We start from the raw sequence: 72,089 nt of genomic DNA, 5'->3' as shown, positions 1-72,089 counted from the left end.
TTGCTGCAAATAGAATTCACCACTATAAATTGAGTCCAGACTATGTATTGTAGAAGACATTGGTCTTTGTACACATTATGGTTCTTGCCTTCATGCTGGACACTAAGATAAAGTGGTGATGGCAGGAATCATGGTGTTTTAATGCTTGTCTAACCTCTTGACTTCACTAATGCTTCAGTGCAGTCTGTAATGCCCATTGTAAAGCCAATGACCCTGTCTTCACGTCCAAATTCTATTCTTTGAAGAATCAGTTAATTACCACTGTCACATTCATTCTAGGAAGTTTCTTTGTTCACTAAACTTATTTTAAAAATGCCCATTATTCTGCAAATGTAGGAGCATGAAAGTTTATATCTATTAGGGACTTTCTGTTCATGTATAACATGTTTTACTTTCAGTGAATTTAAAATTTATTGAGTTAAGTGAAATGAAATGAAATGAATTAGTATTGGAAAATAGAGTATGTTAATTGCCAGGAGATTTCTATAACCATCCCTTACTTTATCATTGTCTCTTACCTCAGGGTAGGTAGTACAGTAAATTAAGACGATAAAGGCCAGACTTGTACTGAATATCAGTCCTGCAGTGCACTACCTATTTTAATATTTTCATAAATAAAAGAGTAGTGAGGATTATGGCATGTTACTGACAAAAGTCCTCATTCATTGAGTTGTTTTTATGTGTGAGTCATTTTCCACACATCTCATGTAAGTTTTATCAATTTTGTGTGATAGATGACATTTCATGGCAAAACTGGATCCTTGAGAAGACCATTCACTTATTAAGCATAATCAAACCATTAAGCTGCAGAGATGAAAATTTAATCCAGGTCTGTGGAACCCTAAGTCTCCATGTACATTGAACATTATTTATTTACGCCATTTCTATCTGGATAAAAAGTCAATCTATTTTAAAAGCCTGATGATTTAGACTTTATGCAAATTTTTATCCTTGTGATTGACACCGTTCTATAACTACCATTAGTTTTCTGGTTTGTCCTCCCTGAAATTCAGACTCCCTATGAAAATAAAAGGTAGATAGTCATAAAGACATTACTAAAATTGTAAATAAAATATCTCAACTTCATGGATAGAGAGCATATTAATGAATAGCCTCTCATCATTTCTATCACTAAGGGTATTGTTAAGTTTCTCACTTAATTTTTAAAATTTATTTCAAATTCAACTGTAAGAAAACTTAATAAGCTTTTCTTACTTTGTTCTGGGTTTTCACTCCTAATCCAACAGTTTGAAATAGATTTGACACCGTCCCCAGCACTGAAGAGTTCTCAGGATTCATTATATCTCCCAATATATTTTTGCTACTTTTCATTTTGATGCTTATCTGATGTTAAAATTTTAATAACTAGTCTCATTTCAAGAGATTGCAGCATCAATTTTGATGATATGAAGGGAAACCTTTGGTGACATAAAAATACAGAGCCTTTGGCATTTCAGAGTTGCATGGCTGGGCATTATGTTGCTCTCAGTCAGTAAAAACATAATATTTTTCATTGAATGATTAGGTACTATGCCTTGCCCCATTCTATTTGAAGAATTAATGTTATGGAAATACCGTTCAATTGATCTGTCACAGTGATACTTCCATCTTTTGCAGTAATTATATATGACTATAGTATGAAATGTATTCAGCAGGAATTACCAAGAATTCCTAGACATTTGAAAAGTAGTCCATACCAAAGACAGAGAAGAGAACTAACAAAGTAAAATAAATTCAGAGTAGAAATATGAAAAAGAAAAGTAGTTACTGGAGAGACTAAAAGAGACCATATACATAAAAAAATTACTTCTCATAAAAATCTAGATAATACCATAAAGTTTTAGAAACTAGAAATGTAATTACACAAATAAATAAAACATGATAAAACTGGAAGTTAATGCTGAGTGGCTTTTCTAGAATATAAAACAAAAAGACTAATAGAGTAATAACAGGAAAGAAAGCATAGAAAATGGGATGAACAACATAGAAGTTTTAAAGGAACAGAAAAAAGTAGAGTGGAAGCAAAACAGTCAGCAAGACCCATAAGAAATGATGTGTGTATAACTTCAGTTCTCAGACTGAGAGAGTAGACCTACAGTTTATACAACGGTGGTGTGAACAGACACATGTGTGTCTTTGTGACACAGAGAGCAAACACCCGAAGTCGCAACACCCTAACATCTCAGCTGACAGGATCATGGGAGGAGCCCATGATCTGGTTAACCCCAATACAATGGTGCATTGTGCTTTACTGGGTGTAACTCCCGAGATTAGGTTCTGCCCAGGTTAACTATAAAATATGGTTATTACCCCCGTGGGTTGGATCTAACTATGTGAACCTTTTAAAAGTAAAATATTTTCTGGGCTGGTTATAGTAGAGGATGACAGACTGGAGTCTTTTCTTTTCTTGTTTTTGTTTTTGTTTTTGTTTTGTTCTTGAGACAGGGTTTCTCTGTGTAGCTTTGCGCCTTTCCTGGATCTCGCTCTGTAGACCAGGCTGGCCTCGAACTCACAGAGATCCACCTGCCTCTGCCTCCTGAATGCTGAGATTAAAGGCATGTGCCACCACTGCCCGGCATCAGACTGGAGTCTTAAGAAAGAGCACAGGTTATCCCTGGCTTCATGTAGCCAAGGAAGGTGCTGTACCCACAACAGATGACGTAGACTGATAGTTGCATTTAGCCTTGTAATACTTTGAGCAGAGACTCCTGTCCCTACTTTGACCGACTTCTGACCTGTACAACTGTGAAATAATAATAAAAATAATTAAATGGGTGTGGCTGTAAACTTCAAGTTTATGGGGATTTGTTATGGTGCAATTTGAAAAGAATGTAGCAACTCTGAAGTCAGGATGGTTTATAGGCTTCCAAAGAGAAGGGAGAAAATAATTTTTATAGGCAGGGTTAAGAACAGAATGAAACTGGACTGTTCCTAGTGACATGAAATTTGGAAAGAAATGAAGCAATGTGTTTCCAACCCTGATGTCAGAATTATTTCCTATCAAGTGCAGGGGCATCTCAATAAAATTGTCACAGAACATCTGCCCAACATTTCATTCATCTGCTTCTATATCAGAGAACTAACAGAAAGTGTGTTGTATCCAAACTAGCACACAGGCCCAAGAAAAGAAAAATGACAATGTGATGGGGGCAAAAGGAGTCCTCAGTGCCCAGAGAAAAGAAGATGTAAGGTTGAAAGCTGGACCATGATGTAGTCAGGCAAACCAGAGACATCAGAAGCTGTGGTAATGATTCTTTCCCACAGGTGAAACTGACAGCCATCTAAAGCATGAGTACATTGAGAAAATATTTTTGTTTTTGTTTTCCACAACAAAGGAAGACTCCAAGGCAGAATTAGTAAAACCAGTACATTTTTTTCTTTGTTTGTTTGTTTTTCAAGACAAGGTTTCTCTGTGTAGCTTTGCTTCCTTTCCTGGAACTCACTCTTTAGCCCAGGCTGGCCTCAAACTCACAGAGATCCGCCTGCCTCTGCCTCCTGAGTGCTGGGATTAAAGGCATGCGCCACCACCACCAGACCTAAAACCGGAATTTTGAAGTTTGTAAACAGGTAAATGACATAAAACAATAGAGGAAAATGCAATCTATATAGGCAAATGAAATAATCATAGTTTAGAGGACTCAGTATGTGTGACATGATATATAAAACACCAGCTGCAAATGTCATTTACAAAGCCCAAATGTGTAAACACAAGGTAACAGGGATGGGGAAGCAGAGAGTAGGCGTGTGTGAGGGGGGTCAAAGTCAGGCCTGTGAAAGTGTGTGAATTCTCATGTTCTGATGATGGATACCATTGAAGAGTGAATGATAACCAAGTGGTCACTCACAGACCATTTAAAAATGTGAGTCAGATAGATGCATTCAAGGCAGGCTGCTTCTGCAGGATGGGTGAAGGGATGAATGGTCTGTGGAACTAGTCTTTCCTCTCTGTAACAAGCCTTGAAGAGCTACAGGCACTTGTAAAGGAAGCACACACCTTAGCTAAGATAAATATAGAAACTAAATGGAAAGATGGAAAGAAGAGGGCTATGGAGGGCAGTCTGTGCCTGTGCAGTGGAATTCCTTATCCATTAGAAGAGCTCCCCTCCTGGGAATGTAGTTCCTGGAAGCAAGAGATATTTCTGTAACTATGTGCTAGCAAACTCTTAATTGAAGGGAACTAGGCCAGTGTGTCTTCCTTTCTTTTCTCTTTTGACACAGATTTTTTTTTAATCCATTTGGGGACAGAGAAATGTATCCTGTGAATTAATCAATGGCTTAAAACACCAGGGCAGAAGCAGAGATGGAAGCAGTATTTGTATCATAGGAGTGGCTCCTCCATGTTGGTCTGTGGGCTTCCCTTTGATCTGTCAACGTGCCAAGCTTTCAGTAGATTGGATCTCAAAATGATTCATTGGGCATTTTCTTGCTGGAACTTGTAATTTTCTAACATGATGCCTTCGGCTGCTGCACATATAATGAAGCTGCTAGGCCCAAGTTATTTTCAGAGCTGCAAGTTTAACTAAATAGGATTGTGAGGTATGAAACAGGAAATGAAAGGAATACCTTACTTCCAATGAAGCCAGAAAGAAAGAAGGGAACTCTGTGACCAAGCAGTGTATAGTCTAGAGCAGTGGTCCTCAAGCTTCTAAATGCTGCAACTCTTTAATACAGTTCTCCATGTTGTGGTGACCCCCCCCCCAACCATAAAATTACTTTCGTTGCTACTTCATAACTGTAAATTTGCTAGTTTTGAATTGTAATGTAAATATCTGTGCTTTCCCTTGGTCTGAAGCAACCCCTGTGAAAGGGTCATTTTACCCTCCACCCCAAGGGGTTGCAACCTACCAGTTGAGAATTACTGGTCTAGATGGTCTTGGTTGCTGAATGAAGAATGTGGCTTTGGAATCAAATAGCTAGGGTTTGAGTCCTGTTTGGCTGAGTGAACTTGGGCAAATAAAAGTCTTTGTTCTGATCTCCTCTCATCTTCCCTATCATATGTACCTATATTAGCTAAGCCTTATGAGATTATGAAGGTAAGAATTACAGTGATTTGAATGAAAAATGTCCCCCATTGATTCATATATTTGAACACTTGATCCCCACTTGATGACTCTGTTCAAGGAAGTTATAGAACCTTTAGAAGGTGCTGTCTTGATGAGGAAGTGCATCATTAGGGGCAGGCTATATGAGTTTATGACCTTATCCACCCCCTACTTTAACTGGTTCCTGTGTTGGTAGAGATGGCCCTCTTAGTCTTATGTTTCTTTCAACATGCCTTGCCTGGTATTTAGATATATAGGTCTCAGGAACCATAAGCTGAAATAAACTTCAAGTTTCTTTCAGCCATGGTATTTTATCACAGTAACAAAGAACTAACTAATACAGAACTTGGTACCAAGAGTAGAACTGTTGCTATGAAGACCCTGACCATGATGAGTTTTTGGAGGAATGTGTAAGACTTTGGAGCTTTAAACTATGAACATGGTTGGATGCTGTAAGGAGAACTTTAGTAGTTCACTCCAGTAGGAGACTGGACGACTGACAGTAATGTTCATGTGGAAGCATAGCTCATGAGGTTTCAGAGCAGAATGAATAGTCTACCAATAGGCTGGCTAGAACTATCAAAGGTTCTGACTGTTTTCTGCTCATGTCTTGAGAATTTACATGAGGCTGAGTTAAAAAGTAATGAAATAATTTTAACACATCATTACAATGCATCGGTGGCATGGTTACTACTGATCACTATTATGTAGGTCTACAATTAAACAGAATGAATGGGATGAAAGGAAATACAAACTGTCTCTTGGAGAGGAAGGGAGCAGTAGAAAGCCTAAAGTTACTCCCAAGATGTGCACAAAAGAAGAGGCTGCAATTGCTCAGGAAACAAGTACCAGGTTTCTATTCTCCTGCTCTGTATTAGAACAGAAAGTGTGTCCTCAGGACAAGACCCCATCAAGCTAATCCTACAACTTGTAAAAGAGAGCCCAAGAAGTTTTCTGTTCTTATGTGGTATATAAAAGCTTCTGCTAATATGATTACAGGGATGTGTGTCCACTCCAGGTTTGTGGCCAAACTTGGAAGTGTTGTCTACATGCTACTAGATTTGGAGATATATACGTTACAAGAGTGAGGGGGAATTGATTATTCCTCCACAGTTTCAACGTGCAGCTAAGATTGGGCAACATGTAACATGGCTGAAAGGCCATGTGTGAAACTGTGACAGTGAAGTCTGGGTTGTGGTAAAGCACCAAAGTTTTTGGAGATGCCAGAGATGAATGTTGTGCCATGGAGAGCTGCATACAAGGAATAGTACCAGACCAAGAGGGAGATGCATGTGTGTAGCTAGAGTTTTTCTGTTCCTGCCTGGCCCACAGTCCAGACAAATCTCTCTCCCCCGCCAGTCCCACAGCCACTCAGACCCAACTGAGTAAACACACAGAGACTTATATTGCTTACAAACTGTATGGCTGCAGCAGGCTTCTTGCTATCTCGTTCTTATATCTTAAATTAACCCATTTCTATTAGTCTATAAGTTGCCACATGGCTTGTGGCTTATCGATACCTTACATCTTGCTTTTCATGACGGGGCTGGCAGCATCTCTCTGCCTCAGCCTTCCACTTTCCAGACTTCTCCTCTCTTTTTGCCCAGCCTATACTTCCTGCCTGGCTATTGGCCAATCAGTGTTTTATTTATTAGCAAATCAGAACAACACATATAACATACAGAACATCCCACAGCACATGTGATAAGCAGCAAAGTTGGAGGAGTAAAGTTATCTCAGCCTTTTGAGTCCAAAGCCCGAGATATCAGACAGACATGGAACTACACCATTTGTTGTTTGCCATTCTGTTTTTTTTTTGTTTTTTTTGTTTTTGTTTTTTTTAAATCTTTGATCCAGTATACCTTACTATGCCTCCACTCTTCCCTTTTGATGTGTGTGGTGGTTTGAAACAAAATGGCCCCCAAAGGAAGTGGCACTCTTTGGAGGTGTGGTGTAGTTGGTAGCCATTCCAGCTTTGATCTGGAAGTTCCAACCCCCATTGAGACTCTGGCAATTGTCACACCTACGAGGTGGGGCCAGGGGAGGCACCTGGAGACCCAAGATCTGGATGGGCCAGAGCTCTCTCTGTTCCGGGACCCTGAATGGTGGAGGTAGACCGAGCAGAGCTCCAGAGAACACTGCTGGACTGCGATACACCTTCCCCAGACCCCGTGACCTACCTATTCCTTAATTTGTAAGTTATGCCATTAAATAAATATCCTTTTAACTATGTGGAGTGGCCTTAATAATTTCACCAATAGTGTGGTCTTGTTGGAGGAAGTGAGTCACTGTGGATGTGGACTTTAATGTCTCATATATTCTCAAGCCACTCCCAGTGAGACAGACCACTTCCTGTGAGACAAGATGGTGGACCCTCAGCTAATTCTTTAACATCATGTCTGCCTGCACACCACCATGTTGCACCATGATGATAATGGACTAAACCTCTGATGAAAATGTAAGCCATCCCAATTAAATGCTTTCCTTTATAAGAGTGGCCATGGTCATGTTGTCTCTTCACAGCAATAGAAACCCTAACTAAGACACTGTGGGAATGTATGCTCTGTGCTAGTGTGTGTTATAAGTATGTAAACTTTTTATTTTTGCAGGAGGTCATAGTTAAAGCATTGGTTTTAGTCTCAGAAGAGACTTTGAGCTTTTGAACAGTGTTGAGACTGTTAAGAACTATGGAGACTTTTCATGTTGTACTGAATGCATTTTGCATAACAAGACGGCTATGAATGTACAAGTGTGGTTTGAATAGAAAATGTTCAGTAGGTGGATGGAGTGGCTCAGAGGTTAAGAACGTTGCATGTTCTTTCATATGACTTGAGTTTAAGTATCAGCACCATATTGGGCAGCTAACAATCACCTCTAATTACCGATCCAAGGGGATCCAACATCTCTGGCCTTCCCCGGCAAATGCACCCCCCACACACACACCACATCACTTAAAAATAATAATAAATCTAAAGAAAGAAAAATGCTCCTCATAGACTTACATATTTGAATACTTGATTCCCAGTAGATGATGTTTGGAGAGATTATGGAACTTCAGGAGGTGCAGCCTTGAGAATGCCCATCACTATGGGTGGGCTTTGAGGGTTAATAGCCTCTCTGAACTTCCTACTATTTTTTTTCTTACTGTATATGGTTTAGATGTAACCACTCAACTTTTTGTGCCACTATACCTTCCCTATCATTGAGGACATTTAATCCTCTAGAACCATAAACCAAAATGCCTCTTCTTTAGGTTGCTTTTCATTTATGGTATTTTATCAACATAAAAGTAAGTAATATGAGCACTTTTATATAAAATGTCTAACATTCTGCTTGGAGGCACTCAGTAAATGTCATATCCAAGAATACATACACACACACATGCACGCGTACACACACACACACACACACACACACACACACACACACACACCTGTATATGCCAATCCACCCCAATTAAAACCAACGGAACTTTTCTGTCTCATTTGCTCTGGTGTCCTTCCACATCTCTATTGCCTCTAATGATCTCAGCTCATGTTTTCAAAGTTTCACTGAGTTATTTGCAGAGGTCATTATCCAATAGGGAACTCAAAATAGACAAAAGGTAGCCATACAAAATAATTCACTATTAAGCCTAAGTACAAAACACACTTAGTAGAATAGAGGAAGCTCAATTCAGAATAATTCACTAAGTGTCTAAACCATGGGATGGCATTGAGGAAATAGAGTAGAGTAGAACTATTGGTTTCATCTCTTTTGCTTCTAAGATGTGCAGCTAGCACATATGTGGGTGGATCTTTGCCTAAAAGTAAGACTACCTGTGTCCTGGTATCAAGAACAATTCTCTTCATTGCATGATTTTTGAGAGTGACCAAGAAAAGGAAATGGATTTCCATAGTTTGATATTCTTTCTCTCCTTCCCGGCTTTTTTTTTTTTCACATCTTTCCTTCCTTTTGGAGAAGTTATATAGTGAAAACAATAGAGATGAGTAAAACAGCCCAAATACTTGAAGTATTAAAGATCCATCAAGCAAGATTTCTAAGATCTTAACTTTTAGGCACTGTGGATACAAGCCATGATGAATTTAATAAGAAAGATAAAGAAACATACTTGCCTTTTATGTAGGAAGATCTGAGATTCCTGTATTGGAGGTGGAAGTAGGAAAGACCTATGAGGTTTTTCTGAAAGGCATGGGAATAATATGACTTCGGTAATAATTCATGGAAAGGAAGAACACTACGGTCTCAGGAAACAGGGCATTGCAGCCCTGGAGTTAAGAGAGAAGAAAATTATGTGTTCAACATCAAATGAAACATGTTCCAAAGTGGGCTAGAGAGATGCCTCAGCAGATAGGAGCATTTGTCACTATTACCAAAGACTGGGGTTTGGTTCCCAACACCCACGTGGAGGCTCACAACCATATGTAACTATAGTGCCATGGAGTCTGATGCCTTTTTCTGACATTCACAGGCACACACATGTTGTCCATATATATATATATATATATATATATATATATATATATATATATATATGCAAAACATTCATGCATAAAATGAAAATAAACAAATCTTTAAAATGCCATCTAAAATCTAAAACCAGAACTACTAATCTATGCCCCAGATATAGCAGCATAAATGAAACTATTAAGAGTAAAATTATGACGTTTTCTGAGAAATAAACAGAACTGGAGAACAATATACTAAGTAAAATAAGCCAGACTCAGAAAGACAAATATGTGTATGTTTTCTCCCATGTGTAATATATGTAAACATACATATATATGTGTGTGATGTATAGTGTGTGTGTGTGAGAGAGAGGGGGAGGAGCTGGAAAGGGGGCTGAGAGGAAAGAGCTTGGGGAAGAGGGGACGAGTGTAATAGAACACATGTGACATGGAAAGCAGAAGGGGGTTATCTAGGGTGGTAAAGGGGCCACAAAGAAACATGCAGGGAATTGAGGAGTCAGTGGGGTTGGAGAGTGAATAAGAATGAAGTGCAATGGCATATATGTACAAAATTCCATCACTTCGTGGCCTATTCTGAATTAATTTTTTAAAAGATTGAACCTCCCCTCAGAACTTACAGGAATTTCCACATTGAACCCATGGTAAATAGGTAATATTACCTCCAACTAACAAATGAGTTACAGATGAGAACAGCCCACCAGCCAAATGTCTGTGAGTACTATGTGAATATTTTAGAGAGGCTGACTGAAGGGCCTCGCACACAAGTTATCATGATAGTCTGGGCATTATTGAAATAAGGAGTGTATTTCAGTTATGCTGAAAAGGGGCTTCCATCAAAATCTACATGAGAACAGCCCATTGTCTTCTTGGTTTTCTTCAACTATATAAAAATAAATGAGGCAAAGTGATATATTTTAAAAAAAGAAGAAAAAAAAGGAAGGAAGGAAGGAAGGAAGGAAGGAAGGAAGGAAGGAAGGAAGGGAGAAAAAAAAGAAAAAAGAGGTCTCTTTGGATCATGATTTTGAAGCCAGAAATCTGTATCTGGTGAATCTGGTGAGAGCTTGTTTGGCATATCACACCAAGGCAAAAGGCATTGCATGTTGAGACAAAGCAAAAAGGCTCTCTTGAATCTCTCTTCATCTTCTTTAAAGTCACGAATGCCATCAAGATGGGGACATCTATGTGACCCTGTCTCCTGATAATTATTTTCCCCAAGGCCCTCCTTCAAATAGCATTAACTTGAACTTATGCGTTAAGTTTTTAAAATGCATTCAGTCTTGGATTTTACCTTCAAGGGGCGAAGAGTGCAGGTCTTTAGGCTATAGCCTAAAGGTCTAGTTTCAGGTTTTCTTATAGGATAAAGAAAACTCTAAGAAAAATGGCTTAAAGTAACAGCAAGATGCTATTTTATTAATTTTAAAAAGTTAATTAGTATATTAAATGAACAAAAGAATGAGTTTCATTATGACAACTTAATACATGTGTGCAATGTACTTTGATCTCCCTGTTGTTCCCTAATAGATGGGACCTCATGTATCCCAGGCTGGCCTTGAAACTCACTGTAGAGCCCAAGATGATCCTAAACTGTTCTTCCTGCCTCAACCTCCAACGTGCCAGATTACAGGAGTGCACTACTACAGCAGGTTTAAGCAAGCTTGAACTTGAGGCTTAATGCATACTAGATAAGCACTCTACTGAAAGAGCTGTGAGCCTAGTCCCAGAAAGGTGGTCTGGAGTTAAACATTATCTGTGATGTATTGAGGTAAAAATGAACATGAACATGGGAGACAGCTTGTTGTGACTTTTAACATACAGTCATTTGTCAGAATCACTCAGAGAAGAGATGGAACCATTGAGACTCACCTCTATGCCTTTTGTTTCTATTGACAGAATAGGGAAAAGGAAAACAAAAAACAGCATATTAAACAAGAATTGCAAAATTCGAAGTTGAGTCCATTTTCCTTTACTGTATTCTTCCTTTATTCCTGTTTTGTTTATATAGGTCAAGACCAAAATTCTAACTTCCAGGTTTCTTGTCTCCTACTCCATTCCCCTTGTACCCCCCTGAAACAATCTACTGATTTTCCTCTTACCAGGTAATATATATTCAAAATAATTTCCTATTAATTGCCAGTGTTCTCCATGCTAAATTTAGCAGCTCTTTAAACATTAGTGCACAGAGCCATCTAAGAGCATTATTAGCGCACCCTCTCACTGGTGACTGAGCTTTGTCTGCATCCTCCTTGACAGATTGTCTGATGAAAGTATGCTTAAAGAGATACAGCAATGGAGCACACAGCTTTAACAAGGCTTCTTGTTCCTTCACTGGGCAGCTAGTTTTCACTGTTCTCCTGGCCTCCCAAGTCCTATATAAGATGTCTGCTGTTACTTTGATTGAAGAGTCTTCAGATAAGTGATGTACTATCATCCCCTTCAACCTTCACAACCTTCATGCAATGCACTAAAGACTCCCTTGGGCTGAATAACCCCAGCTCTTCTAAGATTTTATGAGATTTTTTTTTTTTTTGGTTTTCTCCCCACCTCACATCATACAGTCTGTTGTTCGATTTTGTCCTGTTAGCATAACCTGGCCATTGCCATCTTAATTGGAGAAGCTGTGGCTATACATCCTCAACACACCTTCATTAGGTCAAGTGTGTTGATACTCCCTCATAGAAGGAATGGACTGAGAGTGTAATTTGACTCTCTCCTGTTATTCCAGTGACTCTCTTCCTCTGATGCACATCTGTCTGCCCTCTCAACTAGCTGTATGTAATCCCGGACATATATGGTTTTGTTACCAGTGGTCATTGTCTTGGGTTGTGGTTTCCAGGCCCCTGGAATTGAAAAAGGCATGCCAAGATTGCAAAATGGCAAGGAAACTTAATTCAGAAGCAAGTGATAGTGCAGATCAGACATGCTGCCCTGCGAGACTGCAGGCCAACTGAGTGAGAAGGTATTCTAGGGCCCCAAGTTATTGCCTTAATCTTCTTTTTTATAGAGTCGAAAGTGAGGAGGGGCTGGTTACTTAAGGACATAGCTTACATAGATCTCTGTTTTGAATTACAGATATGGGCTAAATAACCTTTTCTCTACTGTTCATGACCTTTACCACAAATGCACCTGATTTTAATCCAATGCATGCAAATTATGCATAGATATTAAATGGTAAATAAAAAGTTCATCCAGAGGACACACTTCTTGTGCACCCAATACCAACCAGTCCAGGCTGGATAGGATCCTTCATTCCCATAGCCAGATATATCCAGAAGTGTATTTGAATAGAAACCGTCCATTAAAGGGGAGTCACTGATGCCTGTCAGGGGAAGACATACTTATTTCACAGTTTTGGGTGAGATGGACATGCAGCTCAATATGGGGGATCCTAGGTTGTTAGGTATGTTCTTAGAAGATGGGTATGTGTACATATTCCATGCAGATGAGAGACACAGGTTGCTGAGTACATTGTTATAAGGAAGTGTGTATAGCCCAAACCAAGTGGAGTCCCAGATTACTAAGCTATTCCCTAGGCTTGTCTGCCTAGGCTTTAAGTGTTGCTATGGTATATGGGAAGTAGAAGACTAACTAAATGGGAATTAATCACACAATTTTAAGAGATAATTACCCATCCCAGGGTGGGACTTATAATGATACAGCTGCTATGGAATCACCCACACCCCTGTAATTAACTTCTTACCCACATTTCTGTACATAAGACCTATTGGCTCACCAAACTAAACTTGGATAGAATCATTCTTTGGTTTTTTGTTGGTGTCCTACTTAGGGTGAGTAGACATTTTTCCTGTTTCCTCAGGATGTTAATACGCTAGTGTCACTCAGTCCCAAAGGGGTCTCAGTTAAACACAATTATCCAGATGCATCCTGCCAGTTCCTTTGACAATTTGCATTTTTGGAGGGAATATTTAATGTGGTGAAATGGAATAAATGTTTCAGGAAAATGGATAGAACTAGAAAAAAAGTCATCCTGAGTGAAGTAACTCAGACACAGAAAGACAAATGTAGTGTGTACTCATTTATAAGTGAATATTATCTGTAAAGTAAAGGATAACCAGGTTACAATCCACAGACCCATAGAAGATCAGTAACAAGGAGGGCTCAAGGGGGAGACACTTGAATCTCCCTGAGAAGAAATAGAACAGGACTTCAGGCAGGTGGGGACTGAAACATGAACCGTCTGGTAGGAGTGGGGATGGAGGGGGAGAATACTGGAGGAGAAGACTGGAAAAGAGGGCATTTCAGGGTAAAACAGAAAACTAGCGCATTGGAAACTCCTAGGAATCTACAAGGGTGACCCGAGCTAAGACACCTAGTATTAGGGGATACGTAGCCTGAACTGGCCATCTCCTGTAACCAGGCAAGACTTCCAGTGGGGGGATTGGTGCATCAACCCAGCATTGTGACCTGCAACCTACAATTTGCCCTGCCTACGAGATGTGTTGAGGTAAAGGTGGCACAGAAATTGTGGGAGTGGCCAACCGATGACTGGTCCAGCCTGAGACCCATGCCACAAGAGGGAGCCTACCTGGACACTGCCTTGAGTGCCAGGACCCAGAGTCTGGATGACTCTAAGACCTAGGATAGAACCAAACACAACTGGGAAAGAAACATGTCAATGTAATGATGCCTAATGATATTCTGCTGTACTCATAGATTGGTGCCTAGTCAAATTGTCATCAGAAAGGCTTCATCCAGCAACTGATGGAAATAAATGCTGAGATCCCACAGTCAAACATTAGGCAGAGCTTAGAGAATCCTGCAGAAGTGAGGGAGAAAGGATTGTAGGAGCCAGAGAGGTCAAGAACACCTCAAGAAAACCTATAGAATCAACTATCCTGGGCTCATAGGGGCAACCAAGGAGCCTGCATGGGACTGACCTAGACCCTCTGCATGTATATTACAGTTGTGTACCTTGAACTTCTTTGGGATTCCTAACAGTGGAAGAAGGAGCCAGCTTTTGGGACCCTACTTCTCATACTGGGTTCCTTGTCTAGCCTTTAAATGAGGGGAGGTGCCTAGTCTTAATGCACCTTGATATGTCATGTTTTGGCTGATATCCATGGGAAGCATGCCCTTTTCTGAAGAGAAGAGGAGGAGGGGTGGATGGGGGGCGCAGAGGAGAGGTAGGAGGGACTAGGAGGAGAGAAGCCGGGGGGCGGGGACTGCAGTCAGGATGTAAAAAAAAAATTAATAAGAATAAATCATTAAAATGGAATAAATGTATCTGGTGGAAATTGATGGCCCTCCCAGGGGTCTTTCCCATGCTGGGAGGCATTGACCCCATTGTTACTATGAGATGGCCCTATCCTCATCCATACACATACTCTGTGGTCTGACGAGGTTCTTGCCTAGTCCTAGAGGAGGATCTGAAAGCCTCCCAGTGCATCACAGTAAGTGTCTCAATATCAACTGAGTCAGGTAGATTAGATGAGCTGGTGCAACTTCAGGCAGATGCATATGAATGATTATTTATTTCCATGCTGAACTCTGACCTAGACAGAGGCAGCCTTCTCTTGCTGTGATAAAACACTGTGAGCAAAAGCACCTTTGGGAGGAAAGGGTTTATTTCATCTTATGACTTACAATCCATCATCCAGGGAAGTCAGGGCAGAGACCAAAGGCAGGAATCTGGAGGCCGATTGAAGCACAAGCCATAAAGGAGTGTTGCTTACTAACTCATTCTCCATGATTTGTTCAGCCTGCTTTCTTACAGCACACAGGGCCACCAGGCAAGGGATGGCACTGCCCACAGTGAGCCAGGCCCTTCCACATCCTCATTAGTCAAGAAAATGCACCACAGACTTACCCACAGACCAGTCTGGTGGGGGCATTTCTCAATTGAAGTTCCCTCTTCTAAACGATCTCTACCTTGTGTCAGGTTGTTATAAAATGAGCCAGTTCACAGTCTAAGAACTTTCATGGATCCAACAGGTGCTCTTAAAAAAATGGGGTCAGCCCAGAAGCAGAGTCAAGCTACAAAAGAAGGAAATGGAGCCCAGGCCATGGCCATACACCTCTGCAAGCATATCTGAAGTCAAAGGGGATCTAGGGTATATGAGTCACAAAACACGGTACACCCTCCTGTATAGAAAAGTTGGTTTCAAATAAGCTTTTTGTTCTTTAGACTGAAAATTCTTATTAATAAAAGATTACATAGTACAGTAAAAAAAACCCAATTAATAAAAGATCACAGTGCAGTAAAGAACTTGAGAAAGAATATTTAAGACTATTTGGATTGGTTCTGATCAAGTTTATAGGTAATTTCCTAGTCCTGTTTGGCCCATCAATATAAGGAATATCTTCATGTCCTATATCAGAGGAAATCCATATGGGTTCTCCTAAGTAGTTTTCAAGAAAACTTTTAAGACATGATATTAGTATAATACATAAATTTGATAGTCTTTTGTTTCCAATAAACGAGGTTTCAAGATGCTACATGGAGGCAACACTGACCTGACTCTCAAGAACTGGACAGTGGCATCTTTATATCCCTGAATCCTAACCACAAGCCTAATTATGAACACACTTTTAGAGCATGTTATTGGACAATATATGAGTGAGTAAACAGACTACACAGCTGTTCACGTCTTAGATATTTACAATCAATGCAGTGGAACAATAAAGAGGTGAATAAAATATTGTGTGACCCCCAAATCTCCACAAAAGAGTTTTACTAGTTGTATTAACATTTACATGGAGATTTCCTCTGGCTACTGTTAGGATGATCTTAAGAAGGGCCAATATCCTGGCATAGAGGCCATTGAAAGGATCTAAGCACAGCCATCCACAAAAAAGCCAGAACCACACTGAAAGAGCACTTGTTTTTCCAAAATGCTACCATAGCACTCAACGCTGTCATACACAAAATACCATAGACAGCCAGGGCAGAAAAAAAAAAAAACTTGATAAAAACAAGAGACTCCCAAGGACCTGAAACTCAAGTTCTCTCACACGGAGCATCATCTGCTGCCGCAAAGCTCTTGCCCAAGTGTGAGGCAGAGCAATGGCCCCTTGCAAATGATTTCGACTCACTCTGACTCAGAAGATTTAGTTCATTTTTACAAATGGAAATAATAAGCCCAGAGGAAATATTATGAAAATGAATCTGTAAACATTGAAATTGAATGTAATCTTGAGCAAGTCCTAGCTTAGGCTAATGAAGAATAAATTATGCTGCAATGCAGACTAAGATTTGTTTCTCAGCATGAGTGCTAGGAGGAAAAAGCCCACGTGATTCTGCACTTAAAGATGAAACTGAATGAGATGATGACATACTGACCTATGTTTGGACATTTGGGAACGATCACTGGGCAGCCACCTAAGCTGGAAAAATAGTAAAAACATCACAACTTCTTTGCAGGAGCCACATTTATTGCTCAAAATCTTTCTCAACTTATTCTCACGCCTTCCTTCTTTTCTACTGACAGAGGACATGGGCCTTGTAAGCTTCCTGGGATACATTTCACCCAACATTTGCTGATCTGCACGCTATTACTTTTCCCCCCAAAGATATCGCTGTTAGCTGTTTAGGATTTTGGAACCAGGGTTTTATTACTTTCTCATTATCACAGTGTCTTTTATTTCCACTTAAATTACAAATTCAATTCAGTTGACACCATTTATTAGGCCAGTTATTGGCATCATCTAAATGCTACCGTATTTTGTATACTTGCTGACCAGCACATTAACTTTTAAACTCTACTCTGCAGGATTTTCTTATTTGAAATACATGTCTACTCTGTACATCTGAGATGAATGCACCTATTCCACCTTTCAAGTTTTTAATGAAAGTCTGCCACACAAATTCTGGTCTCAGTCATCTATGCCTCGTTCAGATCTTTAATCCAGATCCCCTAACACTAGCCCATTCTGAGCTATAGAACTGACTTTTGTGTACATGTGGATCCTTCTGATTCCATTATTATCTGAACCTAGTCACGGTACCCACTCTCCAGTAATTATTGCTATCTTTTCTATGTGCTCTTGAGTAGAGCTATGACAAAAAGGAGTATTACAGAGATGACAGAATGTGGCTACAAAGTTAGATCCCAAATTCCAAGTGACTTTTCTCTTGTTCTGTTTGGAATTACATACTCTGTCAGATGCTTGTGGACATGCTGTGAAAACACTCAAGGATCCTCATAAAGAGAGGACCTGAAGACTCCTGCCAACATCCACCATTCAGTTCCTGCCAACAATTTGTCAATATGAACAGGAGTCCCATTGGAAGTGGGTCCCCTAGTCCCAGTCAAGACTTCAAATGACTACAATCCAGACCAAAATTTAGACTGCAATATCTTGACATTCCAAATTTTAAAATGCTTTACCACTTTAAAATTTTACCCTGTTCATAGGGAAAGACAACATCCAATGAGATAATAAATTTGGATCAAGGGCATTAGGACTTGGGCACAAATTTTAGTGCATCCCTTTACTGTGGGCAACCACTATCTCCCACAGCTCACTGCAGCCTGGCTTCTGTTGTCTCAGCCTTGAATAGGCAAGGGAGTGGGTCGAGTGCCTCTCATCAGGAAAACATAAGTATTCAGCCTTCAGTAACCTTGAAGGACTTATCCAACGCTGATGCATGTGCCACCCATGAAGCTTTGCCCTGGGGAAAGGCTCTCTTGAAAGGCTCCATCCTCTTCAAGTTCTTTTCCCTTTAGAATTTAACTTAGTCAAATCCCCTTCTCTTGCTATAAAAAAGAAGCTATTTATAATCTACAAAGAGCGGGAAGTTCAGAAATCGACAATTTTAACTTAGCAATTGCATTTTTTTACAGTACCTATAGGACTCTATATGCATAGCTTTATGAGCCCAAGATTTTGCACATCCACCATCAAAGATACTAATTGGCAAACCCTTTGATGGCCAATCAATGACAATTGCAAATGAAATGTTCTCCAGATATCACCCTCTGTGAAAACTGCTTTTCCCTCAGCTGATGCCTAGTTAATCACTGGGATCAGAACTATTAACAGGATGTGACAGTGGCACAAGGTGAGGTTCTCAGTGTGCCCTCCATAGCTCTCCAGTTCAATCACAGACTTGTCATTACTCCTAGGCTATAAAATGTGTCCAAAGGCTGATCAGCACTAGAGTTCAGAAGACATCAAAAAGAATAGCAGTTGAAATGGGAAGAAAACCATCTCCTGGCTTGTAAACCCAACTTGATCCATGGGACAATGACAGACAATAAATGTGGAGCTACATGAAGTCATTTTTATAGGTACTTTATGAGTATAATAACCAAGAGAAGTGCTGCCCATGCCTGAGATGCAGTCATGGTTTATGGAAATGATCACTCTGCTTAGTTCTTTGTCCCTATATTCCTGTTGCATTTGCCATAGAAAGAATGAGTTAGTGATTTCTAATTATGCATAAATATATAAATATATGCCCTTCTTTCTGAGAACAGAAATGAACTTGAAATTTTGTTTTTTTGCTGTTTTTATACTAATTAATGTGTTTTTATTGCAGCCCATTTATACTTAATGATGCATCCACCAGTACTACAAATTGAAGATGTAAATGATGTTATATTTTTTATAGGTTTAGCTTTTTTTTAACCTTGTAATATGTCATGGGGAAATAAAGGGAAATTATCAGGCTTGGTTCATTTCCTAGGTTAGAAAAGAATACTTTGCAACTTTCTCCCTTAATTGAAAGTTTGGTTCCTTCGTGGTCCTACTTAATTCCTTTAAGCCCATTCAGCCAGCCAGAGAGGCATTTGAGCAAGTCATTACCACATGTGAATGCATTAGCTCAGAAATTGATTAATCCATCATGTGAATGTTTCCAACTACGCCAAAGCAGACAACAAAATTCTAATGAAAACCCATTGTACATGGTGAGGGACAGCACCCTTGACAAGCACTTTCAATCAATCCGAAGGCCTCAGTTAACCTTTCTTAGAGTTGGTTTTGTTGTGCTCTGTAGTTTAACAAGATTGAAGACGTGACTGGGTCAAATGAAGCAGAATATTGGCTGTGCAGCAGAGCAGAATTGGTCTGTGATGTTAGGTGGCTGGAATAAAAGAAGAAACACTCCATGTGATTTCCAAAAAGGTTGCCTTCCTGAATAGGTGTGAAACTAAATACCTTGCCCACATTTTTTTCTCTTTTTTTTTCTTTTCTTCTTTCTCAGTGACCAGCTCCGTTAGCACCTTTTTAAATTCTACATTTATATTAGGAAGAGCTCTTGCAAATATTAATCATTTAAGCCTGGTTTATAAGAAAGAATTCATTATTACTAAGCATTCTCTCCTATTTTATTGATGCAGCAAAAGACAAAAAAATTAAGGGAATTGTCCAAGGTCACAAAAATGGCTAAGTATTAAACTTGATTTTATAAAACATAATAATCTTCTAGATGAAATGTTTTAATTTCCCTTTTCCAAAAAAAAGCCACAGATATTAAGCACAAATTGATATTTGAATCTTGACACTTTAGTCTATAAAGTGTGGATCAATATGTACTACTGCTTTTGAATGGTATACCATAACTAAGAACTCAATTATCCTGTGTACCAGGATTGCTGGGATGAGGGAGATATCAATATTCTAAGATCAGGGTTGTAAGACCCTGAAGCTGTGTAATCACAGATCTTTCCCCAACCCTCTAGGAAACACATATGCCAACAATTTTTACTACTTTGTTGCCAAATCTTTTTTTCTTAGTTTTGGTAGGTGATAATTAATAAAATCAAGACCAATGAAAAAGTGTACGTCAAAATATTTTAACACAAAAATAAAGGTATCTCCACACCACCTAAAATTACCAGTAAACAAACAAAAAAAAATCTCAGTGTTTCACTTACCTTTGGGGTGTTTTTTTGTTTGTTTGCAAGTTCTAAGACATTCTCTAAAGAATTCTCACAGTTACTTTAAAGAAGGGCATGCAATTTCACACAATTTTATGGTAATATATATAAAAACAAGAATAATCTACTGATTAGGCTAGGAAGACCTTTCCTCATAATAGAGCATCATCAAGGCAGAGTGGAAACAACACAAGAGATGGAACAGAAAGTTATACCAAAATAACTGTCAGAATTTGACATTTGATGAAAGTGAAGTTATAAGTCAAATGGGAAAAAAGGGATTGTCTGATTGATTGTGTTCAATGGCAGTAATTTGGAGTAGAGTATCTCAAACTCTCTACCAAAATAAACATCAGATGATGTTTATTTTTAAAAGCATGTGATTGATTTGAGAAAGAGATTGAGGAAGAGAGAGAGAGAGAAAGAGAGAGAGAGAGATTATAGCCTGTATAAAAGAAAAGCATATGCATCGCATGAAATCTAGACTCTAAATTTTGATGAATTTGATAGCAAAAACATAAGTCTGCACCAGAGACAAACAAATAATACAGAAAGAAACAAAATAATCTGAAAAAAATAGTGAAATTTAAAAAAGGACATCAATTTTTTAGTATAGAAAGAGCGAAATAGATAAGGATAAAGTTATTTGATGGAAAATGCATGCCAAGAACATGAATTTACTGATGTTTGAAAAATAAAAACATAAACACCTCATTCAAAATAGGTCTTGAGTTGTGCCTACAAGAGGTAATTCAAGATACATTTACAGCAGTTTATATCTGTTGGATGGACAAAGACTCAATAGTCTAACAGCATGCTGAATTAAAGAAAAAAAAAACAATTTGTTAACTAGGCCAATTGTTTCCTGTAGGGATGAAAATGGAAATTCACACAATCTCCAGAAAAGCCACATTCTTCCTCCTCCCTTTTTCTGTCCATTCTCTTTGAGCTCCTCTCTCTCATCCTCTTGGGTATTTCTCTGGGTCCCAAGTGTCTCATTTCTGTGCACAGTATCCTCACACTGCTTTGCCAGCTGGCTTCAAGTTGGTGTCAGTGAATGAGAGCTGCTGTAGAGGTCATAGAGACTCACCCTTGGAAGGTACATCCGATAGACAAACAATTTGACATGGTTATACATTAGTTATGTTTAATTTCCATTTCTGAGAATGACTGGCCACTAGCAAGGGTTGATTTAGAAGCTATTGGAGTTAGTGTCAAGCCTCTCCTCCCTTCAGAAAATCAGCTGTGTGTCACCCCAAATCTGCAAAATTTGTCCAGCCCCAAAAGATCTTGTAGCAAAGAAACATCCTAACTTCTTTTGTGGATATGCTATCTAGTTACTGATCTCTCAAATGCCTCTTTCTTCAGTATATTTCCAAAATATTTTTCTAAACCCAGAAAATATCTTTGCTGATGGGGATCAAAACAGCTGATGCCATTTGGTTTGTGAACAACAAAATGTTAAAATCCTAGCAATGCTCCACTACTGAAGCGGCATGCCATCTGCCCTTCTAGACAGCCAAACCTTGTGCCTGTGCCCAACTGGCTCCCGGGAAGCCACCTGCATCTCAGGAAGCCATTAGAACTCTGCCTGAGGAAGAAGATCCTGAAGAAGGTGCTTAGAAATGGGTTCTGAAAAATGTCAGAAGCTACCAGGAGTACTACAAGGAGAAGGGGCCTTTGAAGAAGAAAAACCTGCATGTGGAAGAACAAGGAGGGAAAATCAGAGTGTGTTCGACGATGAGAGGGGATTCTGTGTGGTGGTAACTCTAACTGGGAAAGGGACAAAAAGGGCCACGGCACTGATATGGGAGAGTCTTGCCTCCTCTGGACAAGATCTGGTCAACTTTTGTGAAGGAGCGGCATCTATTCCCAAGTGTATTCCACTGGGCATGGGGACCGAGTGATGCTCAACAGAAACTGAACTCCCAACAAAAGACTGCAAAAAGGGAATCATAGTAGACAATCAAAAATCCACACATAGAAGCTTCATTGTTAAAACTCTCTCTGAGAAGCCCAGGAATATGTAATCTTATTTCCACCCAATCCAGAATTTCAAACGTTTATTTTATAGGAATCAAGAAGGATATTCAAGAATTCACAGAACGTAGTGGGAATGGACAAGCTGCGTCAGATTCATTGTGCTAGAGGCAGAACTTAGAGGTAAATGCCAGGTCCCCTATAACTTTCTCAAATTAGTGGCTAAGGTAATTAGGATTTCTGGTGTTTGAAAATGAACTTTTTAGTGTCTGTTTCATGGATAAGAAAGAAATACATAAAACCTGGAAAAAATAAAAATTAGATTATAATATTACTTTTTACCTGTTTCTCACTGAGGAGGGCTTGATGCTTTATGTAATTACAGTTTGCTATACAAAATTGTCCTTAACTTAACTACCTAGAAAACCATCTATTGATTTCTATTTCAGGTATTTTTTTCCATTATTTGTTGTTGTTTATTTTCTTCCACAATGTGCCAATCTAGTTGGAAGGCAAGGAGAGTTTAGAAAATTCAGTATTTAACTTTCCTTCCTCCCTCCCTCCCTCCCTCCCTCCCTTCCTCCCTCCCTCTCTTCCTTCCTTCCTTCCTTTCTTCTCTAGAGTTAAAGGCAGCCTATGTCTAGTTGAAATGAATAAAACGATAAATCAACACCCCTCTGCTGAACACTGAAAGCTAAAAGAGAGAAAGAAATTGCTCTTGCCTTTGCACTCAGTATATCAAAGTAATTTATGCCAGAAGCACTCTGGCTGCTTTCATACATATTCGGTTTTAAATAAAATCAATATCTCCAAACCTGCAATAGTGTTCTTTGTAAAGCTCTTTAAAAATAAAAATAAAAGATGCTGAGATCTGGTCCTCTTAGGACTAAATTAGAGGTTTGTTGCCTCACAAAACCACTCATCCCAACAAAGCCTAAGGTGAAGAAAACATATTAGTTAATGGCCATCTGCTGACTAGGAATTAAGCAAGGAGAATGCACATCTAAATGGATCAAGGAAGGGTTAATTGTTCAGCCTTTAACAGCAGGCAAAGGTCTGAAGAACTACCAAGGGTTGGCACCAATTCTGGAAGACAGGACTAGTTGGTGAGCCTGGGATGGAAATGAAAGGCACCTATGTGAGACATGGTCTAACTATGTAGCTCTAGCTGGCCTAGAACTCACTCTGTAGACCAGCTGGTCATAAACTCAGAGATCTGTAATAGCACCACAATGCCTGGTTTACTCTCCACCCCTCCCTCCATTTTTAAAGGCAACAACAGTACAAATGGCAACTACTTTTGGTGTCAATACGTTATGCTTGACACTGCTTTATACCCCTGACGACCCCATGAAATAATGCCAAATCTCCTCCAGTTTGTGGGATTAAAGGTGGGAGAAATTGTCCAGGGTCATATCCCAGGGATTTTTACAAGGAGCTTTTATGAGGCTGTCTAGTTCAGTACTACCCATGTTTAACATCAATCTATTACTTCTTTCTAATCCCTTAGTCTCTGTATATAAAATTCCATTATTAATACAAAGGCACTGTAAGGAACAGATTCTATTTTATGATGGGAAAACTGAGCTCTGAAGGTTGAAGTGTCTTGCCTCATCTCCATGTCTGTCTGTCTGTCTATTCCAAAGCCCATGTTCTTCACTTCAACTAGAAGAGATTTCTGAAGTGCTGGTAAGAAAAAAACAAAAAACAAAAAACAAAAAACAAGAAACAGCCTCTCACCCCAAAATGCTTGTACTACTGACTCTGAAATCGACTACACTAGGCTGCGTTTTATCTTTCTTTCTAGCTTCACCCTTGCAAGTTCTACCACTGAACAGCATTAAACTGAGAAAGAAGCTGGAATTCTGAAGTCAACAGACATGGAGTAAAGAATTCCCAGTTCACATGAGTTTCTGAAATCATTAGCTCTGGGCTGGTTACATCTTCTGACACCAAGTTAAACCATATAATGAGTCTGATCCTCATTGAATGAGCTGAGGGACTGTAATCCTGAATTTGAACCTCTAAGATGGTATGGGACATGTACAAAGTGCTTGATAAAGGAATGTTGTCATAATTACTGCTGATCAAGTTTCTAATATCTTCCAAAGCTTCTCTCTAGACATCCTCTAGGGTACTCTCCCTCAGGAAGAGGAATACCATAATGTATTCACACTGTGGTGGGTGAGATATCATATAAAAACAAAACAGATTTCTGATTCAGAGGACAGGTCATCTTAGGGTTTCCTGTAGAAAATTAGATAGGATTCAAATACTAAATTCAATCTTCTAGGCAAATATTACTATTCTTAGCTCCTGGAGTTTCTGATGAATTTACTGCCTCTTGGTTTTCCATGCAGGGCACCTAATTTTGTTTTTATTGAGAGACGGATAGGAGGAAATTATCTGTGGATAGGTTGGCCAAGTGCAATGCCAACCAGACAAATCTAGTGTCCATATCTCTCCAGAAAATGGACTAACATATAAAAAATGTTCATTGCTTGCAGACTATGGGATGCTGAATAAATAGTCTCTGAATGGATAGTTCATCATTCACTTCTTAAATAAATGTATTTGAAATTGGAACCAAGAGCTGATGATTACCCATAAAGAGATATAAACATCAAGGATAGCTAAGAATATTTATTCTTAGCTGAAGTCGTCAAAAGTTTATTAATACTACATTTAATTAATTCCTGGCTCTCAGCTAGGTATTTGCAGGTTCTTGGCCTAAGAGTGTTAAAACATGGATTCATACAGATTTGTAAAAGAAGTCAGACAACATTATTTGGAGCAAAGCACTTTCAAAGAAGTGTACAGTACATTGTCAAGATTGGCAGATGCTACACCAGTGGAAACATTCATAAAGAAACAAAACCCAGGCATTGTTTAGGGCTTTCTTTTATGGAGTTCAAGAGAAGGAACAGTTCTGTTAGTAAGGGTCTGAGTTGGGTGGCTCAGTCTTTTGATCCACAGGCTAGGTCACATATTCATTTTTTCTTATTGCCTATGTTCCTTCTCATAGGGCATCTAAGCTTAATCATACACACACCCAAATATGCATATGCACAAAAGGGTAAATAGGGAATTTTCCATGTAAATTATATAGTTTTGCCTTACTGTGCATGCAACCAAAACCAGTTCAGTCTGCAGCAAACTTTCTGTTTTTCAGACCAGGATACTTTGGGAATATGCTTGAATCAAAATTGTCTAAATTAGGTTGTTACTAGTGGTGAGGAAATCTATACTGTTGTTTAGACATGCACGTGGAGGACTGGGAGGGCTCTGAGGTTGTTAGGTGCATTGTTTAGAGAGGATTGTGTGTGCATAGTCCATGCAGATGAAGGAACAAGTATGTCAAGTGCATTCTTATAAGGGGATAGGTACGCACAACCAAAACCAAATATAGTCCTAGGTTCCTAAACTCTTCTCTAAGGTAGCTGGCCTCATTAAAAGTTTCCCCTGAGTATGACTACATGCTAAACCCTGGAGAATTGAAGAATAAAGACTCTAAGAGTTTCAGTGTACAATATTAGTGTTCGGAAGATGAACATAATGTGCCAGTTAAAAGCAAATCTTGGAGCCAAGTTTATTGGCTTCAAATTGATCTCTATCACTTAGAAACTCTCCTATTTTACCTGCCAGCAAAGGATGGATAATTGATTTATAGAGACAGAAAAATGTCAAATTCTTACAATGATTCCCGGCTTTTAAAAAGCAATACATAAGTGGTAGATACTTTGTATTGCTGAAGTTAAAGCTGGATATAATCTTAACAGTTAACTAATCCAATAAATTAATTTCACAGGAGATGCTAGGGGCCCAGAAAAGTAATGAGAAATGATAAGTCCAAGCTAGATCAACCACCGAAATGTAGTACTTGAAAATATTAGAAGATACACATGAATATCTTTGTGATTTTTGTATAGAAAATGATATTTTTAGGCAAGAGATAAAATAGCATTCATAAGGAAGAAATGAGTCAACTTTATGGCAACAAAATTTGTGAGTAGAGAATTATGGTATTGAAATATGTGATTAATATAGTTCAATGTACCCTGACATTCAGCCCAACATGGAAGGGGCTGGAGATTAAGTTCAACCTTTGGCTAATGGCTCAATCAATCATGCTTATATAATAGATCCTTAATAAAAATCTTTGGACACTGAAGCTCATGAGCTTCAAGGATACAAGCTGAAGGGCAAAAGCGTTCTTGGATAAGGTAGTTCTACATATATTGCTGCATATTGGCTGAGACACACAGATGTTATGGCAGAAGTATTTGATTTTAGAGCTTCTGTGATCTTATATGTGACTCTTTTTGTGGTTGGTCCTGATTTATAGCTTCATGTGGTGTAACAAGACTATAATCACATGGCTAGTCCTTTTTCAAGTTCTTTAAGTCATTTTATTGAATTATTGAACCCGAAGGATAAGGAAAATCCTATTAGACTTTTACAGTTAGTTGGTAGGAGCCACGACTAGTCTAGGGGACCTAGATTTGTAGCAGCTCTGTGAAGGTAGAGAAGTCTTCTCCAGGAATCTGCTCTTTATCTGTGAAATTGCTTCTAATTTTAGTTAGTGTCATAATTTTATTATAGTAGCAATAAACAAATTGGAGATAAAATCAGAACGAAATAAGATTTGAACCAAATAAATTATTGAGCTCAAAATATTTAGCCATATTGACAATAACTAGAGATGAAAATAAGCAGGAATTGTGATGGCTGGGGTAGAAAAGAAGCTGGCTGCGTGATTTGGACGGTGTGTTATTATTCCATTATTACTGGAATGAAACTCTGAGACAAGGAAGAAGGAAGGAAACAATGATTTTTATAAATGACAAGTGTCAAACGATAAATCCTATCCTAGCCACCAAATCCAGTGTTATTTCTACCGAAGTTGGGCACCCCTATGGTAGATTAAATATTTACAGTGAAACCTTCAACTTACACTATGTTCTATGCTGCAAAATACTTCACATCGATGAGCTTATCCAATTATCATAAAACTTAGGGAAGGTTAAATACAACAGTGAGAAAGATGTCATGGCATTATGAAATGATTCTCAAAGCTGAGCTTATTCCCAAGGACCTAAATGTGAACATCAGAGTTAAGGAGGTGGAACTCCTCCAGAGAATATATCAGAGGGTGATGAGATTCAAGTGTAGGAATTGCTGTGAGCTTCAGTTTTCCTATCTGCAAAAAAAATAATAGTATAACATACCTGCTTTTGCATGTACTCTTACCATGTGATGCTCATCTGCCATATTGTAACAAAAAGCATGTGGACTTCACTAAACATGGCTAATCAGTCTTAGATTTTCAGACTCCCAAACTGTGGGCTACATAAATGTCTTTTTTTTTTTTTAGAGCAACTTAACTCAAGACATTTGTTTTGGGAATGTAAAAAAGAACTAAAGAGAACCACCAAATAAAATGTTTTACAAATACATTTTTGTACTTATTTTTATCTAAGGGAAATCTCACTCTACTGGAGCTCCACTGACCCCAATGTGTCTCAGACATACCAAATGTGCTTCTCTCTCAGAACCTCTCCAGCCACTATTTCTAGGTCTTGGAAATTCTTCCATATCACATGACCCCAAGTCACTGTCAAGGAGGTCTTTCCTGACCAGCTATCTACAGGAACGTGCCTCTGCTTCCCTTTCTGCTTCGTTTTCACCAGGGCAATTATCACAGGCAATAAAGCGTGTGTTTTTATGTTTGTTAGATGTTCCCATGCTTAAAAGCGGAAGCCAAAGAGAAGAAATGACTTTTATCTTATTCACATCTATGTTTCCAATAGTCCTGGCACATAGCACTTTAAAATAAATTTTGATTAAATGAAAGAATTTATGAGCTGAGTAGACTTGCTGGGTCAGCCAAATACTGAACATTTAATTTTAATAGATATTGCAAAATTGCTTCTTCAGAAGGCTTATGTTCTCATCTGGATTTCCCATTCTGAACGAGAACTGTTTGATGTGCAGACTGATAAATCTTTGATACTAGGGAATCTGAGTCAGGAAGATCACAAGTTCAAGGACTTCTTGGGCTACAGAGTAAGTTTAAGGCCAGCCTGGACAACATAGGGATTTAAAAAAATAGAAAGAAAGAAAAAAAAAAGATGACTGGGGACATTTTCCATTGGCACAGTGGCTGCCTAGTATGAATAAGACTCTAGGTTCAGTTGGCACAGTTGAGGGTTTATAAGTATTCTTGGTTTCATTCAATTTGATTATTAATGAATTCATCGGGCTGAATCTTCTCAGCTTCTAGGGAGATTATATATACTCATTAATATGTGTTTCTCCATTCCCTGTGTTTCATTTCTTTGTTTTTAACTTAATTTTTAAAATTTTTGTGACTTTCATACAAAGTACTGTATTTGCACCATTTACCCCTCTCCTTCTCCCTCCCCTCTACCTTCTCCCATAAGCCTTAACCCCTCTCAAATTCATGATCTCTTCTTTAATTACTATTGTTACATATGTATACATAGACGTGTAAGCACACATATACATATATACAACCTCTGAGTCCACTTACTGTTGTTCATATGTGTGTGTATTTAGGGCTGACCATTTGGGATTGGTAACTGTGGTACTTTTGAATAAGAATGACCGCCCCCCATAGGTTCATATATTTGAATGATTAGTCATCAAGGAGTGGAGTTTTTGGTAGATTTGAAAGATTATGTGTGGCTTTGAGGTTTCAAAAGCCCATGCTATGTCCAGTTCTCTCTCCTTGCTAGCAGATCAGGATGTAGCTCTCAGCTTCTTATCCAGCACCATGCCTGTCTGCTGCTATGCTCCTGCTGATCTGCTCCCTGCCATGATAATAATGAACTAAACCTCTGTAAGCAAACCATCAATTAAATGCTTTCTTTCATGAGTCATGGTCACGGTGTCCTTCACAACAATCGAATAGTGACTAAGTTAGTAACCTATTTTTATTAAAATCATCTTAATTTTCTCCTTGTTCTGTGAGAGCCCATTCTGTCATTTGATGAACATGCTCCCTAGTCACTGTTTTGGACCACTTTATACGGCAAAGGGCGTGTGTTCATTGGTTTTGTTTCTATGATATCAAGTTCATGGGTCTTTGTTTTTTATAAATATTTTCACTTTGTGATCAAATCACAACACTATTCCTGTATAAGATGATAGTGTTCCCAGAGCTCCTTGACCACCCTAGAAATGACAAGGCCTGTCCTGATCGTAGACCTACGTATGGGATGAGGGGCACCACCCCCTTGGTTCTACAGTTAAGGAGTATGTATCTTTGGAGACAGCATTAGCCTGCCTCTATTTTCACCCCCCCCCTTATTAAATGAGAATCAAACAGCTGGCTGCACTCACTCCCAGAGGGCTTCTAAGAATCAAATAAAACGATCAATATAAAAGTACAGAAGGTGTTGGAGGGAAGTAGCCGAGAGGAGGATCAGGGATTGCCAAAGTCAGAGAGAGTGCTTACTGAAACTGTTTTTCAGGAAAATGAGAAATTTGGAGAGTGCTCAGTTAAAACTGTTTTCAAGGAAAATGAGAAATTTGGAAGGAGGAAATTCTTCTAAGGAAACGAATTCAGTAGTTGCTTCCAGGTAGTGACTTTATATAATTGATAAGAATTCTGAATCTTCTTATACAGTAGAACAGATCACTGGGAGTAAGGCCAGCTGAACTCACTTCCATCTCTTAAATTAATTCTACTCCACTGCACAAGTCCAGCCTTTCCGGGTTGCAGATTTGTTTTTGTTTATAAAGAAAATTCCAAAAGAAAAATGTATCTCAAATAACTTTAACAAAAATCAAGTGTGTCTTGGAAGCATGATATATACCAAAAGCCTTATAAGAATTTTTAATTTTTAAGAATTATACTAAATTCCTATTCAAGTGGGATGTGTTATGCTGTTTAGTAGCACTGAGATTTTACTATACTTCTTCCTTTTGAATTTTTATTTGAGTTGAGGCTGTTCTGTGCCCATCATTGTGTAGGAATTAGACTGCCAATTTTAACTGGCAAAAAGAAAATACACTGATTGATACCTATCAATATGAATAATATGCTCTTCATACCCCAAAGCATATTCACTATTTTTGATGACAGGACTGACACAGAGTCAGAAGATCTACCTTGTCTTTCCATTCTTTTAGTACCTATGGCCATTGGTATAAAGTCAGATACAGTATAGGGTCTCTTCCTTGTTCAAGGACCATAACACACCTTAATGTAAAGAATTACATTGGGATGACAGAGAATCTAAGGAGCATGTAAGTTCACCTCATTATCAAGTGCCATTACGATTTCCCCCATTTAAGATCCCATTTATTTCACATGATTAAGATGCTAAACGAGAAGAAGTCCATTAGAAGAAATAACTGACAAGCAGATGATACACAAATTCTCCAGACATGATTCTAGATAGCAGTGATCTTCAGGAAAGACAAAGAACCAGTGAAGAGAGGTTGGACTCAGAGTAAATGAGAAAAGAAGATGCTGCAAAAGGGCTCAAGCGGTGTACTATTTATCCGACATTTGAAGGGGAAATGGAGAAAAGAGAAAAGTAATCAAAATTGAGGGATGAAAGGGTAGTATGATTTCTCATAGAACTTCCCTCCTGCATTGCCCTGATGCCGTTGTCTGTGGTAATATTTTATTTGTGCTGAAATGTGATATTTTATTTGTATATTAATAAATAAAGTTTGCTTGGAGATCAGAGGTCATAGCCAGCCATAAACAGAAGTTAGGTGGCGGTAGGTAGCATGCACCCTTAATCCGATCACATGGCAGACAGAGTCTCTGTGTGTTCAAGGACACAGCCAGGCGTGGTGACACATGCCTTTAATCCCAGTACCATAGAGACCTGGAGGTCTGTATAGACAGGTGGTGATGAGGAAGTCAGGTGGCTGGGTTAAGAGCCAATGAGAAGGCAGAGCAACAAGGCAATAAAGTCACAGATTAGACAGGAAGAGGCTCTCTTGGGAAGCTATGGCGACGTGGTGAGGAAAGGTTAGTTGGTGGCTATCACTCTGATCTCTATGGCTTTCACCCCTGTATTTGGCTCTGTGTTTCTTATTTAATAAGACTATTCAGAAATTTGTCTACAGTTGTCTGCTCTGACATGGCTGCCTTTACCCCAACAAGTACAACCCTGGAAGGACTTCACCTCAATTATTTCTGTGGTTTATAAGAAATATTAGTCTATCAAAATTTTTATTATAAGTATTCAGGGGAATCCAGGCAGGAGGAGGAGGTCAGAGAGTTACCCTTGTTCACAACTTTTAGTGGGCATGTCACAGAGGTGCTTGACACAAAATAGGGATCTAGTCACTGAAATCCCTGAGAGTGGCATGCTCAGTCCCTCACTGAGCTGTGTTCTGACTTTCTCTACTTTATGTTTTCTTTCTTTTCTCTTTCTTTCCTTTCCTCCATTAAGCACAATCTGGGACATATTTTGAAACATGAAATTTTCATGTAGAAAGAAGAAGAAAAGATCTACTTGGATCTGCCTCCAAAAGGACAAGATAGGTCGTTATCTACTCCTGTTATCCAGAACAGTGAATTTGCTCTGAGATCTGGAGTAGATTATCCATACAGTTACTTACAGAGTATTTCATTGATAGCCACTATGCCAGGCACCTAACACTGAATAGAATGCAGCATGCCTTCTTTCCTGAAGGATAATTCATGAATCTGTTACTTCGGTGTGGGGAAAGAAACAGTCCAGTGTGGACATGTCACAGACAAGAGAAGAGAAAAGAAAGAAGGGTGTACATTAAAGGCAGAGTGTGTCTCATGATGCAACCCTGTTTTATTTTCCCCTGCAGTTTAGATCCCATGGAATTGGTAACTCTTTTTAAAGCAATTCAAAGGCCCATGCTTCTGGAAACTCAACACCATCTACTGCAGGTGTAATCTGATGTTGCAAGTTAGAAATCTCTGTCCCCTCCGTATGTGATATAGAGGTTCTTCAGTCCTGGGAGCCACACACTGTGCAGTATGGATGCTTTAGAATGTTCATAGAATACAAACCTTCATTTTGGAAACATTTTTATTTTAAAACTGCTTACTTTCCAGAGGGGAAAAAATAGTAAGTGGCTTTCAAAGCCACTTTGCCCTGCTTAGAGATTGGACCTACACAAGACTGATTCAGCTCTACATTGGTCAGCAGGTCAGTGCCACTGCTAAAGGAAGAATGAGGTTAATATGCAGCCCCTCAGTTCTAGTGTCCTCATTCAGCATTTCTGGACTTTTAAGCCTATTCTGTCATATCAGTCACCCCTCATCTCTAGGTTATTTGTTGGAGGACACCAATAGAAATGTGAAACTATAGATATCATTAAACCCTAAAATGTAATGCCTTTTGCATCTTAACCAAAAACTTATCACGTTCTGTGGTTGTAACTTTTACAGATTGTAGTGTGACAGAAAAATATGCATGAGTTTCTTTTTTCTCCAGGATTTCAGATAGATGACTCATTCTTAATACAGATCTCAGCAAACTCAGCACAATTTTTTCCCTTGTTGAGTCAAGATCTTTTTGCTTTTTCCTTAAAATAAAAACTTTACAGCTTCTACTTTTGGGATATGGAACTACTGTTAAATAAAATAAAGTTTACAAGAACACAGAACTGCCATGCCACAACAGTTGATTGGAAAACCAAGGTAGCCATTAAATGATTAATGAGAAGGTAGCATATACACTGTGGAGATGCTGAATGGAAGGTTGGTTTCTTAAGTACAATGAAGCGGGACCAGATGAGATTTCATCATGATACTTAGAAGAGTTCATGATTTAATACTTAAGAACTTGCTATTTATGACATTTTTAATTGAATACATTTGCACTGTGGTCAGCCCTTGGTAACTGAACTACAGGATACAAAACGTAGGCAGGGTTCAGGGAGACAACTAGATACCAGGATACCAGATGTACCATCTTATCCTTAGTCTCTACGTGGGCGATCCAGTCAGTGCAGCTCTCACCACAGGGTTTGTGGAATTCTCTTCTTGGGATCTATGTTCCTAGACATGCATTGGATCTCAGGTATGGGGTACCCTACCTGCTGGTAGATCACCTGGTACAAGCCTAACTCTGCTCATAAGGTAAAGTTGTCATGGGTCCAATCACTAACTGAATAAAGCCTCAAGGAAAGGAAACATTCTGTTCACTCAGCAGTACTTCCGTTCCCACAGTGGGTTTGAGGAGAGAGTGTGGTTATTCTTCCTACCTTGCAGATGAAGCTTGGAGATAAAACAAATTGTGAAATTAAGAAGAGGATAATTTTAATTTTCTTGTTGAATTAGAGTTTCAGTTTTAAATAGAAGTAAATTTAACTTGTGGACTTCTACAAGCTGTATATCTTAAGTGGAGGACTTGTGTGCCTTGAACTGGATCATTTATTTGTCAAGTCTGTTACCATTTGGGATGTCTTCTTGAGTGAGGATTCTCTTTCTGTGTCTCTGTTCAATATGGTAGCTGATTTTGAGATAGAAAATGGAATAGGGATGGGATCCCTTGGCAAGGCTCCTTGTGAACTTTGGGGTGAGCCATGTAATGGCCTGTTCTGAGATACTTCAGAAGTTCCTTGTGGCAAATACCAGTTGAGCACATGGGCATTCACAGAATGGGTCAACTTCAATTCTGACCCTCCTATCGTATCTTGTATTCTGTCTCATTCCTGTTAAGTTGTTATTTAGCGCAGAGAAAATGTTAAGTATTTTAATACCAATATTTTTTGAGTAAATGAAAACTCTAAAATAATCCCCAAAGGTTTGATGCCTAGCTCAATTGTCACCAGAGGGGTATCATCCAGAAACTCATGGGAGGAGATGAGAGACCCACAGCCAAATACAAGGTGGAGTCGGGGAACCCCACAGAAGAGGGATAGGAAGGATAGTTGGAGCAGGAGAGCTCGAGGACACCACGTGACAACAGCCCACAGAATCAACTAAGCAGGGCTCACAGAGACTGAAAGGACAAACAAGGACCCTGTATGGGTCTGAGCTAGGTCCTCTTCATATACCTTACAGTTGTGTAGTTTGGTATTCTTAGGGGACTCTCAACAGTGGGAATGTGTTGGGGGAATGTGACTCTGACTCTTTAGCCAGACTCTTGGGATCTTTTTCCTCCTGCTGGGTTGCCTCAACCTGTCTTAATATGAGGGTTTGTGCCAAGTCTTATTGCAACTTGTTTTGAGGATATCCTTTGGAGGTCTCTCTCTCTCTCTCTCTCTCTCTCTCTCTCTCTCTCTCTCTCTCTCTCTCTCTCTGAAGAGAAATGGAGGAGGAATGTATTTGGGGGAAAGGGAGGTGGGGGAGGGACTGGGAGGAGTGGAGGGAGGGGAAACTGTAGTCAGGATGTAATGTATGAGAGAAAAATTTTAAAAAAAATAATTAAAAAGAAGATTTTTAAAAAGCAACTTGAGAAGCATCTATTCATCCTGTGAGATCAGCTTAACTTCTCCTCCATGGGCTCTGGGATCTATTTTTCTTTACCTGTCTTCTGCACTTAGCTATCAGCTTATCTCTATTAGAAATGTTGGTGGTCATGAAGGACTCTGGTCAGAGAGTTAAACCTCATAGACTAAAACTCTAGCCCTACCACTGACTAACTCTATGACCTTGGGCCTTCTCTGAACCAATTTGCTTATCAGTAAATGGAAATAATATTAATACCAATGCCACAAGGAGGCTGTGCAAAGCAGGAGACACATGAAGGGTACTTGGCACAGCTCTCCATATCAGGTAAGCTCTATAGTGCACCATATTGTATGGTATTATAGTTATTTGTGTACCATAGTCTCTGACATCTATGAGCATCTTGGAAATTGGATCCTACATTCCTCATCTTTTCACCTCAGTGTCCAGAATCTCAGTTGAATTTAAAATGCTGATTTGTGTGATTTTTATCATCTCAGCCTCTATCTGCATGTATGATCTCATCTCCCTATCAACAGGAGCCTAACAGATGGGGGGGGTAATGTGTGGGAGAAAGGAAGCATTCTATAGACCTATGATTAGTGCTCCCAGGCTGTGACCCTCACAAGTCCTTCATGTTGTATTAATTTGTTTCCACTTAGTCAATTCAGTATTTCCATTCTCCCAGCTCAGTTAAGCTCTGATGAAATTCAGCAAATTAGACTCTGATAAAATGGTTTTCCTTTGGGGTAAACCTTCTTAAAATCAGAATGTTCTGAGGACATTTAAGAATCGACTACTTTTTCTCCTGCTGCCAGGGCCCAAGAGATTTTTTTCCAGTCTTCACTGTGAGAGCCTAGCAATTCTCTAATTGGTAAACATCCATGAAACATGGGGTCCCTTAAGATTAAGCTTGCTGGAAATGTTAAAAAAAGATTCAATTTTTACTTTTATTTATAATGTGTTTGTGTTGTGTGACACTATTTCTTGGTAGACATGAGCAAACATCTACTCACTTCAGATAGGGAACAAATGACAGACTAAAATAGGGATAGCACCAAAATCTTCTTGGCAAACAAATTAGTTTTGTTAGTATTACTTACAAGAGTGTATGTAAGGGGTTACTTACTGGAGTAGAAATGGTTCAAAGACAGCTGCATTGCCCAAAACCCACCAGCACAAGAGATGACTCATGAAGGCTGGCAACCTGGAACACACTGCATAATTTACAATTAGTTAAACAGGTTAGAAATTGTCTTCTCCAGGTAGTTTCTTTGTCTAAGCCTCCTTCTGGAAGGTAGGCTAGTTTGGGAGTTTCTCTCAGCAGTTCTCACCGCTTATATATTCTTGAAGAGGGAAGGGCCTAGGGATCTGATAGGTTTCAGTGACTTCCTGAACACTTTGAGTAGTTTCCTTCCTGAGCTTAAGAGCTTTCATGCAGGATGTAATGTTTCACTTCCCTTTAGAACATATCATGCTTTAAGGAATTTCCCTAAGGAACGGGAAGTTTTATCTCAGAGGAAATTGCTACTCAGTAGTGTGTCTGTCAATGTGTGCCTCTTGTGTGTGCAGTACCTGCAGAGGCCAAAAGAGAGCATGTCATTCCCTGGAGTTGGGGTTACAAGAAGTTGTGAGCAGCTTGACATGGGTGCTGGGAATCAAATGTATGTCCTCTAGGAGAGCAGGAAGTGTCCTTAACCACTGAGCCATCTCTTCAGCCCCAGCTGAGATATTTTTAGTATTTTAAATTTTTAGCACAATTTCAGGTTCTTTGCAAAGTTGAGCAAATACTAATGCTGTGGTATGGGTAGGGGACCCTTTACCATTAACATCTTACTAGAATGGCACATTTAACAGCATTGTTGAACCTACATGAATACATTCTTATTTTTCAAAGTCTATAGTCTACATTAGTATTCTATTTGTGTTTTGATAGACATTAATGGCATGTATGTTCCTTGATAACATCACACAGAATTCATTCACAGCCCTGAAAATCTGTTGAGTTACACCTATTGATCACATCTTCTTCCTTAACCTTTAGATAATATAATCCTTTTGCTATCTTCATCATTAAATCCTTTTCAGAATGCCATGTGGTTGAAATCATACAATATGCATCCTTTTTTTTTTTAAATGGGAGGCTTCATTTACCAATCTGTAGTCAAGATCTCCTCATGTCTCCCCCATGTTTTCTGACTCTGAATAATAGTCCATCATTCTGATGCTTCACATTTTACTTTTCCATTCACCCGCTGAAGGGTGGCTTCGGTGTTGTCCCCTACATTGACAATTATGGAGCGGCCATAAACATCCATGTGCAGGTTTTTGTGTGGATGCAAGTTTTTAGTTCCTTGAGTACTATAGGGAAGCAGGATTGTTCTGTCAGATGGTAAAAGTATATTTAGCTTTTTAAGAAACCACCCAGCTGTCTTCCAAAAAGGCTGCATTTACTGGTGGTGGCTGTGTGTTCCGATTGCCCACCTCCCCAGCACTGGCTGCTGCTCTTGGCTTTAGCAGCCTTAACATTTCTTACCATTATCTCAAGGGTGCTCTAGTGTTTGCCTCCCTACTGTCAGTAAGTAGTAAGCATATACTCATTTGCCATCAGTGTGTTTTCTTTGGTCATGCATTTTGCCCATCTTTAGTTGAGCTAATCAATTGTTTCTTTGCATATTTTGGATCTCCCTTTAGTAGGTAGATCTTCAGCAACTACACTCTTCTAGCCTGTGGCTTATCTCTCATTCTCTTGTCACTTCTGTTGTTTTTTACTTTCAGGCTTGTCCTCACTAAGCCCCAAGTAATCTAATAATTACTGACCATGTGACCTTAATTATTTCCAGGGGTGTCTCCTGTACCCAGATTCTACCCCAGCACACTGATTCTTTGCACCAGCTGTTCTGTGTTTTCACTTGGGGAGCACTGGATTTCCTGTGATCTCTGTTCTCCAGTGGATACAAGAAAAGCTGTTGATTTTCCATTTGTTCTGCTTTCTTTTTGGCATATAAACATAACTTATAACTTGAAGAGCCTTACCCAATATATTTACAGACACCTTTATGATCTCATTTGTTTTATATCAGTAATGGAGCAGTGTATAAGAATTATGTCTGATCCATAAATTTGAAAACTGAGTTGAAATAGAGTTCCTAGCTGTTAGCATAAAGAAGATCACTACTCAATATAGAATGGAAATTCTTGTTTCTCAAAATCCAGGGTTCTTTATATTCAAAGAGCTGCCTGTCATGTACTTGCCATTAATAGCATGAAAGCCATGTGGATCTCCCAGCTTCAGGTTTTACACCTGGGTATTATTTAAAACTTTAAACAAACTTTATGATTTTGAATATCAATAGCTTTTGTGTCTCTTCTAAGTCCCCCTCTTCTCTCCTTCTCTCTCTCTCTCTCTCTCTCTCTCTCTCTCTCTCTCTCTCTCCATATCCCATCTCTGTCTGTGTGTCTGTCTGTATCTGTCTATGTGTGTATGTGTGTCTGTCTTCCCGTGAGAGGAATAGCTTGTTGTAATGCAGTCCGACAGTGTTTTCCTTAAATCTTCAGCTTTAATAGTGTGATTAGGCATCTGATAAATAGAAGAGTTACTGTCTCATGGATGTGAAGGGAAAAGAGTGAGGGGTCATGAATTAGGAGCAGGTGCAGAGCCCATTAGGTGAGCACAGCCCACATCTTAAATGGCCATGATGTATGGTACTGACTGGCAGTCTTGGCTTTCTCTTTCTCTCTCTCTCTTTTTAAATCATTAACCTTGAGAGCAGAAACCTTCTTATTTTAATCTTCAAGGTTGCAGCAAGTCTCCCCATCTGTAACTGCTTGGTACCCAGATGGAAGCCAACAGAAGTCCTCTCAGCTATCATCTAAGCAACATGGTGCCTTTGACAGATCTGTCTCTGAAAACAGAACTGATAGGAGCAGTGGAAGGGATGCTAGAAGCAGGACCACAATTTCAAAAGGATGGAGAGGCTACACTCACACGATATCCTGGTGTGGGTGTGAGATGCAGGATCTGGAGGGTGGATTGGAGCTTGAGGGAAAACTACTGGTAGAATGCCACAGTCTGAATTTGAAATAGAGAATTCTATATTCAAATCTGACTGCAACCACTGTGGCTGTGGGTATCTGGTAATGTACTTGTTACTAAGTTTCAATTCTGCCTCCTATAAAAGGGTGGCCTTGATCTGGAGGTGGTGGGAATGGGGGAGTGGGCTGGGGGGAAGGGGAGGGGGGCAGGAAGGGGGAGAACAAGGGAATCTGTGGCTGTTATGTAGAACTGAATACTATTGTAAAATAAAAGAAAAAATAAGTTTAAAAAAATTAAAAAATGCAGCATTAAAGTACTAATTACAAAATTTAAAAAAAGGGGGTGGGGGATAGTCTTGCTCCCATCACAGATCTCTGCCAATACTTGAAAATCGAATATTTATAAAGGAGTCTTCATCAGTGTTCAACATGTTTATTTTTCCTTGTTCTCTCCTCTGTTCTCCTTCCTTCCTTTGCTTTTTTTCTCCCTCCATCCCTCCATCCCTCCTTCCCTCTCCCTCCTGCCTTCCTGCTTTATTCCTATCTTCTTCACTGTGAGTGAGACTATTTCATTTTTCATGGCAATCCTATCAGACAAAAAGAAAGATTAGAATAAACTAGGAAAGACCTTGAGGAGTAGCATCCCCCATCAAAGAGTTTGCTTTGATCAAAGTGAAGAGGGATGTTGGGCAATATTTGTGGTGGATCATGGTGGTTATCTCAGCCTCAAGATTGCTGGATGCTCAGAGAACTAAGAAAGTAGTGTCCAGTTGGAGCAATTCTGAACAGCATGTTCAGCTTCTCCATCCATGAAGAGGGATTTAATGACCCATGTGGATTCTGTGCAGCACAACCATGAATGAGCATAAAGAGTTCACTTGGTTATGATTGTAGCAGCAAAGAAAATGTCACACAGATTCCACTTTGTAACTGACTTCTCCTAGGTGGCAAGATGTTGACTCAGAATGAAGGCATGTCAAGTTGGGGAAGTCACTTAGGGATAGATCAGGTCTGTGGTTTGTTTTTGTCTTGTTTTGTCTTGTTTTGTCTTGTTTTTCCAGAAGCAGAATTTAGGAGAGAATGTTCAAATTGTGTCACCCAGAATTCCATTTATCTCATCTATTCTTTAAGGTAATAATCAAACTTGCACATGTGCATATGTACACACACACACACACACACACACACACACACACACACACACACTGAATGATGGAATTTGTCTAGAATCTGAGTACTAACTTACTTCAAAAACTTAGAATCTGTATTTTTCCAATAATGCTCTGGTTTGAGGTGTTCTTGCTATTTTCAAAAGTGATGGCTTAAGTATTTGACTAGCTATATTTTTTTCATTTTGTATTTTATAATGTTTGTTTTGCTAAGGACTAATTTTTTGGTTTAATTTATAATTTTGGTTTTTTAAATATTTTACATGTGTATATAATTAATTTTGGTCATTTTCACCTCCAATTAACCGCTCTCATCTCCCTCCCAGACCTGCTGCACCCCTTATTCATCCCAACAAAGGCCTCCTGCCACTTTCATGTCTCTTGTTGTTGTTTTATTCTGTGACCCACTGAATTTAATTAGTATTTCTTACATGAGAATGGGTATGGAGTTATGTACTGGAGCATGAGAAAGATGCCAGTGGCTATTCCACTGAATCAAATGACTCCCTTTCTCCCAGCATCCACTAGCTGCCAGTAGTTCCTCAAGAAGGAGTGAGGCTTCATGAGCCCCTCCTGCTAAGGGGTAATTAAAAAATACCGCTGATGCCTAAAAAAAATAGAATTATGTTATATCATCAAATACAGTTATTTTCACTTTTGAGAATATACAAATAAATACTTGTATACATATATGTATTAATATATTCTTGATTATAGATAATTATAACAATTATTAGTTATAGGGTAGGTAAAGTGTTAGAAAATTGCTTAGCACACACACAAAGCCATGAATGAATAAATAAATAAAACAATCGTTTTAAAACACCAGCATATAAATAATGCCCACTCATTTCAGTTGGTTGGTATCTCTTAAGTTGTATAAGTGTATCCTCCATCACCTATTGCCACTTCTACCCAGCCTGACAAGTCGTATTCGAAGGCACCAGAATTATCCTGTTGAAGCTCTCTTAATAGTAATTTGCTGGCTACATTCCCAGGATGCCCACTAAATTTCCCCTCTGTCTTTGGGCTTTCTATACAGTGTAGTTATATATGAAAGCTTGACCAGATTCAAATTTCACAGTTTGATAAAGACTACTTCATGAGTAGTACACTGTAGACCTGGAATATTTCCAATTTTTATTGAACACTTAATGTTTGGTGGCCTCTTTTATGGTTTTAGTAGCCAATAGCATTCCTTGTCGATATATATCCATGAACTTTAAAAGCAATGGAATTCTATTTTAGCATCGATTCTTCATGTTTTACCCCCAAATAATTTTATATTGAAAACTTTCATTAGATATTTGGTAACTCATTGATGACAAAATTATAAGGAAAAGAAAAAGTGTTAGATTCTTTTCTTTCAACATTTGTTGCTATTGTTTTGAAACAGAGTTTGGATTTGTTTATTTATTTTTTGTTTTGTTTTGTTTTTCGAGACAGGGTTTCTCTGTGTAGCTTTGGAGCTTGTCCTAGATCTCGCTCTGTAGACTAGGCTGGCCTTGAACTCACAGAGATCCACCTGCCTCTGCCTCCCAAGTGCTAGGATTAAAGGTGTGCTCCACCACCACCCATGGATTTATTAAAAGAGATTTTTTAATGAAGATTTCTGGCATGAGGGTTAAGAGGCAGTGGGTGGAAAAGAAAAAATAGAAAAAATAAAGTAGACAAAGGGAGGAAGAGAGGGAGGGTGGCAGGAAGCAGGGAAGAAGAGAAGGAGGGAGGAAGGAAGAGAGAGAAGAAATAAAGACAAACTAGATAGTGCACCTGTGGACTTCCCTGAGAGAGTTGCCTCCTTTGTCATCTTATATAACAATCTGCTTTCTTGGCATTTGTCAGCATAGCTTCCTTGCATTGTCCTGAATGGTTTAAACAGTGAATGATGTCTTTCCTCTCAAGTTTCTTATCCATTGCTTAGACTGCTTGATCTTTGACTAGAGATAGCCCTCATCAGTTAGGTTTTCTGTCATTTGGACATCATACCTAGTAAGATTTTCTTGTTCCCTCATTTGAAATATGCACATAGCTTATCTGGAACATTTTCAAGGAGTTTTATTTCCCTTCAGTAAAAAATGACACTTGCAGGCTAGAGAGAAGGCTTTTTCTAAAATGCTTCTACACGTATAAAAGGACCCGAGTTTGATTCCTGGTACCCAAGGCTGCTGCAGAAGGGGAATACATTTTCTTCAGGGATGTAGCCCCTGAAAGGCTGTTCATGCTCCTACATCCATGTTCTTAAAGGCTACACTAAGTGGACTTAGAGAGAGAGAGAGAGAGAGAGAGAGAGAGAGAGAGAGAGAGAGAGAGAGAGAGGAAGGACATGTGAAGTTGGAAAGAAAAAGTGGTTGGGGCATAAGTGAGAAATTAGAAGGAAGGGAATGGGAGGCATAGTTAATAAAAACATATAATATATAAGAAAATTTCAATAAAAATTTAGAAGCTTGACATGACGATGCATACTTGTAATACCAGCACTTGGGAGGCAGAATCAGGCAGATCTTAGCAAGCTTATCTCAATCTGTGAGTTTTAGACCTGTGAGAGAAACTTTATCTGAAAACAAGGTGGTGTGCACTGGAGGACTGATGCCTGAAGTTAACCTTTGGCCTCCTCACACAAATATGCACATACACAACTACACTCACATGAACACACACACACACACACACACACACACACACACACACACACACACAGTATACACAGAAAAAGGATAAAAAGAAACAGTATATGGAAGTCACAACTGGTTATGGAAGATGCTCATAGTCACCAGATGGGTGACTGCTTCCATGCCTTTTTACAAGAGTCATGCAAAACACAATTCTTTAAATAAAACACAGTGTGATACGTCTGATAATTTTGGTTCATAATCTAAGCATCAGAATTTCTTCTTAGGCTTGTTAACACATTGGTATCTCTTTTCTGACATGCTGAGAATCCAGATTCTGTGTAAGATCTCACCGTTACTCATTGGCTTCATTCCCATAATAGGCAAACAGTCTCAGAAATAGAGACAACCTTCCACCAACATGTGGTATTCCTTATCTGATTATCAAGCCCTGGTGATCCAGTATGTAGACTGTTTTTTATGCTAGCTCTTCAACTTTCTGTTATCTCACAGAAGCTGTTTTTTGTCCCATCAGTTACCTTTATACTAATGCCTGTATAATGCTTTTTGTTGCATAGTTAGTGTCACAAAAGGAAGGCTCTGAAGATAAGTTAATGAATTAATATGAGTGGAGAACTTGACCCGCTGTAGGGTTATCTTTTGCTGAAGAAACACAAACCTGTTTGCCTTGGTAGCACTCTTGCTCTTGACTCTAACAAAAGGCCATCAGGAGACATGACATTTCAGGCTCCCTAGTCTTAGAAATATTTCCAGAGGACACATTTTTTTTCATATATATATTTTTATTAAGATATTTTCTATTCATTTTACATACCAACCACAGATTTCCCTGTCCTCCCTCCTCCCACCCCTGAGCCTCCCCCCAACCCACCCCTCATTCCAACCTCCTCCAAGGCAAGGTCTCCCCTGGGGAGTCAGCAGAGCCTGGTATATTCAGTTGAGGCAGGTCGAAGCCCCTCCTCCCTGCACCAAGGCTGTGCAATATGGAGGATATATATTTTTATGTTATGTTTGATACTCATGTGCTTCATCATCTGTCCTTGTTATCCTTCTGATAACCAGGGCGAGACAACCAATGGAAGAAACCTAAGTGGAAAGTTTTCTGACTCACAGATCCAGAGACTACAGTAATCCGCCATGGAAGAAAGGCATAGTGGAGTGGCTGGAGCTTGTAGCTGCTACTCCTCACATCCTGGTGCAGCAGAAAGCAGAAACATGAAACTACAACCTGGGCCAGTATATGCCCCTGGTCAGCTTGTGTTCATCAGCTCGGCATCATGTCCCCAACAGTCTACAGCTTCCTAAAATGGCACCATCAGCTGGGGACAGATGTTCCAACATAGGAGCCTGTGACAGACATTTTAATTCAAATCATAATGTCATCCAAATCATAACATTTTCAGGAATGAAATCATTCTTTTATGCATGCACAAAGACAGGTACTCATATACACACATATATCACATGTATGTATACTAAGTATGCAAAGAGATATTTGGTCATCTTCATGGACCTACGGAAGAGTTTGAATCAGAAATATTTTCAGAAATAAAACTCTCAAAAATGTTTAAGTAGCATATATACATGGATTTTAAGATGAATATTAAATATGAATCTATATTTATTATCTGAATATTATAAATAGAATAATGACTTATATTTAAACATATTTTAATTAAAATATAACTACATCCTTTACCCCCTCTTTTCTCCCTCAAGCCTCTCCCATGCCTCACCATTCTCTCTTTTTCTTTGATTGTTATTGTTACACACCTATATACATACATGCACATATATACACATATATATTTGTGCATATACATGCATGTATATGCATAAACAAAACTGCTGAGTCTGTTTTAGTTGTTTGTGTGCATATATTTTCAGGAATGACCACTTAGTGTAGGACAAACAATAACGGAGCTCATCCCTGGGACAGACTAATGCTCCCCTTCTTTAGGGATGTTCTGTGAGTCATAGATGCAGAATCATAATAGAGAAGTATGTATCCATTGGGGCTGGGTTTCCTGTAATGTGTTATCTCTGCATTGTATCCATTTGTGATTTTCTGGTCTCTATTTGCTGTAAAGAAGACTTTTTCACAAGTCTCAGGAAGATAGAGGGTTTCCAATACAAGCATGAGTTCTCTCTTTCTTAATATGCATACTCATATCTGATTTTACTCAGAATCATTGATATTTCCTGAAGAATTTATTTTCCTTTCTTTTATTTTTGAGATTATAATATAATTACATAATTCTCCCCTTCCCTTTCCTCCCTTCAAGCCCTTCTGTATAGCCCTCCTTGTTCTCTTTCAAATTTGCAGCTTCTTTTTTCATTAATTGCTTGTTAAATGTATATAGTTACATATATATACAATCTGCCTCATCTGAATAATGCATTTGTATGCACTTTTTTCGGGGCTGACTGTGTGGTATAGGAAAACCAATTAGTATGCTCTTCCTTGGGCAAGACTCTTTCTCCCACTCTCAGCCTATCATAGTTGCCTGTATTTCTTTGTTTAGGGTTGAGGCCTCTCGGGCTTCCCCTCATCCACTTTTTCATGTTTATTGTTGTCCTTGTTCAGCTCCTTTTCAGGCAGTCATGTTCTTGGGCCATTGTGGGTACAGCTTCTCACTACCAGGAGACACAATCTCACTCCAAACTCCCTGATCCTCTTCCTCTGACAATGTTTCTATCACCTCTTCTGCAATGTTCTCTGAGCCTTAGAGATGGGAATTGTTTTATAGATGTATCCATCCGGACTGGGCTCTACAACTCTGCATTTTGGTCAGTTGTGTTTTCTGTAATGATCTATGCCTGTTGCAAAGAGAAGTTTCCTTGATGAGAGGTGATGCCTACTCTTATCTGTGGGTATAAGAACAAATATTCAGAGGTAGTTAGGGATTGTTACTAGTTTGATGAGGCAGTGATTGTAAGTTCCCCTCCAAGTCCCATGATTTCACTATGCTTGGGTAATTGGCTGGGTTTCCAGTACCAGACATGATTTCCCTCTTTTTGAGTGGACCTTAAGTACAATTAGAGAACTGCTGGTTACCATCAAGGTGTACATGCTACCAGTGCACCCTTAGGGTGATCACACCACGCTGATTGTCATTGTGGTTCATAGGCATCAACATCCTATTACGTTTTGCATGAAAATACATGTGTAGTGTTCATGGCTATGTGTATGCGTGTGTGTGTGTGTGTGTGTGTGTGTGTGTGTGTGTGTGTGTGTGTGTGTGTTTGGGTGGGTAGATGGATGGGTGTGTATGCCCAAGGTGATTTCAAGTGTCTTCTATTAGCTCTTCACCATGTATATGAGGCAGGGAGACTCTGAACCCAAAACTCAATATTGGCTAGTCTGTCTGTCAAGCTTGCTCCAGAAATTCCCCATCTCCAATTCCTTTGCTTTGGGATTGCATGCAGACCACCATGCCCACTTGGCATTTACATGGGCTCTGGTGGTCCAAATTCAGCTTCTCCAACTGGTAGGGCATATCTATTTACCTACAGCACCATTATCCCAGCTCTTAACAGCCTTAATATTCTTAAGTTGTTTTTTTAACCATAAGATTGCCTGAAATCTTTTTCAATGATACAGGAACTGAGTAGTAAATGAGCAATTTTGAGTAGGAAAAAAATGGATGTTTTTTTGGAGACCATTATAATCTCAGTGGAGAAAACTCTTGCTATGAATAAAAAGATGCCCAGTAGTTAAAGGGTAAATTTTGACAGATTAAAAATATTCTTTATTCTACTTTTATAATGAAATATGTAAAAGTTGTTGGCATGTTTTCACCAATAGAGACATTTCCCCTCAATACAGTGTTTTTTCTATAGATGAAATGTCAAAAATTTTGTTTGCTTTCAATGTTTGAATATTTTACTATGTTTAGAAGCTATGCAATTCTATATTTTAACTCTAATTCTATCTTTGTAGACAATACCATTTCACTCAATTAAAAATAGGATTACATTAGAAAAATTTCTCCAGATTGAATAATTTTACATTTTAGAAATAGAATACAGTGTGCCCTTTGAGCACTTACTATTTAATTTTTCTGGCTCTTTCTGTTCCTTTGTCAAGATGCATTTTCACATCTCTCTATTTGCAGACCTTGTTTTTCAGTAATTTTAATTTGCTTTCAAGCTTCAATTGCTTCAAAGTTTTGAACAAAATGATACCACAATTTGGAGAGTTTGCATAGAATAATCATTCTAAAGTATTCCAAGACACTTAGGTTTATTTAGAAAGTAGTTCTTCAAAGTTCCATAGGTTTCTAAATTGGACTAATTTTAAGTAACAATGAAGGAAAGTGTGTGTGTGCGCGTGTGTGTGCATGTGTACACATTCTCAATTGTATATATACTAAATGTATATATTCTTTCTCACTGTAAATTATTTGGGAATTCATAAATGTATATACATTGTATTTTAATCATCTTCAACCCTCCACTCCTCCTGCTGACTCTTCCCAGATCCTCCACCCTGCCACATGCCTTCCCAAATTTACATCCTTTTTTTTTTTTTTAAAATGCGTCACTGTGTCTAATTTGTGCTGCCCATGCATGAACAAATATGGTGGGATCACCCACTAGAGCATGGTTGGCCTACCAGGAGCCATATCCTTAAATAAAACTGACTCTCCCTCTCCCTCTCCCTCTCCCTCTCCCTCTCCCTCTCCCTCTCCCTCTCCCTCTCCCTCTCCCTCTCCCTCTCCCTCTCCCTCTCCCTCTCCCTCTCCCTCTCCCTCTCCCTCTCCCTCTCCCTCTCCCTCTCCCTCTCCCTCTCCCTCTCCCTCTCCCTCTCCCTCTCCCTCTCCCAGTGGCCACCAACTGTCAATAGCTTATCAGTTAGATGTGGGGCTCATAAGTCCCGCCCCCTCTGTACTAGAATGTTGTCTGACTTGATCTTTTGAAGGTCTCCGGAAGGCAACCACAGCTGTTGTGAGTTCATGAGTACAGAGGTCCTCTTATGTCCAGAAGACACTCTTTGGCACCAGTCGTGTGACCTCTGACTCTTATAATCTTTCTGTTCCCTCTTCTATGATGATTCTGGAGCTTTGGGGAATAAGGGCTGTGATACAGATGTCACATTTATTGCTGAGCACTCATTGACACTTGTCCTTCACACTTCTACCATTTGTAGGTTTCTGTTTTAATTGTCTGCTATACAAGGAAATGTATTAGAGGTCTATTTTTCTCATTTGAAGAACACCTAATTATGTAGTTCTATAACAAAATTTGAAAGAACTTCTGCCTCACAGATATTTTTGTCAATTGATTAACATTTTTTGTACTCCAGAACTATTTCACAAAATCTTATGTTTATCATATTATCACAAAGTTCATATGTATCCCTGATGTGGAAGTTCCGGGAACTTTATAATAATATTCACACTATTGATTGTTTCAACTTTTGATTTTTCATCTGTTGCATTCATTCTTTGGTAATTTCATTCAAATGTATTCTAATTACTCACATCTCCACCTTCTTTTGTCTGACTCCCACTCTATCAATCCTTCCTCCACCCTCTAAATCCCATTCCCATATCCTTGTATTTTTATTTTGTGACCCACTGTGTTCAGCCAGGAAAAGAAACTATCTTTTTATTCCATATTTGAATAGATAAATGGGCTAATAGTGAAATTAACTAACCTTCTATGTAGTTATCATTTGTTTTCAAACTTCTTCATGTAATGGAAAGAGCATGTTAGCAGATGTTTTCTCCCATCCCATAGGATCACATGAAAATTATAGAATCAAAATTTAAAGTTCATTTGTTCCAGATGAAAGGTTACACTTTTTAGATGAGAGGGAACTTCTCAGTTCAGTGTGGGATCTCCATTTCCACGCATGCTCTTCTTCATGCACCTGTGAATGGGTGCAGTAGAGACTGAAGCTGGCCAACACATCTACACTTCCTATGTTTTGCATGGTCAATGAGTTCACAATAACATCTGACATGGGCAATATAAGTTACTGAGGATATGTTTATTATCAAACCTGTTTAGGAGGAAAATAGGATTAAATTTAAATTTCCTTAAATATGCCTTCCAGTTTTAGTAGTAATTTCTTAGATTAAAAGATTATTATAGACATTTTTATGCAAGTATATACTAATTTAAACATTGTACCAAATATTAGGAAATCTGAGATCATTGCAGGGTCTGAGCAGTATCACTCAATATCTTGGTGAAGGAAGCTGTGCTGTGTGCTATTGATAAATATCTAATTGGTGCTAAAAAAAAAATGAGACTGCCATGAAAAGAGAGAGAAAGAAAGAGAGAGAGAGACCACCTGATATTTCTTCCTCTACCAGATAACAAGACTGAAAGCGAGCGATGCTTAGCCATCTATAACAGGTATACACTGCTTTATCCACTTCTTTCCAATTCATTCAGTGGTACTTCTTTTAGAGATGATGAAGAATGGTAATGAAATCTAAGAGCGTTGATACAGAGAGGAAACGGGAGAGTGTCACCAGGCAGCCAAACGATGGAAGGCACTTCACAGTTTAAAGAGCGAGATTAATCTGTAGGAGTGATGAAGACACAGATCAGCTTGCACCTAGTTAGGAAACAAATGGCCTTAGGTGGCTAGGGAAGGCCACAAGTGTTGTGCTCACATTTAGAGAAGGTGCATGGTGAAGAAAAAGTGAGTTACATCAGTAACTAGAAAGACCCAGATATGGTTGTCCTAAAACCAAACCCAGCATGGGTGCCCATGAGAACTTTCCATTTCCCTTCTGTTCTTCACACAGGAATGCTGTGTTGATTAGCTTTGTGTCATTGTGACAATTACAGGGGAAAACAACTTAGGAGGAGAAACAGCTTATTTTAGTTCCATTTCAAAGGTGTCAGTTCAGAGTTATGCCCATTACTTTGGCTTTAGGTGAGGCAGATTGGTATGGTATGGTGTGGTGGAAGTATGAGCCTTATCATCATGTTGTGGCTAGAAATGAGTGTTGGGAGGGGGAGGACAGGAACAAGACATACTTTTCAAAGGCACATTCCTACATGCTAAGCTATCTATTTTTATCCATCAATAAACTTATCAACGGATTAATCTATTGGCATGTTTTGCACCGTCAAGACCCAACTATCACTCAATAGTGCTGCTATAAGAGCTCAAGCCTTCAACAGATGAGCCTGGGAGCATTTCATGTCCAGCCTGGAATAATGACCCACCATTGCACCCTGGAAGTTTCCTAGTTACGATGTTCCTTGATCATTCAGCTTCCATTGAATCTACCACTACCTCCCATAAAGAGGCAAGATTAGACCATCATGGCTGAAACAAAGGTACAAGTTCTGGCCAGGGCATTTGCTAACTATACAGTGGTGGCTAAGTTCTTGGCCTCCTCGTAATTTCAGTCTCTCTTCATCTTCAAAGCTTAAGAACAAGGGATAATTATAAATAGTAAATGGAAGGTGGTAATCCAGGTGTCCAGCAAGTTACATTGCTCTTGTTTAATATTTTATGCTACTACTACTGAGTTTGGATTCATCTTCGGGTTAAAGTGTTTAAATAGTTTGCACAAAGTCACTTAGGAGACCAGGAATTGAAAGATTGCTTTGTCTACTCCAGATAAAATTTGATACCCTGTCCTCAGTGACAGTGGTGGCCCTAGAAAGAGTTGTATACCCTAGGAGCATCCTGGCTGCCTCAGGGAAGAGGATAACCCATCCCTGAGGACTGCATGCAGGACTCCAGCAAAGCATAGCTTTCCAGCCACCTTCTGAATCTTTCCAAAGGAGATCAGCAAGGTAAAATACTGGTTGCAATCACAGCAGGCAGAATGTCAGCTGTTTTCTTTGGAGCATCAGGAGCTAGACATTCTCCACTTAGCTTCTAATCCATTATTAAAAGCACTAAGTGTGTTGACCATTCTGAGAACGCTTTCTCAAGCAGCAAATGAATATGGGTTATCCATCCCCCTCACACCATGCCACATAAGCACCAGGTCTGTTTCTTATAAAAGTTGTGTTTGCTCACTTGCAGCTGTTCTCTCCCCACCCCCAGTGGGCCAGATGCTCCAGCATGCTCCAGCAGCTTTGAGAAGGGAGGGGGAGGATATCCTGTGCACATATGCTCCAGTTTCTGCCCAGCCACTACACTGCCTCCAAGTGAGTGGATGGGAAAGGACTTCTAATACATTTTTAAAGACCTGGCAAAGCCAGGATAATATGCTTAATTTCTTTCTCCCACTTTAAGCCACTCAATGAACCATGATAAAATAGGTCTTTTTCATCTTATTCTATTAAAAAATTAATTAAAATATAACTATATCACTTCCCTTCCCTGTTCTTCCTCAAACTTTGCCCATAATTTCTCATTCCTTCCCAAGTTGATGACTTCTTTTTTACTGTTTTACACACACACACAAACACACACATGAGAGAGAGAGAGAGAGAGAGAGAGAGAGAGAGAGAGAGAGAGAGAGAGAAGATGCATAATATACTCCTTTGAGTCCATTTAGTGTGATTTGTGTGTATATGATTTCAGGCTGACGACTTTGTATTGGATAACCAATTAGTTGGCTTGTCCCTTGGAGAGGCTAATTATCTTCTCTCAGTAGTCATTAATTGCCCGTAGTTCTTTGTCTGTAGGGGTGGAACCCCAGGAGATTTCTCCCTTCTGAGTTAGCATGGCTATTGCTATTATCATTGTTCAGGTCCTATTTGGGCACTTCAGATACCTATTACTGATATATCATCGGTGCAACTTCCTTATAATTTCTAGGAGACACACTCTCACAACAGACTTTCTGGTCCTCTGGCTTTTAGAATCTTTCTACTCTCTTTTCTGTGATGCTCCCTGAGCGTTGGGTACAGGAGATGTATTCATTAGGGCTGGGCTCCATACGAACTATTGATCTCCACACTATGCCCTATTGTGGTTTTCTGTAATGGTCTCCATTTGGTACAAAGAAAAGTTTCTTTGAGGAGATAGATCTTTGAACTCTATCCTGTATCTCTGTTGCCAGAACCTTTAAAACAATCAAGAAAATGGGGACCACCATGGTCCTGAGACCAAGCATGTGTAGGAATAACACCATGTTAGTCATAGCCAGACAGTTTCCTTTATAGCCTCTCTCCTCGCATCTTATTTCCTCTCCCCTCCTTTTTATCTTCTTTTTCCCTTTATTCTGTCTCTCTGTAGCATCATCAACTGGGACTTACCCAGAGAGTCTATTTCTATTCAGCCCAGGTTCATAGGCCAATGACAAACCAAAGAAACAATTCCATCCAAGTCTAGCTTTGACAGCCAATTTGAGTTTCTTGGTGTTTCTTATGGGATCATTGGTTTTGGGCTTATCACAAGAGTATGGGTGACCCCAAAACAGCTGCATTAATTCAGCATGCATGAGAAATCATGAAGGCTGCATTGCTGGAGTATCCTGCTTTACTGAAAACTCCCCAACTGCCCTCAATTTTCTATGTCCAAGACTACATGCAGCTGGGACAGGATTGTAGGTAAACGGGGGAGGTTGAAAAGGAGTGAGTGGCTAGAATCTCAGGTAAGAGAGTCTGAAAGGTGTGCTCCCCACTCCTGTCTTTCAGGGAATGTTATGAAGACTGTGTCAGGACTGATATTATGAGGGTCTGATATTATGATATTATGAGGGTATTCACAACTAACAATCTCTAGATGGCAATAGTTAGGTCATGCCTGGAAGACAGAGTTCCACGAGACCCTCACTTTCAACATCATACTTGACATCATCTAAAAAGCCATACTCCAGGTGTCTACTTTAGGAGTTGGTTCATTGGGTAGCCTTCTTCCTTTTGTGCTGAGCTTCTCACTGACCATCATTTTTACATTCTTTTCACATGTGTCAAAGGAATGGATATTTTCAGTGAAATATCCAATGAGCTTTTGAAAGTAGATGTGATGGAATCAGTTCGGATGCTTGCATGCCCTTTGTCAGTACCTCTTTGTTTGGGATCTGATTATGTTTCCATGGAGAGGCAGCCCAGTCTAGAAGAAATCGCACTGGCATCAGGATGCATTTCTCTCAGACCCCATCCAGCTCTTCCTATTAGCTCCTGTAACCTCCTGTAAATGTCTTCCTCTTTTCTTTGCAGAGAGTAGTTGGTCTCTACCTATGATGGTTATTCCACTCAATTCCCTTTCCCATGTATTGTGACAGGCTCCACTTTAGTCGACAGTGCTACTCATTGTTTCTGTGGGCGCTGCTAGAAAGCTCCCAGCTGAAGCCCACATCCCTCTCCCCTCTGTTTCTGATGTTCTCCTATCACGTGTTGTGTTCATGCTCATCTCACTGTGATAGAATGCTAGTAGCTGACATGTTTGCTAAAAGCAGCCTCATGCTGCTTTTGAGAGTTGGCAGTGTGTAAAGTAATGTGTGAAGATAAAAGAACTTGTGATTATTAGTTAATACTTGTTAATTGTTAATTAACCTTATTAGCCTTATTACTTGTTAACCTTATTACTTGCTAATCCAGATGATAATGTTATATGATCTGGCCAGAAGCTGGAGTGTTGCCATCATTTAATCATTTCAGTGATGAAAGGAGTCTGCTTACAATGGGGCTCACAAGGTACTAAGACCATTTACCATTGATCTCAGCAAGGAAGTACAAGGTCTAATTAGGTCCATCACATGAGCTGGAACATATGATGGTAACCTTTTGCAAGTGGTCTTTTATTAGAGTCTCACCAATGAAGGCAACTACATAGGACCTGAATAACTAGTACAATCTGGCTTCAAGCTCATGGCAGTCCATCTTTCTTGGCCTCCTGGATGCTGGGATTATAGCTCTGAGCCACCACACCTGGCGAGAAAATGTCCTTAAATGTCACAACCACACCTCCAGCCATGGTGCACTGGCTTTGGATTCTTCCTAACTTTGTTTCCAATCCCCATTTTTTCAGCAGCTATCTACTATAAGGCCTCCAGCTAAACTTGGCTTTTGGCGGATTTTAGTTTGCTCCTGAACTTTGGCTATACTTGATGGATTAGAATCTGCAGTTGGCTTCTGGTGTGGACCCTGGAACACATTCATATTGCAACTCACCTGCAATCTCACTACAAATATAGTAAATTATAATCAACCATGTGGGTCTATGCAAAAGCCAGGAAACAAAACAAAGAAATTTCTGGATGACTCCATAACACAACTTCTTAGTGTCCCAGAGTGCCTGAAGTCATAAAACAAGGGCTGGATAGAGAAGAAGGCCAAGACAACTTTGGAGGGGAGTTAGAAATGGGAAATTGGTTTCCATAACTAAGACAGACAGAGGCAGGTTTGGGTATAAGAAAGGAGATTGAATTGAAATGTGAAGATTTCTATCAGATAAAATGAAGTGGAACCAAACACTGAATCTTGTGAGCACATTGTTTTGGGTTGTGCTTACACCACTCATTACATCTTTATACTGAGCTTTGGGGTTCCTGCTTCTCTGTCAGCATGCATGCATGTCTTTTGCATCTGTCTATAAACTAATCACCTATCTTGGGTGAGCATGAAGCTCTAGGAACTGCCTTCCATTTTCCTGCTAGTAGCCCTTCACTTAAGGTCATATGTCTGTCAAAGGAATCCATGTCAAAGCATCACATACCTTCTTTCCTCTTGCAGTAGTATCAGTTGCAAATCATTGTACATCCAAGAGAGACATCAAGATTCCTATGTTTAATAAATATCACCACACTACAGTTACATATCTGCCAAACATAAGGAATTCTCTTATGGTCTTACATGTCAAAACCACACCTCCAGCCATGCTAAACTGCAAAAATATCCATTTCCTTAAAGCTTTTGGCAGTATGTTATCACTTCTTGGTAAGGCAGGGATTATTACTTCATTACACAATGATACCCTATTCAGGCAGAAGTCTTTGTCCTCTGTTTGTCCTCATGTGATGAGAACTGGATCAGGACTGAAGCATCCCTGCAGCTTTCAGGGAGGGTCACTGAGAAAGGAGTCTGTGCCATATCACCTTGACATTCACACAGCTCTTGGACCATCAGTTTCCATCCCCAATAAAATAAAGATAGCATTGCCTGCTTAGCACTTCAAAGAAGATCACATGGGAGCCTGTATATAGTGGCAGGAAGTAAGAGATAATTATCATTTAAAATGATTGACAACACTTATGTGTTTGGGAACAGTCAGACGGTGCATACATCTGGAGGGTGGAATGCTCAACCAGTGCGCCCTGCTACAGGAAAAGACCAGACTGAGACAGATGTCTCTTAATCAGTTTGCTTTTATTCCTGAACCTAAACAAGCACTTCCAATTTTTTCATAATTTTGTACCCTTCCCCATTAATATCAAATAAAATAACTTTTGACATTACAATGCAGTACTAAAGATTTGTTTCCCTACCTAAGGCTAGAGTATAAGAAAGAGCATGATGCCCATCAGGCTTCATCCTGTTTACTTCTGCCATGGCAGCACCTTGAACATCTTAGTACTTTTGGCCTGCTGTATCCAAACACCATGGATAGGGAAGGTTAAAAACAACGGGATTTCATAGGTCTGGAAGCCCAAAATCTTGTGTCAGAGATTTGTTTGCTTGATAATGTTCTGTTTGTCTCCTAGCTTAGAGACAGCATCTTCTCACCACATCCTCATGAAAAGGCCACACAGTTGTCTGGGAATTCTGTAAACAAACACTAATGCCGTGCTCCAGGGCTCTCTACCTTATGACCAGTCATCTTTCACAGGCCCCACTTCCAAATGCTTCACCTTGGGGTAGGATTCAACATTTGCATTTGGCGAGACACAAGCACTCAGGCAAGAGACAACGGCCCATTCAATGTCTTTGCCCAGCATCTTATCCCTATGTTTAATCAGGCCAGAGATGCATTTGGTAGAGATTTACCTGTTTGTTTTCTTTTCCTTGTAGACAGTGTCTGCTCACATTTGGTCAGTGCCTGTAGCATATGGGTTGTTAAATAGTTTAAATACTAATGCAGATTAGGTATTTAGAAATGGTCTAATGAATGCAGTTTATTCTCCCAGTAGCCAAGAAGTTAACACTGTTGCTTCAGTTTTTATTGAAGGAAAGTGATGTTCTTGTCTACATTCTTTGAGCATGTGGGAGGGAGCCAGGATTTGGAATCTGTTTTGTCTATTCCAAAACCCAAATGCTATCTGTGTTGCCAACTATTAATCTTTAACTCTTCTTAAACAGTCTACTATTAAATACTTGGGAAATTTCATAGTTTGCTTCTTATTTCCAAAGCTATACATCAAACAGGAAAGAAACAAAAGCCAGTTGGATGAGTGCATAGATCCTGGTTCGTAGCTTATGATCTAAAAGTCAGGCAAGAACAACACTTAGCAAGACGTGTTTACATGATACATGCCTCAACTCTATAGGACTAGGCTGAGGAAGTAGGGATTGACCTTTGATTCCTGGTTCCAGCCACTCGATCACAAGAAGCTTCTGTCACAAGCTCCCACCTCCTTGAACTCTGCCATGCCATTGCTGCCATGATGCACTCATGTACAGAGACCTTCTGAAGCCATGAGCCAAAAGTAAATCTTTCTTCCCTTAAGTTGTGTCTGTCAGGCAATTGGGTCATGTTGAGAAAAAAAGTGGCTAATATTGGCTGTATATATAGAAGGAACATCTAAGGGAGTACTTGGAAGTACTTTAATTAGAACAATATCTTAAGGTTGGACCTTGCACCTAAACGATTAATATCCATATAACAAGACAGCAGATTTCACTCCCACCCCTTCTTTCCCCAACTCTACCAGTGTGTAGCAATGAAGAGCTGCAGGAGAGCATCACAAGAAAGTATCCACATGCATCCTAGCAGAAGGGCCCTAACTAGAGTCTGAATTTGAGACAAAGACTACTCCTGGGTTCTTTTGCTCCAGCCAGATGAAATTGTGGATAGGAAAGAGGAAGATTCTTTAGTATCAGCAGTCTTGAGCTCCAGAGTCTCACAGGTTGAACTTCTAGATCCAGGGGTTTATGGTGGTAAGACTTGAGACCTGTAGGCTATGGCTGCAACCTTTCCAAGTTAGAGGTTTTACGTTCTAAGGCAGTGGTTCTCAACCTTTCTAATGCTGTGAACCTCCAATACAGTACTTCATGTTGTGGTGACCCCCAACCATAACATTTTTTTTGTTGCTATTTCATAACAGTAATTTTATACTGTTTTGAATCATAATATAAATATCTGATATGCAGGATATCTGATATACAGCCCCTGTGAAAGGGTTCTTCAACCCCCAAAGAGGCCATGACCTACAGATTGAGAACCACTGCTAGAATGTTCTAGGGTTAGAGAAACAGCACCAACAACCAGAGTTATAGCTCCTGGGAGTTAGGGGATGAGACCCTCAACTCCAACCCTTAGTGTGTCACTTGAGTTCACCTAAGCAACGGAGGTCTACGTTCCTCCTAGTCTGAGCTGTTGCCTTCAGCTCTTCCCAGCTCACATCTTTATAACCTCAACTTTACCTTTTCTGTTCTTCTGCTGTTCTCTTCTTCTGGCTTCCCCCGTCAGCTGCTTTCTGGCTCTCTTCAGCTACCTCTCAGAGCTTTGGGTATCAGGCCTCAGCTTGCAGCTCAGAGCTTCTGGGACTGGGGCCCTCAGTAGTGGCTCTCCAGGATTATTCAATCATCCCCTCATAGAGATTGCAGCTTCTCTGGCTGGGAGACCCAAGCTCTTGTCTGATTTGTATTTAAAAGCCTGCTTATCCCAGTCTATCTATGACAAAGACCACCTGCCAGTAGCAGACTGTTCTGGAGAAACCTTTCCTGGGGTTTAATATTGAAGTACTGGCCATGGTTTGAGGTAGATGTACAGAGGAGAGACACCTCCAGGACGAATCCAAAAAGAGTATCAGCATGGCTCTTTACAAAGCTGGGAGGGGGGCTTGGCATGCTTGCACACACATGACTTCACCAATAACAGCACAGCTTCCAGTTTCATTATCTCAAGCCCCACATTGCACCAGTCACAGCCACTTTACTGTATCTCCAAGGAGACATTTACTGGTCCTAAGTGAGTATATCTCTAGGGTGACTGGCTTTCACTGGTGTTTGTCCAGCCCAAAGTGGGATCCTCCAAAGTTTTGTCATATATCTGTTCTCTACTTACATCTTCTGTTGACAAGTGTCTACACAGATCATTCACTCAACTTTTAATTGGGGAAGTTGGGTTCTGTTGAGTTTCTTATATATTCTGGATATTAATCCTTTGTCAAAAGAAGAGTTGACAAGTGTTTACTCGCATTTTCTAGTTGTCTCTGCATCTGTTGATTGTTCCCTCTGTTGTACTGAAGCTACTTTGTTTGAGGTAATTTATAAACAATAGACATGGATTGCCTTCAGCTCCAGAGATCCAAGGTCAAGAAACCAGCAGATTAAGCATCTGGTGAAGGCCCATTCCTCCCAGATGAGACCTTCTCTATGTCTTCATATGACAAAAGAACATGGGGTTTCCTTTTAACTTCCTATATTTTTAAAAAGATTTATTTTCATTTATGTGTATGTGTCTATGTGAGTGTATGCCACGAGCACACAGGTGCCCTGAGAAGACAGAAGACAGTGTTGGATACCCTCGAGGTAGAGTCACATGTAGTTGCAAGTTATAGTCACATGTAGTTGCAAGTTCTAGTTCCCATAAGTTGTCACAGGGAACTGAATCTAGGTCTTCTGGAAGCACAGAAGTTCTCTGAAGCACTGACTCCTCTCTCCAGTCCAACCTTTACTTCTCTTCTAAAGGCTGCAATCTCATTCATGAGACAAAAGTCGCATGCCTTGATCACTTCCCAAAGGCTTGTGCCTTAATAATATCACATTGAGTATTGAGTTTCCCATATAAATCAGAAGAGACATCAATATTGAGCCTATAACACTGGCCAAGAGTGAATAGTTATGAGATTATACATGTGTATGTTCAAAAGCAAGTGTTGCAGGTCACCAAATACGTTTTGCACCCTAGTGTATGTAGTGACTTGTCGCAATAGAGGAAAACAGTATTTCTGACAGCATATGAGTATTGGTTGAAATTTTCAACAAGTTTATATGTATATAAATTATACTTAGTTTGCATGACTATCTGTGAAAGCCACATAAGTATATTAAAAGTTCCACAACATTTTCTTTATAGTTGGGTTTTTTAGGGAGAGTTAGCTCTCTATGATTTTGTAAGAGTTGATATACTCAATTTTAAGAATAAGAAAAATAAGGGAGTTTGAATCATAACCAACCTTGGCTAAAGGTAAGAAGTCTTGGGATGGGGTTCAGTGTTCATGTGATTTGAAGTTTCCTTCTTTGCTTGTAATACAGTGTTCCTCTCCCTACTCTGTCACTATAACAAGAAACCTGAGACAGTCAGCTTATCAAGATAAAAGGTTTAATTTGGTTCACTGTGACTAGAAGAGTTCTAGATCAGCAGTTCTCAACCTGTGGGTCGGGACTGTTTTGGGAGTTGGATATCAAATATCCTGAATATTAGATATTTACATTATAATTCATATCAACAGCAAATGGCAATTATGAAGTAGCAATGAAATAATTTTATGGTTGGGGTCACCACACCATGAGGAACTGTATTAAGGGGTCACAACATTAGGAAGGTTGAAAACCACTGCTCTAGATCATGATAAGTCAGTCCATTGCTTTGGGCCTGTGGCAAGGCACACCACAACTGGGAAAATGGTGCTGAATAAAATCACCAAGTGACATTTAGGCAGCAAAAGAGAAAGAAGGTACAGACTGTCCCTCAATCCCCTCCAAAAGAATACCCTCAATGACTCCAATTACGTAAGACCTTCTCACCAGGCCTTACTTCTTAATGGCTCCGCTCTCCCCTAGTGCCACCTAGAGAACTAAAGGTTTTTTTAAGAAAATTTTCATTCATTTTACATACCAATCACAGATACTCCTCTTCCCACCCCTCCAGCCTCCCCCTGCAAACTACCCCCCATTCCTTCCTACAAGAAGGTAAAGCCTCCCATGGAGAGTCAACAGAGCCTGGTATATTCAGTAGAGGCAGGTCCAAGACCCTCTTCCTACCTCAAGGCTGTGCGAGGTGTCCCACCATAGGTAGTGGGCTCCAAAAAGCCAACCCATGCACCAAGGAATGGATCCTGATCCCACTGTCAGGGGCCCCTTAAGTAGATCAAGCTACACAACTGTCTCACTTATGCAGAGGGCCTAGTCTAGTCCCATGGAGGCTCCACAGGTGTTGGTCTAAATTTCATGAGTTCCCAGACAACTAAAATTTTAACTCATGGGCCTTAGAAGGACATTTAAGATTAAAACTATACCACCCCACATATCCTTTTACTTTCAATGGATATTTTAGGCAGAATTGAATTTCTTTTCCTGGCCTAAAGAGTCAATTCACAGTTGGCATCCAGCACTGGCTTTGTGAAGGGTAGAAAGCATGCTGCAATTGCCTCTTCCCTTTCTGGTCCTTTGCATAGATCTGTGCTCTCATCCTGTGTGAGCAAATAAGGGGGTATTTGACTTTACACAAATTAGCTCATTTTTCTGAGTCTGTTGGCTCATGTACAAAGACCTCACTGTCCAATTCTAACATTCAGGAATTCAGCATGAACAAATCTGTGTGTGAACGTTAAAACATGTAACATGAAAACTCCCAATTTTTAAAAAAGAAGACATTAAAATGTGACTTTACAAGTGAAGAAACCTGCATGCTAAAATTGGGGGTTGCTGAAATTTGGGGGATGCTGAGGTGCGGAACCCTGTGGGGAGCATGGACTCTGTGTCCTTTGACTGTCAATGAAGAGGACACAGGGAACACACTGGGGTTGGGATAATTGCTGTCACTTCATTTTTGTCTCCTGTCTAACTGATGCAGAGTGAAATGCATTTACTCTCTATAATTATTTAATTACCCTTGTCTGTTCTTGTCAACAAACTAAAAGTCAAGTCATTTGTGGCGCAAATATAGTTAATGAGCTAAGCAGGAAATGAGGAACTCTACGAAGCCATTCACATTTACCGTAATGAATCCTGCTGATTAAAAAGCTCTAACAGACTTGTTAGCATCTTCTTTATGGTGCCAGCTCCTTGAGTTTATCTTAGCCTTTCTCCTTTGTCTGGTGATAAAGGAAACCTGGGCATGTGTCTGCGATGGTACCCAGAAGGGTTGCACAGTTGGGAAATGTTGATGCTGAAGGAGTCTTGGTGCATGGCCTCTACCTGAACTGTGTAAGTGGCTGACTTGAGGCTTTAAGGATGGGGAAAATGAGTCAAGAGGGTAAGCTCAAAATCCCTTCTGGTGCTCTTTCAATGAGCACTTATGGACATCTTCTCCACCTTTAAATGATCTCATTTTCTCTCCCTGGCTCCCCAAAAGCTCAGAGAAGAAGAAACCCCTCACTTCTGAAGAAACCTATCATTTCCCCATAATTGAACACCCCTCAAGACCATTTCTCTAGCATGTTGGGTCTGTTCTTCCTCTTGCTGCTTTCTCCTGGTGTAAAAATATACGATCTTCCTTCCTAAACAAACCCACTTGAGCTAATAAGATCTGTCATGTCTTAATTACAGGGTAACTATGAAACCACAAACAGACTCAAGATAGATCAGGAAGAGTTTGAAGCAACAGACATGCCTGCAATCTCCAAGGCCTAGCAGCTAGTCACCTGGAAGTCTGGGAGTTGTTCTAGGTCAAGCATCCTACTGCTTTCTCAACATGACTGTGAGCATCATCACTGCAGTGGAAGAAGAAGCTGGAGCACAGACATAGGAAATGTAACACTCCCATCAGAAGCAATGCCAGCCACTGCTGCCCACATGGGATTACCCTGGGAAAACTGTGTGGTCAAGGGTCAGCGATTCCAATCCTCTCCAGATCAGGTTGGAGAACATGGGTACAATGGTGATTAATTGTCTGGTTGGCCTGGGACTGAACATTTATTATATGGGAATACGAAGACAGCCTTGGGCAAGCAGAAACTGTTGGTCACACTAGCAGAAATAAATATTTAGGACACTGGCATGTGTTCTTCACTCTGCCAAGTACTTAGCTTTTCAGATCTTAAGTAACTTTGTGTGATAAGAGAGAATAATCTTGACTTCACAGTGAACCTGTGATGCAGATTTGACATCAACTCTCCTACTTAACAGAGAGAATATGTATGGAAGTTCTGAGAGTTGATGTTTCAATGTTGTGGTCTTTAGTCAAGGCACTCTGAAATCAGACTCTCTTTTTTTAAAAAAATGAAAATTCTTATAATATATTCTGATCATGGTGTCCCCTCCACCATCTCTTCCCAGAAAAAAAAGAAGTATGTCAAAGCTCAGGAAGATTTCCAGGATTTGACTTTGGGGATTTTCTCTCTCTCTCTAGGCTTTCTTCTTCTTGAGAAACCTCAGCCTTGTCCCTTAAGATCTTCCACAGGTTAGATGAGGCCCATGCACATTATGTAGGACAATCTACTTTATTCAAAGTCTACTCATTTGTATTTTAACTACATCAAAAACTAACTTGACAGTGACATCCAGACTGATATTTAGCCAAACCACTGGGCTTTATACCCTGGCGAATTTGACATTTAGAATTAACAGTGATACAAAGAGATACTGTTCTTGGTGTAGTTTATAGGATATGTCCAGTAAGTGTGAATCTTTCTCTGACTTTACTTTTCAAGTATGTAAAAATTTCTTTCATGATAACCATGTAATGACTTGAAAAAAAACTCAAAACCTGAAACAAAAATACTGTAGAATAATATTTCACAATTAAAGAAAACATTTTGCCTATTCATCAAAAGGTTATTTGATAAACCAGTTGCTTAAGCACACTGGCTATTTGATTGAGATGTATATGTAATAAAAATCGTAATAAATTGAGAGGTACATGTAATAAAAAAATCACCATTTAAAAGAATATAACTCTCCAGTGCTCTAGGTTACAATGAAGAAGGCAGACTCCACCATTGTCAGACATCCCAAAGTCTAGTGAAGAAGCTTCTATGAAAATATGCATAGCCCGCTGCAGTGAATCTCATAAAAAAAAAAAAGACAGACAATAGCAAATGGTGTAGAAAGAAAAACTGAGCAGGTTAAAGAGCTCAGCAAGAGTTCCCGGAACACTTGGCTTTTATGCCAGCAGGCAGTGCTTCCAAAAGAAATTAAGCACAGCCCGTTGCACTGTCCAGTGCAGCCAGATAATAAAGAGCATTTTTTGATGTGGTCTAGTGATTGGGACAATCTTCAAGGACCAAAATGCAGAGTGAACAATGTTAGCAGTCGAAACTCCCTGGAATGTCCTCACTTGTCTACCTAGGTCTTTGTGGGGCTTGCCTCTGCCTGAAGGATGCAGTTCATCATCTGATGTGACCTTCTTGGTGTCCTTCATATTGGGATCCTTTGAGTGTTCCAGTAGTAGGTTCTATGTCTTCCTGTATATCATAGAGCTGTCCACAGCTGCTATCAGGTCAAAGCTATGTATGCTTCTAGGCTCAGAATGTTGAATCTTCTCTGTTCCCTCTTCTCTTCTTTGAAGACTTATTCACTACTCCAAGCCACCATATGACCCAAATCATAATTTGGTAGTGGTCCTCCATAGCCTACTCACTCATGTATATCTCTATTTTAGTCCCATAAAATTGGAGAGCCTATAAGGAAGAAGTCTTGTTTCATGCAGTTTTGCATCATGGGATCTTGCCTTACAGCCAACGTTTCCTAGAAGCTTGGTATGTACTGATGGAATTAACACATTGCAAATGGAAACCAGAAGCTAAGGGTACAGCTATTGTTGAGCAGAAGCAAATGTCTTGTGAGTTAAATATCTGTGACTGTTTTAGAATTAGTGCTTTTTCCTGCTGTCACTGTCATAACTGGTAATGACGCTGAAAAAGACAAATGTGTTGAGATATTTTTCTTGCGGTTCTGAAATGAATTTCGTGTTTCCTATTATGCAAATGCATAATGTTGAGTCCTGAACAGCAGCCCATTACCTTTCGGGTTAATGAAAATAAACCCCAGGTAGGGTTTAAATGTTATTGAAAATTGATGTTCCAACAAGTACAGAAATAATACTGGGAAAAAAAGATCAAGAATGTAATTTAAAAATTTTTCCTTTTATTTCAAGAGAAAAAATATTCATTTTTTTCTTTTCAATTCCCCTTTATTTCTGGAGTAGAATTGCTACAGGCTTACCTTTTGATTATTCTCCACCACTCCCCCCACCACCATCACCACCCCCTCTCTCCTGCCAAAATGAAGCCCTGTGTAGTTTATTGATCCACTGTATGTCTTGTATTTTTCCTTACATGGTTTTGCTGATGTCTTTGTCACTTTCTGCCTCTGTATTTTTTTTAGGTTTTGTCCTTTTTCCCTGTATTGGAAATTTGTTCTGATGAATTGTTTTGTATATAGAGACAAGTGCATACATTTCATGCATAAGGTTGATGAATTAAGGAGAGAAACACATGCATGTTCCCACATACAGAGCAGGAAATGAAATGAGCCATCATCAGCCCAGAGATGCCCTGTGTTCCAGCTCAGACACCTTCTCCTTCTATAGGAAAGTAATCAATCGCCACCTCACCTTCCAGCAACACAGAGAGTACTGACCAATCATAGAGCACTTACTCCTTTAGGTATGGTTTCTATATGCAATATTATTGTTTAAATCCAAGTCTTTATACATATCTCAATATAAAATATTTCTATTGAGATATAATATCCCTTATGATAATAAATATAATCAGCCTTCCCCATCTATGGATTCAGTCAATGTGAACTTAAAAGATTTGGAAGATCTTATATCTGCTTTGATCATATGCAGACTTCCCTGTGTTAGTATTTCCTAAAACATGCATCAGAGCAAATATTTGCATTGTATTAAGCAATGTAAGTTACCCAGCTTTTGACATGGTGACACAATGCTGTCATCTACAAAGTTCATGCTCAAGAACCATGCAATTGAGTTACAAAAAATAAAACCTCATTAATGATTTAAGTAAGTTCAGCATTTTGAGTGGGCCTGTATTCACAGCTATATTCAGCTATTTGCATCTCATAGGCTGTGGGTTATGTGAGAGGATTGTAGGTTTTATGGCAAACAGTATACCACTTTTCACAGGAAACTTAAATAACTGAATTTTGGTATCCATGGAGTGTTCTAGAATTAATCTCTATAAATGGCAAGGATACAGAAGCTGTGATTTATTTTTCCATTCTATGATTGATACTCATTGTCATAAAAGGTTACTGTGGGTATTCTTGTGCATGGCTTTTGCTGTACATTGGTGTGCTTAGCTGAATATCTGGCCAGAAGCAGCACTGTTGTCATAGTCTATGTCTGTGTAGGTACTGTCAAATAATTTTCCAGAGCAAAATAAGAGTTGTGATGTTGTAACATCCTTAACAATATGGCTATACTTAGAAGTGATGATGTCATCGTTCCTGATGTTGAGGGGTTGGTACCCTTTGTTTTGATGCAGGTAGTCAATGGATCATTTATTGAGCACTCTGATGCTTAATGTATTTTCTTCAGAGCACTTTCGGGTGCACTGACACTTTTATTAGATTGTTTGTCTTTTATTTGTCAATTTGCAATCCGCGTCTATATATTTTGAATCGGGTTTCTCTCACCCAGATGCCTTGGAAATACTTTCTCTCTACTAATGATTTTCCTTTTTATTTTAGCATGGTGTTTATTGACATAAACCAATGCTCTCAACTTTAATGATTCTGTATTTTAGTCTCCCGTGAAAGTGCTGACTGCCACATTCTCTTTAAGAATTCTATTCATAGTCCAACTTTACTAAATCATTCTGTCTTATGTGAAGTGTGTTATTTTACCTTTCATGATTCCCATATAGATTTGTAATTATTTAGACTAAATTTTCATATAGTCACAGGTAGGTGCCAGGTTTTTAAAATTGATTTTGTTTTCATATGGATATTGAATTGATTAAGATTATTGATTAGACAGACTGTCTTTTTGGACATGTGATGCACATTTAATGAACAGTTTGAAAAGTACAAAAAAGATTTTAAAAATAAAAATTCATGTACTTGAACTGACAATAGAGCCATACTATAACACTGTTGTCACACAGTCCACATCTAAATAACTAAATCATTGTGGAAAAGGTACAATTGCTACTTCACTGAGACTGAAAGAGTAAATATATATAATGGGTTAGAGAGATAATTCAGGGAGTAAAACTATGCCAAGCCTGATTACTTGAGTTTAATCCTTGGGACCTTGGTGGGAGGAAAGAATTAACTCTTGCAAGTTGTTCTCTGACCTCCACATGTGTGCTGTGGCATGTGCATGCATGTGTGTGTATGCACAAACACACACACACACACACACACACACACACAGAGTGAGAGAGATAGAGAGAGGGAGGGAGGGAGGGAGGGAAACAGAGAGAGAGCCAATAAATGTAATAATTTTAATTAAAAACTATCAGGACTTAAAAAAACAGAGATTGCTCTGACATTTTTCAAACACAAGCTGTTTTTGTTGTTTTTTTCCACTCCTTTCTTGCTGTTTCTATTCCTCCCTCCCTTGTGACCTCCTCAAATCCTCAGCAGCTTTCTTCAGCTTCCGTAACACATGACCTTTGGTCCCATCTCCCCTTCTGAATACTTCTTGCTCCCTTCTCCTGCTCTCCTGTCTATTTGAATATTCTGTATTGACCCTCGCCACCCTTTATCCACAGACAGACAGACATGGAAAGTTGGGAGCTACACATGAGAGAACATGGAAATTTGCTGGGAAGTATAACAGCAAATGAAATGACAGACTGTCCTGTGCAAGTGAACTTCGCTGTCACTTGGCACTGAATCTGGGTCTGGTTCAAGATGATCATCTGTGCACAAAGACATTGTTGGACCCCAAAGTTTAGGGTCTCAAGTGGGCACCCCAAGAACACAGACTCCAGTCCAGTTGATGCAAAAGCACGAGGATTTATTAAAGCTTCTGTACAGAAGGGCAAACTCTTGTTCTGAGAGCAAGAGCCGCATCTTGCTGCAGCCCCATGGGGGCTTTTAAAGGAAAAACCCACAAAAGTCATAAGATTACAATTCCCATACAATTTTGTTTCACAAGATCATGGTCTGGTTACAGAGTGATCACAGAGGGGGTACAATTACATCAACAGGTACATTCTTCCTGAAACCTCAAGGGGGGGATATCAGGGTGGGAGTGGAGTTTACATACAGGTCACGGTGGTCATTCCTGGAACACCTGCAACTATCCCAGTCACAGTTGAGCACATCTCTTAACAGAAATCTTTTTACATTGTTATATTATGGCAGGAGTGATTGAGTAGTGGCTGAGTCAGGTTGCCCTTGGAACTAGATTTTGTTTTTCATTTCCTGGTGCTTGAAGTTTCTCTTTCCTGAGGCTTCGGGGTGTAAGCCTGAAGGGCTAGGGTCTTTCAACATGCTTCCTTAATATACAGATAGATATAGATATATAGATATAGATACATATCTTTCAACCTAAAATTGTATTCCAGTTAAATTTTAAATTATATGGAGATAAGCACTAGCATTTTGTATTACAACATAAATTTTAGAAGTCTCTTTTTAAATTTTTATTTAATACTTCTTTGAATTCTATTCACTCTCTAGATTACTGCAATACCCAATTGTACTAATACAGAAACACACGACATGTTTAGATTATCTTTTGATGCTATCGGAGATACTTAGTTTGTTTAAAGTTTTCAAAGTGGGAGAAATATGGAGACAAGAGCTGATGCAGAGGCTGTGAAGGAGTGCTGCTTACTGGTTTGCTCTTCATGGTTTGCTCAGCTTGCTTTCTTACAGAACCCAGAACCACCAGCCCAGGTATGGTACCACCCACAATGGGCTGGGCTCTCCCTCATCAAACACTCATCAAAGTAAGAAAATGCCCTACAGGCTTGCCTGATCTTTTGGAGGAATTTTCTCAATTCAGGCTCCCTCCTCTCTGATGACTCTAGCTTGTATCAAATTGACATAAAACTAGCCAGCACAACTGATCCCTTGTCAACTTGATACACAAACACATCACTGTTAAGCCACAATCTTTCCCCCAAATCACACACTAGTAAAGACATCACAGTATAAAGCATTGTAAAAACTTAAACATTCCACAGCCTTTAAAAATTCAAACACTTAAAAATTCAGTCTCTTTAAAACATCGTCTCTTTTACAATTCAAAGTCTTTTAAATTATAATATCTCTCAACTGTGGACTTCTATGAAATAAAAAAAAAATAAGCTAAATGCTTTCTTACTTCAAGAGGAAAGAACCAGGGCACAGTCAGAATCAAAGCAAAGCAAAACCAAACTCCAAATAACTCAATGTCTGATATCTGGGATCTGCTCACGATCTTCTTGGCTCCTCCTAAGGGATGGAAGTCACCTCTCTGGCTCTGCCTTCTGCAGCACACATAGGTTGTCTTCTAGTCTCATCCCAACTCCACTCCTTTGCTGCCCTTGTTCTTGGTGGCCATCCCATGGTTCTCTGGAATCTGCACAACTGCTGGAGTCCCTTGGAGCCATTGGGCTGCACTTTCCCCAATAGCTTCTCCTGGGCTCTCTTCTAGGACTCCAGCACTGCCACACAGTGCCAAGCCTCAACTGCTCTCCATGACACTTTCATTCCTTCAAAATCAGTACCACGTAGGTGACTGTCACACTACCATGTTCAGCTGCCAGCACAAGGTACAATCTTGGCCCCTTCTAGAACACAGCTTCTGTGTGGTCACCTTAAGAAAACACCTCCCAGAAGACTTGACCTCAATGATGTTGATCTCTTCTTAATCTCAGCTCACCAGACACTACACATACTTCACACAATGGCCTATAAAGTCTTTGCTTCCCTCTGGAACTTTACAAGCCAGGCCTCTATCAACTGCACTACTCTCAACATTCCTATCTTCCAAGTTCCTACAGAAAAGCTCACTGAGTTCTCAAAATTCAGTGGCTTTTCCAGCCCAAAATTCCAAAGTCCTTCCTCAATTCTTCCCAAAACATCTTGATCAGGTATGTCACCCAAATATCCCATTATCCTGGTACCAACTTCTATCCTAGTTAGGGTTACTATTGCTCTGACCAAAACAACTTGGGGAGGAAAGGGTTTATTTGGCTTATGCTTCCTCATCACTGTTCATCACTGACAAAAGCCAGGACAGGAACTCAAGCAGGGCAGGAACTTGGAGATAGGAGCTGATGCAGAGGCCATGAAGGAGCGCTGCTTACTAGCTTACTAGCTGCTTACTAGCTGCTTACTAGCTTGTTCTGCTTTCCTGTAGAACCCAGAACCACCAGTCCAGGGATGGCAAATCCACAATAGGCTGTGCTGTCTTTCATCAATCACTAATTAAGAAAATGCCCTAAAAATTTGCCTATAGGCTGATCTTATGGAGGCATTTTCTCAATTGAGGCTTCCTCCTCTCAGATGTCTTCAGCTTGTGCCAAGTTGATATAAAAAAGTATCCAGCATATATGCTATAAATGTAATTCCACATTTCCCCTGAAAAATTATAAAATTGATAGTCTAGATAGTATATTTAAATTTTAAATATAAATAGAATGGGAACTACAGACTCTTTCCAGAACCACCATCGTTCCCTACCACTCAAATCTGTGTTCTTTTTAAAATAAATCTTTCAAGACCAATTTGTGCTGCCCAAATAGTCTGGATGTTTAGTCTTCCACAGGAGCACGGTCATATCAGGGGATACACCCTTATGATAAATTGACCCTTCCTCTCCCAGCAGCTCACCATTGCCAATAGCTCCACAGCTAGGGATAGGAATATGCCCAACTCCTCTCTCAATGCTGGCACTTGGTCTGACTTTGATCACTAAGATATGTTTAATTGGGAAATGTTACTATCCTTTCAATCTCATTTCTTGATAGTTAGAGATATGTTTCAGTTGTAAGTCCTCTTGGTTTAATTTTGATAGCTCAAATTTTATCCACTTTTAAAATTCCCATTTCTTCTGTTTTTAATATATCACCTATTGAGCTCAATCAGTGTTCTCCTTATGCATGTGGTTATAAGACTGAGCACAGAAACATGAGAAGCTTATCAGTGGTATCTGGAGGAAGCATTATTCCTCAATAATGTGGAATAATTCCAATAAAGTTAGGGTTTTCAGCTATCTATTTTTAGAATGGGTGGAGGCCCTGGGAGGACTTGAAGTGGGGAGTGAGTGATTGATTTTATCAAAATACATTGTACTCACATATTAAGTTCTCAATGAATAAAAAGAAATTAGCTTTCAAAAATTCCAATTTCTCTTTTGCCTGCTTTTGGGATCTTTTCCCCACTACTGGGTTGCCTCACCCAGCCTTGATGTGAGAGTTTGTGCCTGGTCTTACTGTATTTTGTTGTGCCATGTTCAACTGAGGTCCCTAGGAGGCCTGCCTTTTGCTGGGAAGGGTGGGGAGTGGATCTGAGGGAGATGGGAGAGGAGGAGAAACCGGGAGAAGGGGAAGAAGGGAAAGCTGTAGTCAGGATGTATTGTATGAAAGAAGAATAAATTTTAAAAAAATTTTAAAATCCCATTTATTGAAATACAGGTTTTCAAAGTTTCCCTTTATGAGCTTCTGAATTCCATTAGTATCTGTTGTAATGTCTCCTTTTCTGGTCCAAATCTATTCAAGTGGCTATTTTCCTTCTTAGTTTAACTAAGGGTTGGTTAATTTGTATGTATTTTCTAAGAACTACTCTGTTTCATTGCTTCTCTTTTTTGTTCTTTTCATTTCCCTCTCATTGATTTCTTAACTTGTTATTTCCTTATTTTACTTTTTATATGCTGGTTTTGGGACTGGCTATTGTTTTTCTAGTGCTTTGAGGTGTACCATTAAATTATTTACCTAAGATCTCATCAATTTTTTGTCTCTACCTTTATTTTCTAACAATATATAAATAGAGAAGCAAGTTGATACTAACACTGTATATACTTTAGTATACCAAAGTACTAAGTATAAAAAGTGCATGAAATACCCCATGGAGTTGATATTCAGGACCATGTTAATGCCTGGTTTCATTTAACTTCATTATTTTTATTTTATTGAAAATAGATTTGTTTCCATACTGTAGCTGAAAGTTTTCCTGTGTCCTGCCTGGTCCTGCAGCCACTCAGTCCCAAGTAAACATACAGAGACTTTTATCAATAACAAACTGTATGGCCTATGGCTCAGGCTCATTGTTAACTAGCTCTTATAACTTAAGTCAACCCATTTCTATTAATCTATGTTTTGCCACGTGGCTTCATGGCATTACCTGTTCTCTCACATCTTGCTTCTGGTGGTGGCTCATAGCTTCTGCCTGACTCCACCCTTCTTCATCTTCATCTCCAGTTTGACTTCACCTCCTAACTTTATTCTGACTCTCCATTGGCCAAACAGCTTTATTATCAACCAATGAGAGCAACATGTATTCACAGCATGTAGAAAGACATCCCACAGCACCATACAATATACTCTGATTAAGGTTTTTCCTTCCTCTACTTCTCACAGTTCTTCCCCATCTCCCTTCCCATCTTGGATCCACCCTTTTTTTTTGTCTTTTCTTGGGCAGGGGAGGCATCTAAGGGATAATAAGTAAAAAATAAAACAAAAACAAAGAAATTAGAATACAACAAAACAAACAAAAGGAGGAAAAACCCAAGAAAAGCCACAAGAAACAGATATCGATGCAGAGATACATTCATTTGCTCACTCACAAATCGCATACAAACACAAAACCAGAAGCCATCATATATATATATGATATATATATATATCATATATATATGCATCATATATATATATATATCATATATATATATATATATATATATATATATATATATATATATATATATATATATATATAAAGAACCTGTAGGGTTAAAAGATAAAATAAGGTAAAAACCAAACCCCTGACAAGACATTATGAGACAAGAAACTCCAAATATGCCATTGAGTTCTTTTAGTGTTGGCTATCTACTACTGGACATAGGACTTATAGTGAGTGGTTTGTTACTCCAGTGAGATGCTTATTGAGAAAACTAATTTTCAGTTTGCAAGTGGTTATCAATTGGAGATGATTTCTGGGTTAGGAATTGGGGATGTCCGCTTTTCCAGAGAAATCCATCTGATGGGGACCCATTCAGGTCCTGTGCATGCCACCTTAGTCTCTGTGAGTTCATATGTGTGTTGAAACTGTTGATTTAGAAGGCCTTGCTTTCTTGGTGTTTTCAGTTGACTCTGGTTCTTACATTCCTTCTGCCTCCTCTTCCACAGAGTTCCCTGAACCATGGGGGCGGGGAGTTGATGGGGACATGCCATTTAGGGTTGAATGTTTCAAGATTTCTCACTCTTTGCATGTTTTCTGTGGTTCTCTGTATTTGTTCCCATCTGCTGCAGGAAAAAGCTTCTCTGATAATGGCTGAGCATAATGTCATTAGGAGTCATTTTATTGCAACATTTCTTAAACAATAGTATTTAGGTATACTCTAGGTTTCTGGGCTATCTAGTCTCAGGTTATTAGCCACCCAACATTATT

The sequence above is a fragment of the Peromyscus maniculatus genome, chromosome 20, assembly GCF_049852395.1.
Source record: "Peromyscus maniculatus bairdii isolate BWxNUB_F1_BW_parent chromosome 20, HU_Pman_BW_mat_3.1, whole genome shotgun sequence".
NCBI lineage: Eukaryota > Metazoa > Chordata > Mammalia > Rodentia > Cricetidae > Peromyscus > Peromyscus maniculatus.
This window is presented reverse-complemented; position numbering follows the sequence as displayed.